Source organism: Phocoena phocoena, chromosome 20 (assembly GCF_963924675.1).
Source record: "Phocoena phocoena chromosome 20, mPhoPho1.1, whole genome shotgun sequence".
Lineage (NCBI taxonomy): Eukaryota > Metazoa > Chordata > Mammalia > Artiodactyla > Phocoenidae > Phocoena > Phocoena phocoena.
In genome coordinates this window covers 15,903,785-15,964,142 of record NC_089238.1, presented here as the reverse complement: position 1 = coordinate 15,964,142, position 60,358 = coordinate 15,903,785, and the positions used below count along the sequence as shown (strand labels likewise).

At 53.5% G+C, this 60,358-nt stretch overlaps 4 protein-coding genes and 1 pseudogene across 5 annotated transcripts; 3 read left to right on the top strand and 2 right to left on the bottom strand.

Annotated features, from left to right (window-relative positions):
• Nucleotides 1–5,143: 5,143 nt before the first annotated feature.
• Nucleotides 5,144–8,683, bottom strand: SBSN (suprabasin). The gene is made up of 3 exons (XM_065898346.1): nt 7,703–8,683; nt 6,054–6,098; nt 5,144–5,167 (listed from the first exon to the last, which is right to left on the bottom strand). Exons 1-3 carry the CDS (start codon nt 8,681–8,683, stop codon nt 5,144–5,146), a joined length of 1,050 nt encoding a protein of 349 aa, XP_065754418.1.
• A 4,460-nt stretch (nt 8,684–13,143) lies between these two features.
• On the top strand, nt 13,144–22,696 carry GAPDHS (glyceraldehyde-3-phosphate dehydrogenase, spermatogenic). Its single transcript, XM_065899423.1, is given in 12 exon segments — nt 13,144–13,210; nt 15,775–15,892; nt 16,632–16,728; nt 16,902–16,993; nt 17,858–17,875; nt 19,828–19,918; nt 20,000–20,118; nt 20,525–20,606; nt 20,896–21,047; nt 21,211–21,372; nt 22,433–22,531; nt 22,624–22,696. Coding segments are annotated over 12 exon segments (1,170 nt in total).
• Nucleotides 22,697–23,067: 371 nt separating this feature from the next.
• TMEM147 (transmembrane protein 147) lies at nt 23,068–24,900 on the top strand. Of its 2 annotated transcripts, XM_065899447.1 has the most exons (7): nt 23,068–23,246; nt 23,327–23,396; nt 23,903–23,962; nt 24,048–24,184; nt 24,323–24,407; nt 24,498–24,619; nt 24,702–24,900. In XM_065899447.1, the coding sequence occupies exons 1-7, from the start codon at nt 23,170–23,172 to the stop codon at nt 24,823–24,825; spliced, it is 675 nt and encodes a 224-aa protein (XP_065755519.1). In that variant the 5' UTR covers nt 23,068–23,169; the 3' UTR covers nt 24,826–24,900. The 2 variants fall into 2 exon arrangements, with proteins under 2 accessions (XP_065755519.1, XP_065755520.1); XM_065899448.1 differs by lacking the exons at nt 24,048–24,184; nt 24,323–24,407 and having other exon boundaries at nt 23,170–23,246.
• A 2,897-nt stretch (nt 24,901–27,797) lies between these two features.
• ATP4A (ATPase H+/K+ transporting subunit alpha) lies at nt 27,798–41,320 on the bottom strand. The gene is made up of 22 exons (XM_065899374.1): nt 41,287–41,320; nt 41,060–41,200; nt 40,892–40,951; nt 40,079–40,282; nt 38,792–38,905; nt 38,301–38,553; nt 37,763–38,031; nt 36,878–37,076; nt 36,400–36,509; nt 36,179–36,313; nt 35,484–35,676; nt 34,264–34,439; nt 33,648–33,784; nt 33,410–33,560; nt 33,146–33,314; nt 32,900–33,054; nt 31,504–31,627; nt 30,889–31,034; nt 29,162–29,295; nt 28,642–28,743; nt 28,462–28,553; nt 27,798–28,252 (listed from the first exon to the last, which is right to left on the bottom strand). Exons 1-22 carry the CDS (start codon nt 41,296–41,298, stop codon nt 28,224–28,226), a joined length of 3,105 nt encoding a protein of 1,034 aa, XP_065755446.1. The 5' UTR covers nt 41,299–41,320; the 3' UTR covers nt 27,798–28,223.
• An 11,674-nt stretch (nt 41,321–52,994) lies between these two features.
• Nucleotides 52,995–59,570, top strand: LOC136140268 (TLC domain-containing protein 3A pseudogene; annotated as a pseudogene).
• The last annotated feature ends 788 nt before the right edge of the window (nt 59,571–60,358 follow it).

Below are 60,358 nucleotides of genomic sequence, written 5' to 3'. Positions count from 1 at the left end.
CTCCCAGAGGGGCCAGAGTGGCACTGGCAAGGGAGGAGGGGTCAGCACAGGGGCAGGTGCCCCGGGTCAGCCAGTGGCCCTCTCCCCTGCACCCAGCTCAGGGTGCAGAACTCGGGCAGCCTCCCGAGGTCTCATCGCTGCTCAGCGAGCGAGGCTGCTTCTCCACTCCCAGGAACCCCAGGTCCTCCCACTTGGCACTGCCTTGTATCGCTGGGACTCATCACCGAGTTAGGAGGGGCCGGTTTCTATCCGCCTTTCTCAGCGTCTCTCCGTCAGTCTCTCTCTCCACCCCAACTCGTAACACCCATCACCTCTCACCATGTAAACACAATCCCTGTCTGTCCTCCGCTGCTCCTTCCTAGCTCCTTATTATTCCATCGCTGACTCTTTAATGATGATAATAGTGGTGGGAGTAATAGCTGCAGCTTATCCAGGGCTTTCTATGTGCCCAGCTCTGGACTAAGCACTTTAAGGGTCAGACAGCCCTGGGAGAATCGGTCTTATTCTCAGCCTGTCTGCCAGCCTCACTCCCAGTGTTTCCAAGAGCATGGGCCGCTTCCTCAACCCCACGGGCGAGAGCATCCCCCAGCCCGGGGCCCATGGCCTCCCCGACTCCAGAGCCTGTTGCCTCTCCATGGGATGACTCGGTGATGAGTCCCAGTGACCCAAGGCAGTGCCAAGTGGGAGGACCTGGGGTTCCTGGGAGTGGAGAAGCAGGCACCACATTTAGGGACAGAGAACTTGGGGCTCAGAGGGGACACGGTAAGTATGCGGTAGAGGCAAAGCTAAGCCCAGCCTGTCTCATTCCTGAGTCTGGCTCCCAGCGTATTCTGTCATCTCCGTGTCTCAGACCTTCCCCTGCTTTTCGAAGCCCTCATTCTTCTCTGGATAGAATTAGTTTGGATTTTGCTCCGGGGCCATGTAAGGGGCAGAGAGCGGGAGGAAATCTGAGGCCTCCGGGGTTGGTGATGGACATCCCAGCCCCCGGATCCTGCTGCTTCCCATTCCCGCGGGGCAAGACCACAGGGCAGGAGGTGGTGTGCATACTCACTGGCTCCAGGACTCCTTCCCACACTTCCTTCGCGGGACACCCTTACCATGGTGTAGAGCTGCCCTCTCCCTTCTCTGTTGCTAATATTTTTCTTTAAGCCAGCTTACTTTCTTAAGTATATTTTAAGAGAATACTTTATATCACCACTCTTAAGTGGAAAGCCAGGCTCACTGGCCCATAAATAGAAAGAACCAGAAAAACAAAGCGAGAAGCAAACAATCGTGTTACATTACAGCTGGCGGCAGCTCCTGTACCCTCTTTGTTAAAAAGGGAGATTAGCAAGTATGAGAGAGGTGTTCCAGGCACACCAGCACAGAAGTGGAGTCTTCCTCTTTACCTAATCAGAAAGCTTCAAAGAGAATTAAGAAAAGAGTAAAATTCTCACTGTGTGATTCAGACTTATTCAAAGCCATAGTCACGAACCACCTAAATTCTCCCATGCCACCGGCAGCCCCATGTTCTACCTTCTGGGAAAAACTACCCTCAGACATCCCTGGACCTGAGGGGTCACCTCAAATCAGTCTTAAGGCATATTTATTAAATACCTGTTGTGAACCAAACAGAAGACTAGGTGCTTTCACATGCACGATCTCATGTAGTCCTCACTATAACCTCGAGAGATAAGTATTATTCCCATGTTACAGATAAGGTAACTGAGGCCTAGAGCTGTTAAACAAACATACAAAATCATATACAAGATCATGGTAAAATGGAGCTGTCAGGGCTTCCCTGGTGGCACAGTGGTTAAGAATCCGCCTGCCATTGCAGGGGACATGGGTTTGAGCCCTGATCCAGGAAGATCCCACACGCCACGGAGCGACTAAGCCCATGCGCCACAACTACTGAGCCTGCGCTCTAGAGCCCGCGAGCCACAACTACTGAGCCCACGTGCCACAACCACTGAAGCCCACGCGCCTGGAGCCCGTGCTCCGCAGCAAGAGAAGCCACCGTAATGAGAAGCCCGCGCACCGCAGCAAAGAGTAGCCCCTGCTCGCTGCAGCTAGAGAAAGCCCGCATGCAGCAACAAAGACCCAGCCCAGCCAAAAACAAATAAATAAATATGGTTTAAAAAAAAAATGGAGCTGTCAGAATCTGACCCAGGCAAAGGGGTCAGATTGAACTTGGTAAAGGGGACTTATTTTGAAGTAGCCCCTCCCCCACCCCAGGGTCACGGGGAAGCCTGCCGCCCCTCCAGCAGAGGTCCCCAGCAGGTAGTTGCTCTGGACGAGGAGCTGGCCATCAGTGCTTACTAGCTGGGTGGCCTCCCTCAACTCTCTCCCTTCTCTGGGCCTCAGCTTCACCATGTCTAAGGGAGTAATCGTGGGACCTACCTCGAGGGAGGTCGTGAGGGTGAATGAATCATGTCTGTAAGCGCTTAGCCCAGAGTGAACACCCAACAAAAGATGGCTGTGAGGGTCCCGCCCAGACTCCTCTCCCTGTTCTTGCACAATTGCAGAAGCTGCCCTCTCTCTCTCATGCCCTCGCCTGGCTCTCCCTGTCTGGCCCAAGTGCCAGGTCCTTGCTCACCCTCATTCCAAGGCCTTTCCCAAGTCCGCTCAGGCCAATAGGCTCCCCTCTACTAGTTGCCAGACAAGTGTACCCGGCCTCGACCCCTCCTCTGGAACCTCTTAGTCTAGGGGGAGAATGGACATGAAACAGGTAAGTATATAATTACAGCTTGTCACAGCACTGTGAAGACCGGTATCAGCATGCCATGAGAGAGTAACAGAGGCGTCCCTAGGTTCAGGTTGGGTGAGGTTCGGGGAGGTGGGGCACACAGAGGCATAGAGGCAGGGAGGATGCTCTCAGCAGAAGAAGCAGCCCACCAGGCCTCAAGGCAGGACTGAGCCATGCCGCTTTCACCTTTAAGTTCTGGCTCAGCTCTTCTCTTCCAGAAGCCTCCCAGGATTGACCCCCCAGCACCTACTGATGATCCTATATCTCTTTGGCACTTCCAGGACCCCCAACCAAGCAAGAAAATGGGCATACAATAAAATCAATGAAAGCTTCTACTTTCTGAAAGCAGAATTCCCTTCTCGGAAGGGATTCCTCCAGTCCAGGTGAAAAGATGTCCAGCACAGAGTAGACCCTCAGGAAATGTGTGGTAGGAATGAACACTTCTGTTTTTTGAAATGCATGAAACAAAGGTCTGCGATTTACTAGGAAATACATCAAAAATGTATCGGTACGTGGCTAGATGGCTAGGTGTGTGATGAGTGGAACTGCGATAAAGCAAGTGTGGTCATGTGCTAGTGGTGGAATCTAAGTGGCGGGTATGCAGGTATCCACTGTAAAATTCTTTCATCTTTGCAGTAAAATATTGCCAGGGGAGAGAAGCAACAGATGTGATTAAAATGGTGGCATTCTGGGGACTTCCCTGGCGGTCCAGCGGTTAGGACTCAGCGCTTCCACTGCAGGGGGCACGGGTTCAATCCCTGGTCAGGGAACTAAGACCCCGCAAGCCACACAGCGCAGCCAAAAAGGAAAAAAAAAAAAGTAAAAAGTAAAAAATAAATTAAAAAATAAAACTTAAAAAAAAATGGTGGTATTCTACAGATAAGGAAAAACAAGGAGAACATAAAGTGCCAGGAGCATCACCTTTACTGTGCACGTCAGGCCCCTCCCCTCCCTGGTGTGTCATTTAGTCCTTATTGATGCATCGCTTTGTGTTTGTTTTCATGTTCTGTTTATATACCTCATCTCCCCATGAAGCCTGTAAATTCCCCAAAGGGCAAGAATGCTGTCTCTTATTTCTGGTCCCACGGTTGATGGAATTTTGGAGCTGGAAGCCATGTTTGCAGTCCTCTCCTGCAGACACCGACCCCCCTTTATATGGGAGGAAATGGTGGCCCCTGGAGGGGCAGGATGCGGCCTACAGGAGCACGGTTCTGACTGGAATGTAGGTGTCTCAGCGCTCAGGCCCGTGCTTGGCAAGTGTTCTAGAGACGTTATAGGCGACTGTGCAAGGTCAGGTTCCGGCAGTAGACAGGCCTGCTGCTTTCTCCTGGGTTGCCCCCGGCAAGTGCCCTGGCCCCTCTGAGCCTTAGTTTCCTCATCCATACTATGGGGATCATAAGGGAACATACGGAAGTTCCCACTTCTGCCTGTGGGAGGCTTAAATGGTTACAGAGTACGCACAGCCCTTCACACAGTACCTGGAAGCTACGAAGTGCTCAGTATGTAGTAGTTGCTATCATTACTATTCTATGTCACTATTCCTGTCCTTGTAAAGAGGCCTCCTGTCATCAGAGTGGCTTCCCCCCTGAGCCTTCGGCCCTCGTCCCCAAGAGAGGACCTCCCACATGTACCTCTTTCCTCTCTCCTATTCACTGAGTCTCCTCCTTACTGATACTAAACAGGAGAGAGACCTCTTCGTTTTCAGAATATCCTCGGTAGCTCTTAGGCTGTCTCTCCCTCCGCTTATTGTGTGTCCTTAGTCATGTTTCTTCACTTGCGTGAGCCTCCATGTGATTTTCTGTAACATGGGGCAATAGCAGTACCTCTCGCCTAACTGGATGGCTGGGAGGATTCAGTGAGGTCATGCAGGGAAGGCGCAGGGAGCCTCGCACGCCTTGATTACGCAGTACACACAAGTTACTATTGATATCCCTTTGGTGCCACAGTCCTGAATGAGGATGCTACCCCCTTGGGCTTCACCAAGGTTCCTGCCACTTTTTCCCTGGTGCTTCTGCCCCCGCTACTGGCCTGGAGGGGCTTTCCCTGCACGAATTTCCTCCCAGTGCTGAGCATGAATTTTGCACTAGTGAAGCATGGCTCGTCCCTGTAATGGCCCTCTTCCATCGGATCAGCCTGAAATCTCCAGCTCAACCCATCCTGTACATCGGACCCCCCAGCTTCTCCGGTGAAGAAGCAAGAGGAGGAAAGACAAGCCTCCCCTCCACGAATCCCTCCTGAGGGAGCACAGTGAACCATGATGAGAGTACGGTGTGTTGTATTTATCCACAAATCTCAGTACAGCCCCCTAAGGGACTCCAGAAATCTATCCTCCTGCTTCCCCCCGGCTCCTTCAGGTCATTTCAGCTGATATGACAACAGGAATGTCAGTCTGTTCAACACGGCCAGTTCATCAGTTTAGGGAATGATGTTGGTGAGGATCTGGAAGAGAGGAGAGAGGGGGTGGATGCAGGGCACACAGTCGCAAGAACTCTACCCTCATGCACCCTAGAGAGACGGGAGGGAGACTGACTACTCTAGCTCCGGAATTGCTTACGTTCTGGGGAAGAACATACGGAAGGCGGCACCTAGATTCAGGAAGAATAGGGAGACAGTCCTCCCAGGCAGAGGTGCCAGGGGCCTCTGTAGGGACAGAGAAGCCTTGTGTGTTTTGCCTGAGAGGATCCCCTGCCACCTCCACAGCCCGGGAACAAACAAGGGTGTGCCTTTGGGTTCCTGGCACAGTCTTAGGGCTGTTACACACCCTCACCCTTTTGCCCCAGGCTCAGGCATCTGAATGTACTAAATGCAAAGAGAAGAGCTAGGACTTTCCTTTGGGCCCAGAGGGAGGACCAGCATCCCACAGGAACCTTTCTCCTGGGCTGGCGGGGCAGGTAGGTTGCTGTCAACCAGGGAGAGGACAGAGCTACAGGTTCCCGCCACCCAGCATGTTGCCACAAGGCAGCAGGGACAGAGCAGCGGAGGGATGCACAGAACAGGGACGGAGTCTGACGGGAGATGCCGCGGAGAGGGGACAGGCACACAGAGGGGAGGGTTTCAGCAGCCCCTCCCTTCCTGGCTCTGAGATGTACACAGGCCCCTGGAGGACTTTTGTGCCTCGGTGGGAACGGAAAGCGCCCGAAAGATGAAAGCAGGATGTGAAGGGCAAAAAGCAGTGAGGAAAGGAAAACCAGAGCTGGAAAATGGGTTGGATGGTGTCTGCAGAGGCTGAGTGTCTGTCCACAGTGCAATTGTCAGTGAACAGGCAATGGGAAGAGGATGTAAGAACATGTCCCAAGTAGGAAGTAGAAACCACGTGGGCACTCACCTTCCACAGAACTGAAAGGTCAATGAAGGGCTTCTTGACCGAAGCCTGAAATTCAAGGACAAGAAGGTTAGTCCCCAGCATCTGTCGCACCAGCCCTCCTAGGAGAGCCTCCACGCCACCGCCCCCCACCCACCCTGTGCTCACGAGACTTACTCCAGATGTTAAGGTTGTGGTTGCAGCCCCTCCGTTCTGGTGAGTGAATCTGACTTGAGGATTGCCCTGTGGATGAAGCCCAGGCTGTCATTACACGCCCCCCCCCCCAACCCTAAGGGTCTCCCAAGTTCCTTTTCCCCAGTGGCCAGCTTCCCCTAGGGCGACCGGGGCTGGGGCAGAAGGCATAGGCTAACCCCCTGGTCCTCACTATCCACAAAGGAAACCCATGTTGCTGTGGGAATTCTGTGAGAGATGGGAGGAGAAGCCAGGAAGAACGTCTGCCCCTACTGGTTAGTCTTCCCTCAATTCCCTTTTCTTTCAGTTAATGAGATGTTCTCAGTCACTGAGAAGGGGCCCAACTGGAAAGGGAACCCAGAGAAGCCACGCAAATACCAGGACCATAGTATAACCCCAGCCCTGACTTCAAAGCTCCCCCTTCTACACACACGCTAACCTGATCCCTAACTCGGGGATCTCTGTCCTTAATCCTCTCCCCACTCAGCAGTGTCTCCCCTGCCGCGCTGCTGCTGCCAGCCTCAAATCCCCAAACAAACAGCCCTCTCTTGGTCTCTATTTGGTGAATCCTGGCATCTAACTCAGAGCCCCTCCTTCACCCTGCACACTTTCTACATAGTTTCTTCCTCCCCACCCCACGCATCTCTGGTTCCGTGGCTGGTAGCCCCTGTAGCTATGGGCTTTGAGGCCTGGGCCGGTCCTCAAGATGGTGTCCCAAAGAGTCTTCGTGGAGACTGGGGAGTGGGGACCTGGGGCAGGCGGGAGTCAGCCTTCTCCTGTTCCTCCTTGGAGCCTGTTATGCTGTGTGAGCTTCTGCTTGCCTCTCCTGGGCTCCAGTATCTATTCCCCCTATGTAAGTGGGGATCAGATATCCTCCAGAAGGCCTCCTCTGGTGGGGCGGTGTGGAGGAAGAGAAGGAACTCCGACCTGTGATTCTCCAGAGCTGTGTGCTAGCCACATGACCTTGGCAAATCCCTTAAACCTCGCTGAGCCTCTGTTTCCTTACCTGAGAATCAGGGAGTCCTCACCCCGACTACCTCTGAGGCTTGTTATGAACATTAAACAGAACAGGGCTTTTTCTCCCAAAACTATTCCTCAAGCTCAAGCTGATGCTCTGGGTTTTCTCAACACTCATTCTCTTCGCACCGTAATAGATCTTGGCCTCAGTAACTGCTTCCTGTTCCCCAGGAGAGGCTTCATGTTCCTCCCTTTAGATCTCCTTAACTAGGAGGCAGCCCCCTGAAGGTGGGGCTGGGTCCCATTCCCATTCTCTGATACAGGGCTTTGCAGATAAGATGGCTTAATCCTTCTGACCAGCTGACCACCAGCTCCTTAGTAAGGGAGAAGGAGGACACGGTTACAGAGCTGCCCAAGCTTCTTTCACCAAATGATAGGGACCTGGGCGCCCCAAATGTCCCAAGGGTTTAAGCTCTCCCTCCCCCAACACCCTTCTCCCCATTTCCCCACCCCTGTTCACCTACATTCAGCAGCTGGTTGGCTTCCTTGCCGGCTTGGTTGGTCCCATCATGAACAGTCTGATGCAACCCGTCCTCCTCCTTCCCGGCCTCGCCAGCAGCGTGGTGGACACCTTGGCCAAGTTTCTCCACTTCCTTCCCGGCCTCGCCAGCAGCGTGGTGGACACCTTGGCCAAGTTTCTCCACTTCCTTTCCAGCCTGACCGGCAGCGTGGCTGACCCCATGGCCAAATTTCTCTGCCTCCTTTCCAGCCTGATTAACTCCATGATGCCCCGCTTGGACTATTTTTTCTCCCTCTTTCCCAGCCTGCCCTGCAGCGTGGCTGACCCCCTGACCAAACTTTCCCACCTCCTTTCCAGCCTGATTAACTCCATGATGCCCCCCTTGGACTATTTTTTCTCCCTCTTTCCCAGCCTGCCCTGCAGCGTGGCTGACCCCCTGACCAAACTTTCCCACCTCCTTTCCAGCCTGATTAACTCCGTGATGGACCCCCTGGACTATTTTTTCTCCCTCTTTCCCGGCATGGTGGACCCCCTGGCCAAACGTCATTGCCTCACTTCCTGCCTGGTTGACCCCATCGTGGACCCCCTGAATCACTTTGTTTGCCTCCTTCTCAACCTGTCTAGTAGCACTGTTGACCCCATGGACAAACTCCTCTGCTCCCTTTCCTGCTTGTCCGGCGACACTGTTGATTCCATGGGTCACCTTGTCCAAGTTGTGGTTGAGCCCCTGGACGCCCTTGTCCAGCTCCTTACCGGCCTGGCTCCCCACACTGTTGAGTCCACTAAAATCTTTCTCCCTTCCAGCTTGAGGGACCCCATTATTGATGCCTTCCAGGGCCTTGCCCACCTCTCTCTCTGTATTGCTCAGCCCTTTGCTGATCCCTTCAGTGACCTTCTTAGCGGGGTCAGCACCGGCCGCCCGTCCAGGCAAAGGCTCCAACAGCAGCAACAGGAAGCAGGAGCTGAGCAAACCGGCAAGATGCATATTGTTGGGGAAGTGGGGAGGATGCAGAGAGGGGCCAGGGAGGCAAAGCTACTATTTATCCTCTGCTTCCTTTCCTCTGCTCCACCCCTCATGACTCAATGACCGTGTGAGGCACTGGCTTGATCTCCAGTCAGTGAGGTAATTCCCAGGGAGATTTGGGGTTGAGCAATGAAGAGGAGGAGGAAGAGTGGGTGAGTCATGGATGGAGAAGACTCACATGGCACCTTTGCTCCTTGCCCAGCTCAGGCCCTCCACCCCAGAGCCCAGATGTCTGCCCTTCCAATCACTTCCCCTTGCTATTCCTCACCCACTATCCAGGCCTCCTTTCTCCCAACTGCGCCTTCAGGCACCCTCCATCCCTGGGACCCAGGCCTGGTTCTTCAGCATCTTCACTCCTCTCGGGGGACCTAAGGATCCAGTTTCCCCAGCAGCAAGATTTTGGAAAGGTGGGAGGCACAGTCACGGGGTGGGGAGCAACCCCGGGGAGTTGAGGGAATCATCAGACCTTGTTCTTGCTGTTTGTTGTTCTTGTTGACCCCCAACGCCCACACTTCTTATGCTCCGGCCTCACGGGTCTTCTCCCTGGTCCTCAAACACACCAAGCTCATTCCTGCCTCATGGCCTTTGCACTTGCTGTTGTCTCTGCCTGGAATGCGGAAGTCAGATCTTCACAAGGTGGTTTCCTCCTCACTCTCTTCTTGGCTCAAATGTCACCTTCCCAAAAAGACCCTTCCCTGGCCGTCCCACAGCTATACTCTGTAATATCCTCCTTTAGTTTTTATAGCTCCTACCACAATCTGAAATTATCTTATTTTATTGTCTGTCTCACCTATCAGATAGTAAACTTCCAGAGGGCCGTTGTCTGTATTGATTATTGTCAGGCCCCCAGCTTCAAGAACATTGCCTGGGGTTCAGTAAACACTTGAACAAATGGATGGATTAGAAGATGCCAGGGGAAGAAAGTCCAGGCCTGAGCCTGAGTCTCAGAGGGTGCTGGAGGGAAGGTTGCCTGTATCCCCAGAGCCAGCACAAGGTCCCTTGTTGAGGGTTGCAGATTTTGGAGCCAGGATCACCTTCTTGTCCTACCTCCCAGCCCTCGGGCAAGGGCAGGGGGCTGACTGCCATGAGCAGGGGCAGGACGCAGTGTCTCCTGAAAAGCCAGTTGAGGCAGTCGTGGGGAGGGGCTGAAGACCCAGGGCAGCAGAAGACTGTCAGCCAGAAGCTGGGCTGAGGGCCAGGAGCTCATCCCTCCTGCCCTCCTCCCCCTGAGGCCTCCTAAGTCCCAACTGAAGCCTCAAGTGTTGACATATTGGCAAGGGTTGGAGAGGGAAACAGCTGAGAGTGTGGCCTAGGTGTGGAGAGGGACATCAGAGGGAAGGGCAGGGGGTGGTTGGTAGGTCTGTCGTTGGTAGGTCTGTAGAGCTAGTTCGGAGGGAGCCTGAGACCAGAAGGATAGGGGCCGGTGGGTGGGTACAGTCGGGTGCAGGGGTAAAAGATATTTGGGTTTGGGTGCCAAGAGGAGAGCCTGGGAGAGGGGATGGTGGTGGGATCGCTGGTGGAAAGGCCAGGCACAAAGGAATGTGTAGGGTGTGAGCAAGTGGGGTCAGCAGAGTTATATGTGTGGGTGCCCAGGTGTGACGAGAAGCTGCACATGCTTTCAGGCTTTGCTCAAACAGGGGTGACAAGGCTCGCTCCCCTTGGAGGACCCAAGGTTCCATCCTAGATCCTGGACACTTGGCTCCACCCAGAACCACCTCCCAGACCCAGAGACCCAGAAGCTTCTGCCATCTCTAGGTTCTGTCTACAGAGGGTGGCTAACTGTGCCACCCCTCCAAGCTTGAGCTCACCAAATCTGTTTCCCAGTTTCACGGTCCAGGGACAAAGTCAAATCTCTGGGCAACCTTAGGTGTGACTCTCCTGCCCTTGTCCAGCACCTGAATGAGGGAGTTTCCCATGCCAGGAGATTGCTGGGTAGGGAAGGGTGAGCTTCAGAATTCTAATCCGCCCCGAGATTCAGAGGTGGGATTTCTCCTTCGAAATGTACTCCATGTCTCTTTTCCACCTCTCTCTCTGCCCAACCCTACCATCTTCTGTCAGCCTCCGTCCCTCTCCTCAGTGCTCCATTCCCATTTGCCACTATTTGATTCAGGACTTTGGCATCTATCTCCGTACATGAGATTAGCCTGGAGTTGTCCTTTCTCTGTTGGTTTTAGTAACGTGGCTGTGCTGTTTCCTAGAGTGAATAGAGGAGGTTTCAGTAGCTGAGCTACCACAGCGCCTACAAAGCATGCAATATGCGATGTGCTCATACACGGTGGGCTTGCCGCTCCACAGGGCCTCAGAGCACGTGCCCTACCCACAGCCTCTCAGCACAGGGGCTGCTACTTGGCTTCCCAGCTCTGCTTCGGCTCTGCAGCAGGTCCTGTAGAATGGCAAACATTTGTTCCCCATGCTTCAGCAAATCTTGCCCATAAAATCATCGGGATCTGAATCAGCCTTTGGGGAGATACATATTAACTCCTTGGTTCTTCTCTTGTTATTGGCCTACTCAGATTTGCCATTTCTTTTTTGTACCAGTTTTGATCCCTCATATTTTCTACGAAAATTTTAATTGCATCTAGCTTTTCATATCTATTCTTGTAAAGCCGTACCAAATTGGTCCCTTTTCAGTCCTGGTTTTATTTGTGTACGCTTTTCCCCCATCTTAATTATACATGTTATACATGTTATACATTATACATGTTAAATTTGTCCCCCTTTGTTCTGTTTTTTTGGTCTTGGTTCATTGAAATCTCCCCAGCTTTACACTCAATTCATTTTCAGTTCCACCTTTCCCGGGCCATCCAAGCAGGAGGGCTTCACCCTTACTCTGTGCCATGGCAGGTGCTTAGCAAACTCAGTTCTCATGGAGGTCTGGGGAAAGAAGAGGTTATGTCATTCTGCCCCTTCTTGCTTCCACACCTCTCTCTGGAATGATGACTCCTTCCTGGCCTAAACCCCACAGCCCCTAAATCTTGGTCACAGCTGTGTGCCAACTGGCCCACAGCAGGTGAAGGTGCCCGCCTGTGTGTCACAGATATGCAAGCAAGCCCCCACCTCCCATGCTTTGGGGGACAGGAGCCATCTGTCTATTTGTTCTTCCGCTAATGTTTACTGAAAGCCTGCTTTGTGTCAGGCACAGTTCTAGGAGCTGGAGGACCAGTGGTGAACAAAACAGAAAAGAGTGGGCCCAACAGGGAGACAATGAACAAGTAAGTCAGTAACTTGATCATGGAAAACTACATGAAAAACCATAAGGAAAAGAACAGAGTGCTGTGAGAGGATAGGACTCGGGGGGTGCTCTAAGACTGGAGACCAGAAGAAACCTCAGGAGGTGACATTTATTCATTCATTCTGGTACTAGTTATTGAGGGAGTACCTTTCAAGTGCCAAACATTCTTCTAGTCAACAGGTATAAAAGTGAGGAAGGCATGGGCTTCCCTGGTGGTGCAGTGGTTAAGAATCTGCCTGACAATGCAGGGTACATGGGTTCAAGCCCTGGTCCAGGAAGATCCCACGTGCCGCGCGGAGCAACTAAGCCCGTGCACCACAACTACTGAAGCCCGCGTGCTTAGAGCCTGTGCTCTGCAACAAGCCACCAGAATGAGGAGCCCCCGCTCGATGCAACTAGAGAAAGCCCATGCGCAGCAACAAAGACCCAATGCAGCCAAAAATAAATAAAATGAATAAATTTAAACAATTAATTAATTAATTAAAAAACAAAAACTGATTTTCTAAAAAAAAAAAAATAGTGAGGAAGGCAGACAAGCACTCCCTAGTGGGCAGAGACAATTGGCAAGCTAACGAATAAACAGGATGAATTTTAGAGAGACATGAGCTGCGTGGAAAATAAAGAGTGTAACCCTAGAGCAGTTATGCACATTGCAATATTTAACCCAGGATGGGAAGTCAGACAAGGCTTCCCGGACAACGGGCAGACGGAGGGAGTGGGGGTGATGGTGATAGTGACGGAGAAAGGAGAGAACTTTAGATGCGGAGTTAGGAGGGCCTCTCAAAGGGCGGCACCTGAGGGAAACCAAGAGGCAGCCAAGGGAAGACCTGGGTAGGACTTCCAGGCACAAAGAAATAGCTAGGGTAATTCCAGAAGAGGGTCCAGACCGGCCTGGAGCCGGTGTGCCCAAGGAGAAGAAAGAAGAAAGAAGACAACAGAGAAAGGGCTTTGAAGACCAGTGTAAAATGTTGGATTCCATTCTAGACGCCAGGGGTGGGCTTGGAACGGTGGTACACGGCCACAGGCCTCGACTGGGAGGGGGCCTTCGCGCCGCCTCCTCTTGTGACGTCACTGGACTGTGACGTCACGGAAAGACGCTCCAGCTCCTCCAGCCCCCGAGCCCCCGTCTCGCAGTAACATCGCGGCGGGTGCCGAGGCAGCTGGCTGGGCCATGAAACCTTAGGAGGCCATGTCGAAACGCGACGTCACCCTCACCAATGTCACCGTTGTCCAGCTCCTGCGACAGCCTTGCCCAGGTGAGGGAGGCGGCGGAGTGACCCCGGGGAGGGGAGGAAAGGGCGGTCGGGGAGCTCCTGTAGCCGGGTCTGAGTACCTGACGGCGTGCGGCGCACCAATAGTGTCCACCGGGAGCCGGGCAGGAGGTGCGGGGTGGCCTTGCCTGCCGGGGCTCTTCCATCCGGAGCCGCTGCCCCTGCTCCCTCCAGCCCCACCCTCCTCACTATCGGGTTTGCCGGCAAAGTGGTTTCTACGGCGATGGTGGAGGGGACGAAGACTCCCGCCCCCAGGTTGGGTTTTGCACCAATAGCGCGGTGGAAGGGTAGAAACAGGGGCCAGGAGGGAGGCCGGAGCCGGGTTTACGAGGGGACACCTCTGAGGACAGCCGCTGGTTGTTGAAGTACCTGGGCGAGCGAGGTTTCACATGAAATTGACGCTGCTGCGAAAGAGCCGCTTGGGGATCGGTGGACTTTGTCCTCCCTGGACCGCACAAAGCGAGGACACTTGAGCCCGCCAGGTGCCGAGCACTTTACAGGTGTGCGCTCAGTGAAGCCTCACAACCACCTTAGAGTTCAGTGTTTAGTGTCCCCATTTTACAGAGCGGCCACCAGATGTAAGAGGACACGAAGCACGTTTCTGGGTCTCAGCACGGGAATAGTGGAGTTGGGACTCGGAGTCCCTGCTCGCCCTACCTCCCCCGGCCAGAGGTGCGCGCACACGCTCCAGCCAGACGAATCCAGGCCTTCTGGAGGGCCACCCCATTCGCTCCCGGCCTCCTGCCTGGCCTCAGGCGAGGCAGTCGGCGGCCTCAGCACCGCAGGGGTGGGCGTGGCCGACGTGGGGCGGGGTTTGGGCGGGGCTCCAGGGTCCTGGAGACCCTGCTAGACGCAGCAGCAAGCAGGTTAACAGCTGTGGGCCTTGAAAACCCTTCCTGCTTATCACTCGCTCAGTGATCTCGGGCCTCGGTTTCCCCACTGTAAAGCGGGTATATAGCACATACCTCGCAGGATTCAGTGAGCTGATGCATGTGAAGAGCTCAGCACCGCACCTAGCCCTTGGTGGCACCCGGGAAATGGGAGCGACGTTGTAATTGGTAGAGAGCACACCCGATCCAGTGTTTCACCTACGGGGTGATGCTTCATCACTGAAGCTCCTCCGGGCTCTTCCTTCCCAGCGCAGCAGCTCTCCTCCAGCCCAGGTACCCCACCCTGGAGCAAAGGGAGGAGGGAAGGCTGGGGGAAGTTGTGAGAGAAGGGCCACCTGGGTTTTCTTTTGAAAGGTCACTGAGTGGGCTCAGATCCCCACTCTTCACCCATATGGACAAATCTCCCCTTTTCATGAGAACCCCCAGGGATACAAACATTCTTAAGGTCACCAGTAACCACCAGTAAACACTGACTAATACCTTTATGAACTTGTAGTGCTACTGGAAACACGCACAGCCCAGCCACAAGGCCTGTGGCAGCCTGGAGAGACCAGGGAGAGAGACAGGTGGGCTGACCCCCAGCTCCTAACCCCACCCCCTCCAAGGTGCCTTTGATTCTGGTGCCAAGCGCAACTCCTACCTTCATCCTCCAGGCTCTCTCCAATCCCTTCCCTCTCCCTTTCCTCACGAATACACTTCATGTCAGACTTTCTCCCCTCTATTAAAATCAGCACCTACTGGGCCTTGAGATCTCACTGACTCCTTACAGTAGCCCCCAGGTGGAGGGTCAGATGTGACATCAAGAAACAGGCCAGAGTTTCATTAACTTGCTCAAAACAACTCAGCTGGCAGGTGGCTGAGCCAGAGCTGACATCAAGGCCTGACCCCCGGCTTGAAATCCTCTACCAGCTAGGCCCCTGACTGCTGTCTCCACCACGCTTCTCCTCCCTACCTGAAGCCCTCATCTGTAGCTCAGGTGGCACAGCTTCAAGCACAGGTGCTCCCAATGCAGCATGGGTGTAGATCTGTGTGTCCGGAGAGGCAGAAGCTGATATGGGTTTCCATTTGTTTCATATATTATGAAAGACCTGTGTTTCCTAAACTTCCCTGAGGGTAAGAATCACCTTGTTGGAAACAGGATTCCTGGGCCTCAGTGCAAACCCAGAGTCAGATTTCCCTAGGAATCAGCCTCCCGGTGATGCTTACCAGAACAGTCTGGGGACCACTGGACTAGATCAATTATCAGGCAAGTCTGGAAATGATCTTTGAAATATTAACGTACGTGGAATGTTTCCTAGACTCTAACATAAGCACTACATGTGTCACTCATTTAATCCTCACAGTGACCCTCTGAGAGAGGTACTATTATCATCTCCATTTTACAGAGGAGGAAACCGAGGCACAGAGACTATCACCCCCAAGCAATTGTTCAAAATATATACCCACTGAGTTAGAATCTCCAGGGAAGAGGCCCTGGCATGGATATTTTAAAACAAGCCCACGCCCTGCTCATTCTGTTGATCAGGTCGGTTTAGGAAACACTGGGCTATATGGTTGGCCGCTCAGGGCCAGGAGCCAGCAGCAGGTTCTGGGTGGCAAAGATGGCTCATTCTGTCGCAGTGATGGTGCGGCTCACTGCCCCTCCCCCACTCCCAACAGTGACCAGAGCACCACCCCCTCCGGAGCCCCAGCCAATCAAAGAGCAAGTCGCACCACCTCCACCTCCTGCACCTAAGAAGGTTTCTGTGGTTCGGGAGCTGACTGTTGGCATCAATGGGTGAGTCGCCCCGGCCCTTGAGCCATTCCTGAAGCTTTAGGGCCCGGCCTCTCCTCGGTTACTAACTGGAGCATTTCTTCATGTCTCAGCAATGCTTTCATTCTGCCCATCCTGGAAAAACACAGGGATAAGGTAAACAGGGCTCCACCTTCAGAGAGCTCACATTCCGGTGGGAAGTACAGTAAGACTGAAGAGGGCAGTGTTAGGCCGGGGAACTCAGGGAAGGCCTCTGGGAGGTGACACTGGAGTAAGGCCTGAGTGACGACTCTGCAGCAAGCAATGGCCGTGGGGCGTAGGTGGCAGCTCAGTGTAACAAGGACGGGCAGGATTTCAGCATGGCTGGTGTGGCACAAGCAAGGGAGAAGAGGGAGGGCAGCGGAAAGCTGGCAGGGGCCTGGCGGACCGTGGTAAGGAGTCTGGACCTGGCTTTACTGTTAGAGAGTGGTGGAGGTTTTCAGGTCAAGAGATATAATCTGACCTGAAGTTCTACAAGATCCACCCAGCTACAAGGTTGGGAATAGGGGTATAGGACAGATGGTCAGAGGAAGCACAGAAAGCAGTGAACAGGCTGGTGAGGTCAGCTGGGCAAGACACCGGCCCACACAGGGACGGCTGCCTTCTTCCCCACCCAGTCCCCTTGAGTGGGACTCTCCTCTGTCACCCCCTTCCCCCTCATCCCCTCCTCTGCGTGCTGGTTGAGGATGCTGAGGACAACCCCTCAGCTTTCGTTCCTGGACAGATTTGGACGCATTGGTCGCCCGGTGCTGCGTGCCTGCATGGAGAAGGGTGTTAAGGTGGTAGCAGTGAACGATCCGTTCACCGACCCAGAATGATGAGCAGCAGACAAAGGGCAGGACCGGGGAGAGTGGGACCAGGGTGGGGAAGGGGTTCAGGGGAGCTCTGTGGAAGGCGCTCAGCTGCCATGTGGAACCGTCACTGAAGTGGGGACTCCCTGGCAATGCTCGCACCCCGTCCAGCCCAAGAGTAGGAGCCATTCTGTCTCCTGCAGGTGTACATGTTTAAGTATGACTCCACCCACGGCCGATACAAGGGGAGCGTGGAATACAGGAATGGACGGCTGGCCATCGGTAACAATGAGATGCGTCTTCCAGCGGTAAGGGCGGCTGTCTTATGCAAGCCTGCAATATACTAATGCAGGGGATGTAGAGGTGACTAGAAGGGGATCCCAGGTTCTCACATGGGGTTCATAGCCCCCCAAATTGTGTGTGCACACGCCTCTGGGTACTGGTTTGGAGAGGGGGCCCATTGTACTCAAAATACTTATTTAACGCACATGTGCGTGTTTCCTCTCAGGCATGTCCGCTCAACCTGTCTAAAACGCAACTCTTGATTATCCTTCAACCCTCAAATCTATTCATCTCCCTGCCCAGGAAATGGCATCACCATCTAGCCAACTGCTCCCACTCAGTGCCTACATAGGAGCCACAGAGACCTTTTCGAAACATCACCTGGACCTGACTACTCCCCCACTTAAACCCTCCAGTGGCTTCCCATCACCCCACCAATAAAACCCCAGCTGCTGATGGGGCCTCCCACCAACTATATGCCCTGCTCCCCAGCCTTCCCTTGTCACCTCAGCGACACTGGCCACCAACCTCCCGGGACCCTGCACCAGCAGCTCTTCTTAAAACCCACTTCACATAGCTCTCACTGATACAAATACTCCTTCACTGAAAGATACGTTTAGAATCTGTAAGTCAAAAGCAATAACACTGGATGTTTAATAAGCTTCAAATACACTTTCAAAATACCAAAAAAAATAAAAATGGGAAACAGTAAACCTACTTTATCTTTCTAATGTAAATTATCAGCCACTGCCGGCCCTGTGGCTGCCTCCAATTTCCAATTTTACACACGCTTGCACACGCACACTTGTGAGCTCTCTCCAGCCCCAGGCAAGATCTGCAGCCTTCCCAGCACTCCTCCCAGCAGGTCCACTCTCAGCCCCGCTGTTTATTTGTGGTCAGGGGTGGGTGGAGGTGGGGACTGGAGAGTCAGTGAGAATGGGAGAAGCTGCTTGACCCAAATTTGAAATCATGACAGCAAAAACAATTCCAAATTCCAGCAGAGCAGTCATTACTCAGACACACTGTGTCCTTTCCTTCCTCAGCCTAGGCGCCATCGTTGCTGCCACCTGGGGTATTTTCCCAGCGCTGCCCCGTCCCCACACAGCCGCCCCCTCAGTGTGTGCCCCGCTCAGGTGCCACCTTCCCTGGTGACTGCAACGCGTCTTCCCCCTTCCCCACTGCTCTCCATCGCGCCACTGCAGATATCCTCGGATATCCTCCAGGCCATCAGCACGAGCTGTGTTGCTTGTGTGTGTACTTTGCCCCGCTCCACCCTTTCCACTTGGGTGACCCTGGGCAAGGCAATGAACTTCCCCAAGCCTGTTTCCTCAGCATACCCACCACAGCCACAGCAGGAAGCACGGCCAGAGGCATGTGGGGAGCACCGGGAAGGGCTCACGCAGCCTCCTGGCAAGGAGGGCCCTGTCAGCCTGTGGCACCCCTGCTGCTCTGGCACCCACAGGCACAGGCCCTGGCCCGGGGCAGACTCAGTACTTCCTTGAAGAATGAACAGAATCCTCAAAAGAAGCCCCTGGGCAGGAGGGCAGGGCCCATGACAGCATAGGGGAAGGGGCTGGGGTCTCCAGGGGCACCGAGTCTCTGCCCCACGCCCGCTCAACAACTGCTACAAAGGAATCTGTTGAAGTGCCCTTCCCCCAACTTGGAAGGCAGGAAATGAGGGGGGCATCAGAGAAGAGCTACTTGGGCCGGATGATGACGTGTGACCTGACATTTGACCAGGGAGCATGAAGAACCATGTGTGGTGGCCCAGGGAGAAGAGAGGAAGCTGCTCATTCATTCATCCCTAGGGCCAGCCTGCCTGTGCTCCCAGGCAGCTCTGCCTCTACTCTTTTCAATTCTGTCCTGGCTCTTCTGAAAAATGCCAGTAATAACAGTACTTACCTCAGGTCATCAGGGTTAAAGGAGTTCAATACAGGTAAAGCACTCAGCACACAGGCACATGGCAGGTGTTCAGTAAACATGTGTAGAATGGCTAATAAAGAAAAACCACACACACACATTGACTGAACCCCTCTGGAGGGAGCAGACCCAGCCTTGCTGCCATGGAGTGCTCTAGAAGATGAGACAGACACTAACAATCACAAAAGCAAATACTGCAGTTGTGATAAAAGCTGAGGGAAAAGATTAGTATAGAGTTTACCCACGTATTGTTCGTTTGCTAAAGCCAAGTAGAAAACAGCAATAGTAGATGTTTAATATATTTCAGACACAAACGTTTGATATCGAGTGGAAAATGTATATTGATAAAACAAGAAACAGAAAATCTCCTTTACCTTTCCAATATAAACCACTGCTAGCCCCAGGGCCGCCTCAAGGCTTCAGACCCCTGGGAGCTGCTCTCTGGATGTGCTGTGTGTTTTCAGGGACTTGCCTGGCCTCTGGCAGCAGGATCCCTGTTGCAGGAGCTGAGTAGTCAAGAGAAGAAGGGCTAGGAGGGCTGTGATGAAGTTGCCAGGGCTGAAGCCAGAAGCAGTAGGGCAGGCCTCACCCTCCTGGGGTCTACATCCTGGGCAGCATATGTACTAAGGGCCTGACCTGGCTGGGAGTAGTCTAGATGGTCCCCCAGGCGGGGCTTGCGGCCTGAGTTGGGGAGGTGGCGGCTTGTACCCAGACATAGCAGGTACAGTCAAGAAAAGTGGCCCACTAGGGGGGTTAGCTATGAGAGGCAAGGCCAGCAGGGTCAGACCCATCTGGGGCAGCTAGGGGTGTGTGGGGTGAGGGGAACAGACGGCCAGGCAGGAAGGTGTCTGGTCAGCCTTTCAAATGGTGAAGGCCACGGACTATGAAGGCGAGAGACTGACTCACGGTGCTACCGCCCCTCCACAGCAAGCAGCCCAAAGAAATCCCCTGGAAGTCTGTCGGGAGCCCCTTTGTGGTGAAGGCCACAGGCGTGCACCTGTCCTTAGAGGAAACTACAGTAAGTCGGGGACAGGTGCCCAGGGCCGCCCAGGGGGTGTGGCCCTTGAAGCACCTCATGACACCTGTGAGCCTTCCCTAGGCCCACACTGAGGCAGGTGCCCTGCGTGCGGCCATCTGCGCGCATTCTCCAGAGGCACCCACGTTTGTCACGGGGGTGAACGAAAAGGACTATAACCCCGGCTCCATGAAAATTGTCAGGCAATGGGCAGCAACATTCTGAAGTGTGTGCCTGGAGGACAAGCCAGCCTGCGGTGGGGAGGAATCCGACTCACCCTCCCCACTCCCACTCCCACTCCCACTCGGCCCCTGGTGCTCTTTTCACATCAATCCACTTCTCCTCCCCAAAGTCCTAACAGCCGTCTTGTTAATGTTACTCTAAAACCATCTGTTAGAACTGCACGGCTTCTGGAGAACATGCTTGGGGAGCTTCCCCCAGCTGCACCTCTGGTGCCTCGTTCGGTCTGACGGCATCCCTGATGCTCCCTCATCCCCAGCCTGACTTTTCACAAAACCAAGCCTGGGTGCAAACCCTGAAAGGAGGTAAGGGTGGAAGGGTGGCTCTGCGACTCACCTCACAGTGCCTTGCACACCCGGGCCATTTCAGCAACGCATCATGCACCACCAACTGCCTGGCCCCCCTCGCCAAGGTCATCCATGAGCGATTTGGGATTGTGGAAGGGCTGATGGTGAGCTGGGGAGAGGGGCTGGGGCAGGAGGCACGGCTGGGAAACTGTACCTCTTCCTCCCATACTCGCTTAGTATGTGGGGTTAACAGGGAGAGGCAGGCTTGGGGACGAGAAGCCCACCAGTGGTGAAGCCTTTTAAACTCTGGACCCTGCCTGCATGTGCCCCTCCTGTGACGGTGGTGGAGGCCCCGCCAGCCTCCACCCCTGGGTCACCACCCTGGGCCTGGGAAAAAGAGACGTGGGAGCTTGGGAGCAAGAAGGCCTCACCTCGGCCCTCTTCTTCCCCAAGACCACAGTCCATTCCTACACTGCCACCCAGAAGACAGTGGACAGGCCATCGAAGAAGGCCTGGCGAGACGGACGGGGTGCCCACCAGAACATCATCCCGGCCCCCACAGGGGCTGCCAAGGCTGTGGGCAAAGTCATCCAAGACCTCCAAGGGTATGAGGGCATGAAGCTGCAACAAGGGTGGGGGGTGCAACCCAGGAGGACTGGACTAGCCCCCAATTCTTGAGGTGTCTACTGAGCGGAAAGCAGAGACAAGGCGGAAATGATGGAGAAGTCCCTGGGTTCTGACTCCCGCCCCTGATGTGGGATTCTCCAGGAAGCTGACTGGAATGGCGTTCCGAGTGCCAACCCCAGTCGTGTCTGCTGTGGACCTGACCTGCCGCCTGGCCCAGCCTACCCCGTACTCAGGCATCAAGGAGGCCATAAGAGCAGCAGCCAAGGGGCCCACGGCTGGCATCCTTGCCTACACTGAGGATGAAGTAGGGGCTGAGCAGAAGGGACCCTGGGAAGAGCCCTCTGGGAAGGGAACGTGATTTTCCACTTGCCAAGGAGCTTTTTGCAGCATATCAAGATAGGAACTGCAGGGCTGGGAAGGTCAGCTCTCCCCTATCTCAGAGTCTTTGCACTTGCTGCCCCTTCGGTCTGGAAAGCTTTTCCCTCAGGTGGCCACATAGTCTGTCCTCACCTTCTCCAAGTCGCTACTTCAACCTCTCATCTCAGAGAGATGTTCTTTTTGTGGCCCTTTTCCTTAGCTGAAATGTCATTTCATAGTCACTGTTGGCCCTACTAGCATGTACACTCCAAGACAGCAGAGACTTTGGGCCTTGTTTTTCACTTCCATAGCTCCAGCCATCTTCCCAGCGCCTGGCACATAGCAGGTGCTCGATATATGCTTAGTGAACAAGACAAGGGCTCCCATTTCTCAACACTTGCTCGGGGCCGGCCACAGCCAGATGCCTTCCCTGTGAGGAATGGGTATCACATCTCTTTGCTCCCAGTACTGCCAGTTCTGTCCGTCCACCTTGGTGCTGTCTCCCTGCTTTAGCTCCTGAAGGTCCACCCTCACACAGCTGCCAGGATCTCTTAAAGAAATCAGATCACATCACCCCCAGAGCTGAAAACCTTCCTGTGGCCTTCCACCATGCTAGGACCAAACCCCCAGGGCCTTTGTGCTGCAGTTCCTTCCACCTGAGACCCTGCTGAGGGCTGGAGTTGACCAGATCCTCCTAATCATCCAGAGCCAGACTCACTGCCTCCCCTCAGGGAGGGCCTCTCGCTGACACATTCCACGTGCATTTTTCCCCGGAAGAGATGTCTGTTGGTGCAGCATCAGAGGCTGTTTGCAGTCTGTATCCTTTGGCCAGTCCCCTACCTGAAAAGCCCCCATTTGTCTTCCTCATACCCTGTCCCCAGAAGCTGAACAGAGGGGGGCTCCATGAAATACTGTAGATGAATGGATGGACAGTGTGCCCACGAGCCTGAGCTCCTGGAGGTCCCTGCTCTACGATCCACGCTTATCTTTGAAATTCTGATGGCCGGGTCGTGTCCACGGACTTTGTTGGCGATACCCATTTGTCTATCTTTGATGCTAAGGCTGGCATCGCGCTCAACGACAACTTCGTGAAGCTCATTTCCTGGTAAGGGGGAAGAAAGGGGTCAGAGAACGTGAAGGGAGGCTGGGGGTGGTCGGGAGGGATCCCCTGAATCCCCTCCATCCCTCCCTTCCCAGGTACGACAACGAATATGGCTACAGTCGCCGAGTGGTGGACCTCGTCCGCTACATGTTCAGCCGAGACAAGTGAAGCAGGTTGGCCCGCCTCAGTTTCCCAGTGCTCCCGGCCGATACCCGTCTCTCCCGTCTCCGCCCTCGGCCCCCCGGAAGAAAGAGGGCGTCCCGCGGGAGGGGCCAGCGCCGCTGGGCCAACGGTGAAATAAAAACCCTGAGGGCTTACAGCTGCGCCCCGTGTCTCTGCGCCGGTCACAGCGGGGTCGGGTCCGGGATCCAGGCCCACCCCGCACGCGCTCGGTAGGCCCAGCGCCCTGACCCCGAGAGCGGCTCCCGCGGGGTCGGGATCGCGCAGGCACCGGCTCGGCCTTCCGCATGTCGCCCGGGCACCGCGGCGGAGCCTGGTGACGTTAGCGCACCGCGCCGCGGACTCCGGCTCCCAGAAGGCCGCGCGCGCCGCGGCAGAGGCCGGTGGGCGCCAGGCCCGGGCTCGGGCGCCAGGCAGCCGAGGCAGAGAGGCGCGCTCCGGCGAGCCGGGCGGCAGGCGCCATGACGCTGTTCCACTTCGGGAACTGCTTCGCCCTGGCCTACTTCCCCTACTTCATCACCTACAAGTGCAGCGGCCTGTGAGTGCGGGGCAGCTGCGGGGCGGCCGCGGGGCAGGGGGGCGCGGGCCGGGCCGACCCCTCACCGCCCGCTCCCGCAGGTCAGAGTACAACGCCTTCTGGAAGTGCGTCCAGGCGGGGGTCACCTACCTCTTCGTGCAGCTGTGCAAGGTGAGGGCGCCAGCTGTGCCCCGCGAGGGCTTCGCTCCTCCCCACCCCACGCCCACCCCGCCCACCCCGCCCAGACCTCCCGCGGAGGAGCCGGGCATGGATGGGCTGGAGCCTGAGGAGAGGTCCGCAAGCAACTTTTGTATAGCACTTTTAGTAACATTGAGAACATTCAATTGTATGACTAAGAGGGGTTTGGATACTGCTAAGAGCCTCTAACTAACCCCCAAGGTCCCACCGGCACTGCTACCACCGCCCTGGTGGGTAACCAGCCCCAGCACCTTCAGGCCTGACCCCAATCCCTTGTGATCACCACAGAACCCAGACTTCCAAGCCCCTGCCCTCAATCTCCCCTGCTCCTGCCTTCTTGCCTCCATCTGGTGGTCCCTCTCCTCATGGGCCCCCAGAACCCCAGTGTACTGCCCTCCACATAACACACTAACTTCCCACCAAACCCACGTGGTTGGTCTCCCTCACCTTGAGGTGACCTCTCTGTTTTCTGGTCTCAGATGCTGTTCCTGGCCACTTTCTTTCCCACCTGGGAAGGTGGCATCTATGACTTCATTGGGGTGAGTGGGGCAAGGGAGGGGGAGGGATTGCAGGAGTGGGGCCCCCTGGCACCTGTGCTTACTCAAGCCTCAACCTGACCCACAGGAGTTCATGAAGGCCAGCGTGGATGTGGCAGACCTGATAGGCCTAAACCTTGTCATGTCCCGGAATGCCGGCAAGGGGGAATACAAGATCATGGTTGCTGCCCTGGGCTGGGCCACCGCCGAGCTCATTATGTCCCGGTGTGTGCAGCAGCCTGGAGCCCAGATTCCTGAGAAAGGACACCTGGGTTCCCCGGGGGGTGCCGGAGGGTGGGGGCTCAGATTCTGGGTGCTGAGGGTGTCTGGGTACTGGAGAATCCTTCCCTTTGCCTTCTTCAGCTGCATCCCTCTCTGGGTTGGAGCTCGGGGCATTGAGTTTGACTGGAAATACATCCAGATGAGCATTGACTCCAACATCAGTCTGGTACGCAGTCCTGCTTTCCCACACACGTGCCTTTTTGCTGGTGACTCTACTCCTCCTGAGGCCTGGCCCTGACTTCCCGCTTCCCTCCAGGTCCATTACATCGTCGCATCTGCCCAGGTGTGGATGATAACACGCTACGACCTGTACCACACTTTCCGGCCAGCAGTCCTCCTACTGATGTTCCTTAGCGTCTACAAGGCCTTCGTCATGGAGTGAGCTGGGTGGGGCTCGAGGATGGGCCCAAATGGTTTGGATTATCTCTTCTCCCTTCTTCATTGCGATGTTTCCCCACAGGACCTTCGTCCACCTGTGTTCCCTGGGCAGCTGGACGGCACTTCTGGCCCGAGCGGTGGTGACGGGGCTGCTGGCCCTCAGCACCCTGGCCCTGTATGTCGCTGTTGTCAACGTGCACTCCTAGGCTTGGTGGCCCAGACTTTCACGTACCTTTTCCCTGTCTCCAGGTTTCAGTGAAGTAAACAGTATTTGGAAAGTTGTTTCTGCCTCTGTCTCTCTGTCTGGAACTATCTACCAACAGTGTGCTCTCCTGGGTCCCAGAGGCCCTTGTTTTGGAGCCAGGTAGACAAGCTGGGAGACTAGCCAGCACTCATCTGTCCTGTGTTCCTGGACCAGTTCCTTTGCTTCCTGTTTTCCACAAGTTGACTGAGGGCTTGAAGCAGACAGTCTTTAAGCAATGGCAGAGACCAGGGCCCTCAGGGAACAGGTGATAGAGGGGAGCTAGAATCCAAGAGATGGTTCTTGGGGGCTGCTCCTCACAGCCTTAACCTGGCCCTCTCCCACATGGCCCTTCCCCGGCTGGTCACCTCCTAGGTTCCCAGCCCCCAAACCAAACCATCATCCACTTTTTTTTTTTTTGGCACACCACGCAGCTTGTGGGATTTTAGTTCCCTGACCAGGGATCGAACCCAGGCCCTCGGCAATGGGAGTGTGGAGTCCTAACCACTGGACCGCCGCCAGGAAATTCCCCCCATCCACCTTTTATGTGGCAGCCAAGGGGATCTCTCTGAAACCTCAGTCTTACTAGCTCACCCTTCCCTGCTTACAACCATCTGGGGCTCCTCCTTGCGCAGGAACAGTCCAGTGACTTGACTGTTGCTTTTGCCCTTGAGGGCCTATTTTGTGATTCTGAGATCCTCAGATTAAATCCTGGCCTGAGTCTTCTTAGGGTGGAGTACAGAGACAGCTGCAGCCCAGTCGTAGAGCTGTTGAGCCCACCAATTTGCATGTTGTCCTGAATGCCACCCTTCTCATCCCAGCCCTTCCCTGGTCTAGTAGGGCCAGCTTCCTGCCCCTTTCTCTCCCCATCCCTGAGGGGGATGGATTAGAAGCAGGGCTTTGAATGTCATGCTTAAGCTGCACCTGGATGCAAGTCCTGCCCACCTGGGAAGGTGCTCCCCAGTCCTGGTGTTCCCAGTGGGATCCTCCAGGGCATGGGATAGGGCAAGTGCCCCCTCCCTCCATCCACGAGGCTGTCCAGGTCCTGCGATAATGTTATTTGACCCTGGGCCTAGGAAGGCACCAAGCACAGCTCTGTTCAGCTCTGCTGTGAGTCTTGGTGTTTTCAGAGGGAGCATTTACCCTAAGGTGGGGCAACCACCATCTAGCCCCACCTCCTCCTCATCGCTCCTAGTCAAGACAGGGTCCACAGGGGTCTTGGGTGGGGAGGTGAGAGGTCACCCTGAGTTTGATATGAAAAGGGAGTAGATGGGGCGCTCCCCCAGCCCACATGGGTGGATACGCAGTGGCATTGCTTTCTCCCATACCGCCATCCTATGCCCCACGTAGCCTTTTGCACATATTGGGACAGTGAAGGTTGCAGAAATGACTGTTAAACAACTATGTGCTGAGCAGGCACTCTGCTCCCGGCCCCTTACTGGTGGCCACCTGTCTGTGAAACAGTCCCAGCTGTCATGGGGCTCAGGGACAATCAGGAGCACAGGCCAGAGGGATCAGGGCTGTGATGGGTGAAGCCTGATGGGACTGGTGGGCCTGACTAGCTAGACTACAGTGATCGGGCTGTGATGGGAAAAGAGGGCTATGTCTGTCCTGGAGGAGAGGATGTGTGAGCTGAGACCAAGAGGATGTTAGTGGAGCAAAGAGAAGAAAGCAGGTATCAAGGCCCGTGTAAAGGCCTTGAAGTCAGAGAGAGGGCCTGGCCTTTCCAGTGAAGCAAGAGCTGGTTGGAATGAGTTTGGGGGGTGGGGGCTTGTGAGACTGCAGAAGTCAGCAGGGGCCAGATGACAGAAGGCTCTGAGCCTGGGCAGTGGGGAGCCACGGAGAGTTCTAGGCAGGGGAAGGACACTCAGTTTGGGCTTTAGGAAGAGCTCATGGCTGCTGGGTGGATGGGGAGACTCAAGGCAGAAGGCCGGCCTGGACCAGGGCAGGGCCGGCAGGGGTAGGAGGAGAGTGGCTAGAAGCAGAGTAGACAGGTGGTGACCAGCTTATTTGGCCAGGTGGGGGTGGGGGTGGGGGGGAGTAGGGAGATGACCAGTGAGAAAGGAAAGAGTGAAGGAGCCCAGGGTAACCCAAGTTTGGGGTTTGTAAGCTCCCCGAGGGCTCATTACATTTCCCAGGGAGAAGGAGCTGCAATGATGGGACAGTGGGTGAGATCAGGTCTGGAGGATGATGCAGAGGCCAGTGTGGGTCATGCTGGGGGCATGAACCTTGAACATGCTGGGGGCAGGCTGGAGACAGATGTGGGCACCACTGCAGACAGAACTGAGGCCAGTGGGGGAGGGGGTACTGTGCCGATGAGGAAGGAGAAGCCTGGGGTCCAGCCAGAGGGACTTGTCAAAGAAAGGGGAAGAGAGGCAAGAAAGGGGACTGGGAAAAGCAGTGACAAAGGTGGGTGGGTGGGTGGGGGGTGCTGTGGACAGGGGAGTCTCCAACAGGGGAGTTGGAGGGCTAACTTCAGGTGAGGGGTGTGAGGAGGGGACCTGTGACGTGGCCTCCAGTAGTTAGTTGGGACTAACCAGTGATAGGGCGCCCATTGCAGCTGCAAAGGCATAAGTGGAATCAGAGAGGAAACTCCTGTGAAGCGGGGAGGGGATGCTTGAGGTGGAAAGGATTCTGACCAGAGAGGGAGAGTGGGTGCTGAGAAAGGAGAGCCCAGAGGTGGTGTTCAGCTAGTGGAGCGGTTAAAGGCACCTCTCTGGAGAGGGCCCGTAGCCACATCCAGCTCGCCTAGAAATGCTGTAACCTAGGCAAAGAGATGGGAATTCACTCCCCCAAGCAGCGTTTACTGAGTACCTACTATGTGCCAGGCTGTGTTCTAGAAACTGGAGATACAGCCGGGAACAAATAGCCCCTAAGCTGTAGGGCTGTGGGAGATCAAAGGGGCTCATGGAAAAACACTTAATAAGACGATGCCCAGCACTGAATAAAAACACAGTGGACGTGAGCTGGTTTATTGCTATCATGCAGACATGAGTGTGTTTTTAAAGAAGACCCCCCAAGCAGCCCTCTTGCTGGCCTGGAGTCCTAAGGACAGAGCCACGTCACGGGAGCTGCTAGTTCCCACTCCCCTTCAAAGTCCCCCCACCATTCAGGAGGGGGCTTCCCTGAGGCCAGCTCAGAGGACTGGGCCTAGGGACTGCCCCTCCGGGAAGGTGGATGAGGAAGGGGAGTGGGGAGGGTCTCCCCAAGGTTGAGTTGCCGTGGGCCACAAGAGCAGACACAGGTGGGGCTGGGACTCTTGACTGCTCAGATGTTTTGGTGGCTGTCTGGAGGGTCCCATGTGTCCCCCACCCCCACCCCTACTGTGGTGGATTCGAGGATGGCTTGAAGACAGCGGTCCTTTTAATAGTAGAGCTCCTGGTCCCACCAGCCTGGGAGAGAGAAAGGAGACTCAGTGCTGGGGGGATTTGGGGCGGGGCTGGGGTGAGGGGGAGCCAGGGGCTCAGAGGTTATAGCTCAGCGGTGGTTTGATATGGAGGGTCAAGGGCTTGGAGGTCAAGTACTGGAAATCAAAGGTCAGGGCCGCTGCTCTGAGAAAGTTTCAGCCCTCCATCCCCAGGTCCTCAGTCTCCACACTCACTCCCTGGGCAGCAGCGAACTCCAAGTTTCCGGATCTCATCATAGACGAAGATGAGGAGGCCAAAGGGCATGGGGACCAGCCACCACTGGAACCTGAGGCACAGACGAGATGGCAAGGTCAAGGCTATCCCCAGGTCTGTGTGTTGCAGGCCCACCCCGATGCAGCTCACAACCCCCTCACCGAATGGGCATGAAGTTGAAGATGTTGGGCATTCCGGGGCAGTAGCACAGGAAGCAGCCGATGCAGACCTGGAACACGATGGCGATCACCAGGATCCTGTTCCTGCAGGTGGGGCAGGATGGGAGAGGCTCAGACTGGCAGACACAGGACAAAGATAGGCCATGAGGAGTTGGGGACCAGATGGGAATCAGGGTACTGGGTCAGAGGAGGTCAGATAGCGGCAGCAGGGAGATGTTCTAAACATCGAACACTGGCATGGCCCGCACCTCTCCAGCAGTGGACACCAACTCTGTCAGCATCACCCCGTTAGCTGATGAAACATAGACGGGCCAGGTGAGAGGCATGAGGTGGGAGCTATTGGCCAGCTATTGATAAGGAACGTCAGCACCTGCACCGGCACATCAGCACATCCAGTGCTGGGGTTTGCTGGTTGCAGTAAGCCCTGGTCAGGACCTGCTGGGAGTTGCAACCAGGGCTCGGAGGGCAGGGTGGGGGCGGGGCTGGGGCCAGCTGGGGACACCTGAAGAAGCCCTGCTGGAAGGCAGAGAGGCGGCGTGTCTTGCGGATGAGGACATCGGCAATCTGGCACATCTCGATGCTGATGAAGAACACGGTGTAACAGGTGTACTGCTGGTACAGGCGCTGCCCGAACGTCTGTGGGCCAGGAGAGAACACGAGCAGCCTGAACCCAGGCGGAGAGCCTCTGCAGGCAGCCGGGCATGCGGGGCCTAGGGCCACGAACCCCTAAATGCTCCTTCCCTTGCGTCAGGGGCTGGGGTGGGGGCAGAGGAGAGATGCAGGATCTGCCACGTTTGCAGGGCCCCAGAGTGCGGGGCCTAGAAACCTGGCCTAGTGCAGCTTGGCCGTCACTGCCTGGGCAAGCGGTAGGCCAGGCCAGTTGCTTTCCTAATGAAAAGAGTGATGTAGAATGTCCCGGGCACCCGAAAGGAGGCACCTGGGAAAAGGGAGTTCGAATCCTGAGGCAGAATTTTCAAAGTCCAGTGACTCCAGGACCCGGGCAGATGGCAAAAATGACCAAAGTGGGCCAGATGGGCCTCTGAGGAACACGACACATGCCCTTTCAAAGGGGGTAGCCACTATTCAGTCCACTTCTTCAGTATAACTGTTTTTATACATATCAGTTAATTGTGTAAGGAACACTTGCTATGCTCCAGGTCCCAAGTGTTTCCCATGTATTATCTCATTTAATCTTCCTAATAATCCTAAGAGGTGGCTTGGTGGTATTCAAACTTCAACATACATCAGCATCCCCAGAAGAACTGGTTAAAACGCAAGCCCCACCCCCAGAGTCTCTGATCCCAGAGGTCTGAGGGGGAAACTGAGAATCTACGTTTCAAACAAGTTCCCAGGTGATGCTGCTGGTCTGGGGACCACACTGTGAAAATCACCGCGGTGAAAATCACTGAGATAATATCAGTTTATTAGTATGCTCTCCACTTTAGAGGTGGGCAAACTGAGGCACAGAGAGGCAAAATACCTTGCCCAGGGTCACACAGCTGTGAGGAGCGGTGGCAGACAATGAATCCAAGCAGTTTGGCTCTAAGATCTATATTCTTTTTTTTTTTGCGGTACACGGGCCTCTCACTGTTGTGGCCTCTCCCGTTGTGGAGCACAGGCTCCGGACGCGCAGGCTCAGCGGCCATGGCTCACGGGCCCAGCCGCTCCGCGGCATGTGGGATCTTCCCGGACCGGGGCACGAACCTGTGTCCCCTGCATCGGCAGGCGGACTCTCAACCACTGCGCCACCAGGGAAGCCCTAAGATCTATATTCTTAACCACGACAGTAAATGTTTAAGGGGAATATCCTGATCTGTCGCTCTGTAGAGCAAACTAAACACACCCGCTAGCCAGATCTAGCCTCTCTGCTCCAGACTTTCACTCAAGTCAGCCACACATGCAAATACTCTGTGTAAGTGATGCTGCGGGGAAAATAACAGAATGGGGGTCGGGGGTGGGGTGGGGGGGGTGGTACTGGCTCCACACCTGAGACGATGTGTTGCTGTCAGGGCAGAGAGGACCCATCTGCAGCTGGGGTCATCAGAAGCAGGAGTTCGGAGCTCAGGACAGTGGCGGGAAAGGCCCCTCACCCCAGAACTGGCAGAGAGCCTGGGTGTCTGGGAGGCTCTGGCTGAGCTCAGTCTCACGTGGAGGAATGAGTGTGGGCCACACTCAAGGTAGGTGGCATCCCATGAGTCACGGGACTCATGGGATGGGGCAGGGGCTCACCCACTCCTGGCCATAGCTGTCCTGCAGATCTTGTAGGTGGTGGTTCTCCCAGTATGGCCGGAGCCCCACACACAGCAAAGGGAACCAGCCCTCCTGGGCCATGGCCGTGAAGTAGTCAGTGAAGCCAGCAAATGACTGGATGGCACCTGGGAGAGAGGCAAGGAGGCACAGGGAGACACAGATGGAGACACAGAGAGACAGGGTCAGGGACACACACACAGAGACAGGAACATAGAAACAGTGGCCTGGAGACAGACAAGAACACAGTGACAGACATGGAGAGACAGACACAGAGACAAGGACTCCAAGAGAGATTGACAGGGACACAAGAGACAGGACACAGAGAGAGGCAGGAACAGAGACACACCCAGAGAACCCAAAAAAGACAGGAGGCAGTGACCCAGAGACAGGGTCATGGAGAATGAGGCCTGGGACAGAGAAGGGACACTGGGGACCATAGAGACCATTGTGTGCAGACACAGACTCAGAGAATGACAGAGACCCAGGGTCAAATGCAGACACCAAGATCCAGAACAAGGCAGAGCCCCCGTTAGAGACTCCACGGCAGGCGAGCAGCCCTGCAGAGGAGCCCGCGCCCCACCGCGGGGCACGCACCGATCTGGAAGTAGGAGTAGGCAGCCAGGGGCTCGTTGACCAATCGGTCACGCTTCGGGTTCCGTGGACGCAGGTGCATGATATCACTCTCGGCCTTCTCGTACGCCAGGGACACAGAGGGGAACTGGCCAGGAGTGGAAGGAACTGGGGTTGATGGCTCGCCTGGGCCCCGGTCCCTGACTCTCTGGAGCCCCCCTCCCCGCTGCAGTGGGCAGGGACAGAAGTGAGGTTAGGAGGCAGGACCCACGGTGACCACACAGCCACACCTGCCTGGACAGCCTGGGTCCAGCTGGCCCTTGTCAGGAATGTCAGCATATCCAGTCCACATGTGTGTGCCCATCTATCTTGGTGTCCGTTTCCATCAGAGCATCTGCATTATCTCTGCTATTGGGTGTTCTCTGTCTCTGCCTTTCTTGGCCCCCCTCCTCTCCGTCCTCCTCTCTGTCTGTTTCTTCTCTGGGGTCCTCTGGTCTTGGCCTGTTTCCCTGTTGCGCGCTCTTTCTCTCTTTCTGTCCCTTACTTTCTTCATTTCTTTGTCCCCATCTCCAGTCTCTTTCTCTGTGACTGTGCCTCTGCTTTTTTGTCTCTGTGTTCCTGTCTCTATATTTCTCTTTGTCGCTCTCTATCTCTGAATCTCTTCTGTCTCTCTGTGTACATGTGTCCTCCTCCCTGTCCCCCACCCCATCTGTTTGTGGACACAGAGTGGTAGCAGAGTGCACTGACTGAGGGCAGAGGTTCTGGGGTACCTGAATACCTGGGCTTGAATCCCTGCTGTGCCACTTATTAGCTGTGTGACCTGGGGCAAGCCGCTCAAGCTGTCTAAGCCTCAGTTAGCTCATCAGTAAAATGGGTACGATAAAGAAATAAAGCTCATCTCATAGAGTAGTTATGAGGACAAAATTAAGTAATTAATGTGTGCCTGGCCCAGAGCAGACATTATGTAAGTGCTGTTGAATAAAGACGTGACATGGCCATGCACCTGGCTGCATTTGTGGCTGGACCTGAGGATCTTTTCTGTCTCTGCCTTGGAGTCTATCTGATGCTGTTTATCTGTCCATGTCTGTTGAGGGATGTCTGTCTGTGATCCAAGTGTGGCCAGATGTCCGTGTCTGTAAAATCTCTGTTTGTCTGAGTGTCCATATCTGAGTCCATGTGTGCCCATGAATCTGTCCATGCCTATCTGAGTGTCCACCTATGTGTCCCCGTCTGTAATTCTGTCCGTGGCTACCTTCCTGCCTGCCTGTGTGTCCACATCTGGCTGTCTGGTACACACACATCTGTATCACTCTGAGTTCAAGACTTTCCGTGGTGGTCTCTTGTCCCTCACACCTGTCTGTGGGCATATGTCTCTGGGCACTGTGTGGGTGGGGGGCACTGGGGCATCATGTAGACTCACGATGTCGGTACAGAGTTCTATGAAGAGGATGGTGATGCACCCGAGGGGCAGGGGCACGCTGACGGTGATGTAAATAAGGTACGGCGTCAGTTCAGGGATGTTCTTGGTCAGTGTGTAGGCGATGGACTTTTTCAGGTTGTCAAAGATCAGTCGGCCTGTGGGAGTACAGCAGGCACCTCAGTCTCCTCAGAGCCCATTTCCTCCTGTGCCCACACCGCCTGCCCCCATCTCTGACCCAGCCCGGACCCTGCTCCACGCCTGTCACAATGGAGGCAAAGTTGTCATCCAGCAGGATCATGTCGGCTGCATTTTTAGCAGCATCCGAGCCAGCAATGCCCATGGCCACGCCAATGTCTGCCTTCTTCAGGGCTGGGGAGTCATTCACACCATCCCCCGTCACAGCCACGATTGCACCCTGCAGGCAGTGGGTACAGGTGGGAGGCTGGTCAGTGAGAGGGCGGCCCAGGGCCAGCCAAGCCCACCTGCCTGCCTTCATCAGCAGGGTCGCACCAGTCGCTGGCAGCTCTCCACAATCACCAGCTTCTGCTGGGGGCTGGTACGAGCAAACACCATCTCAGGGTGGGTACGCAGTGCCTCGACCAGCTCTGACGGGTCCATGTCCTTCAGCTGCATGCCATTGATCACACAGGCGCGGGCATCCCTAGAGAGGGAAGTGGGAGGGCATCGCTGGGGCCTCAGTCTCTGTGGGGTGTGGGAAGAACCACAAGGAAGGCTGAAGGGGGCTTACTTCCGGTTAACCTGCTCCACGGGCACACGGAGGCGGGAAGCGATGTCCTCCACTGTCTCACTGCCTTCTGAGATGATGCCCACACTGGCTGCAATGGCCTTGGCTGTGATGGGGTGGTCACCTGTCACCATGATCACCTGTAAGGGGAACCAGCAGACCCTTGACCCGTTCAGATTAACCCACTCTCCCTGTCCTCCCCAGTGGACATCCCCCAGCCCCAGCCATAGTGATTGGTTCAGAGATGAACATGTGACCCAATCTGGTACAACTGTCAGAGAGACATTCTTTTTTCGATGGGGTCGCTAAACAGGTGGGACGTTAGTTGGAGCTGCTGGAGGGTGGTCATCTCTGTCCACCACAATGAAGAACTGCTTGAGAATAAAGCCAGCAGAGAGAAGAGCAGAGCTGAGACGTGGAGAAATGTCCTAAAGACATTGAATTCCTGGATCCAGCTATACCTGAAGCTTCGTTCCCCAGAACTTTTCAGTTCTTGAACCAATATATTCCTTTGTGGTTCAAGCCATTTTCGGGTGGGTTTCTGTCACAGGGCCCCTCATCCCCAAATACTGCCATCCTCTGTTCTCACCCCTGCCTGGTCCTCTCCCCAGGGGCATACCCGGATGCCTGCTGTGCGGCACTTGAGCACAGCATCAGGAACAGTGGCCCGGGGTGGGTCTATCATGGATACGAGTCCCGCAAAGCACAGGCCACTGGTTGGAAAGTTCATGTCCTCCACGTCGAAGGCATAGCCATGCGGGTAGTCCTTCTCACTCAGGTAGAGCTGGCAGAAGCCTGACCAGAAAACAGGGAAGTCAGAGAGGAGTCCTGGGTGAACCCTTTCATAGCAAGGCCAGGTGATGAGTAAAATCACCAGGTGCCTTGCACCAAGCACCTATGGATGCCTGACCCTGTGCTGAATCCTTCATTCACATTACAGTTAACCCTCTGTATCCACAGGTTCCACATCTGCAGACTTAACCAACTGTGGATCAAAAATATTCTGGAAAAAATTCCAGAATATTCCAAAAAGTAAAACTTGAATTTGCCACACACTGACAGCTACTTACATAGCATTTACATTGTATTAGCCATTATAAGTAATCTAGAGACGATTTTAAGTATATGGAAGGAAGTGCATAGGTTATATGCAAATACTCCACCATTTTACATAAGGGATTTGCACATCTGCAGATTTTGGTATCTGTCAGGTAAGGGTGTGGGGGAGTGTGGTGGGTGTCCTGGAACCAATCCCCATAGATACTGAGGGACAACTGTATCTGAATCCATCCCCACAACCGCTCTGTGAGGCTACTAGCATCCTCATCTTGCAAATGATGAAACAGGTTTAGAGAAGGGACGTTTCTTGCCAGAGGTCACACACCAAGTAAAGTGGAAGATGCAGAAATTGGACCACAGGTTTGTGTCTTCCGGAGTTGAGGCAAGGGTTAGGGAAGTTTAAGGAGTCGAGACAAAAATTGGCGGGGGTCGGGGGGGGGAGGTCAAAGGGTCAAGAGGAGGACGCTGAAAGGCAGAGGTGAAAGAAAGCAAGGGCAGGTCATCAGCTGGGGCAAGAGCTGGGGAAAATCAAGGGATCACAGGTTGGGTCAGGATACATGAGAACAGGTTGGGAGAGGTTGGGTCAAGGTAGGCGTTGAGGACAGGGTTCAGGACTGAGATAGGGAAAGTCAAATTTGAGCGTGTAGACTGGGGCAGGTCAACTGTCAAGCAATGATGGGAAAGGTCAGGGTCAGGGCTGGGCCGGGAAGGTCGGGCAGGCTCCGTGCTAGCGCCTCCTCGCACGCGGGTTTAACCTCTACCCTGGCTTGGGAGTCTCACCCAGGACGCGTTCGCCCAGGCCTCCCAGGCTGAGGTAGGCAGTCTGGAAGGCCTCGCGCCATTGCTCGTCCAGCGGCAGCTCCTGGCCCTTGATGAGGATGGAGCTACAGCGCTCCAGCACGCGCTCTGGGGCCCCCTTCATTACAAGCACGTGCCTCGGGTCGCGCGGGTCCTCCAGGGTGTGGATGGACAACTGTGGGCGGAGGAGGAGGCGGTGTTGTGGGCGAGCTCAAGAGGGAGGGGCGGGGCTTGGGGAACGGCGGGGCTGACGGCGCCCAAGCGCTGCCTGAATAGCCCTGGGAAGGTCAGCCTGGGACCGAGGGTGACGGGCTTGCTTGGTGGGCAGGTCCTTGGTAGAGGCTGAGGATTGGGGCGGACCTAGGGGCCTAGTTAGGGGACTGGGCGTGGGGAACGGGCAGAATTTGGGTCGGAGTTGGACTGGAGCGGGATTTGGATTAGGAGGTTCTCCCCACCGAGGGCCTGACAGCTGAGAGCGGGCGGAGCGCCCGGGACCTCGGTGGGGTTTGGCTGTGGGCGGGACGGGAGATGTGGATGGGGTTTGCCTGTGGAGAGGGAGGGGACTGAGTGAAGTCCAGCCGCAGGCCAGTCCTGAATGTGGGTGGGGCCTGCAGTGGGCAGGGCTTGTTGTGGGAGGGACTGGACCGTGGGCGGGGCCGGCCGTGGCTGGTGCACACCTGGAACTTGTTGGTGGAGTTGAAGGGGATCTCGCAGACTTTGGGGAAGCGCTCGCGGTAGCCCATGGCATTGCCCAGCGTCAGCTCCGAGAACTTGAGCAGCGCAGTCTCCGACGCGTCCCCGATCACGATGCGCTGGGAACGCAGGCCGGTGTCAGGAGCGCTCCCGGCTGCCCCAGGAGGCTCCCGGGATCCCCTCCCCCGAGCGCCCCGTCTCTCACCTTGGGCACGGGCACTGCGTCCTGGCCCGACTTGAAGGCAGCACGATTACACAGGGTGAGCACGCGGCACAACGCCCGCCACGTCTCCGAGGACTGGTCAAACGTCTGCCCTGGAGGTCAGGCATCCAGGCTGGGGCCGCGAAGGAGCTCTCCCATACCAGAACCGAGCCCCGCCCCCCGGAATCAGGACTGGATCCCCGCCCCAGACCTGGGTGGGACCCAAACAACTCCTCATACCCCAGGACGGAGCTTTCTCTCCAGACTCAGTATCGTCTCCCATGAGACCCAATAGGTACCAAGACCCTTCACAGACTTGCAGCTTAGCCCCCTCCCTAGACCCAGGACACAGCCCTTCGCCTGATCAGATCCATTAATGCAAAGCCCTCCCCAGGCTCCCTTCAGTAACCGCAGAGCTCCCCCCTAGGTCTCCACCATCTACCAGATCCTGCCCAGCTGCTGTCTCCTCCCACCCCCACACCTGACTGGTCTTCTGTAGTGTCAGCCGAGTGGATGTGGTTGTCGAACCACAGATGGGACACAGTCATGCGGTTCTGAGTGAGGGTCCCCGTCTTGTCAGAGCAGATCACTGACGTGGAGCCCAGTGTCTCCACTGCTTCCAAGTTCTTGACTACACAGTTCTTGCTGGCCAGCCGCTTGGCTGTCAGGGACAGGCAGACCTGGGGGAAAGGTGAGAAATGCAGGCTTGGGGACCAGGCCTTGCTCCCAGTGCCACTTCCCTCCTCTCCCAGCACCGGGGATCCTTTACCCTAGCCACAGTACTGCCTATGCAGCATCCCCCTGCAAAGAGTAGGCTTTTTCTTGCCTCCAAGCTTTCGTCCAGCCTGTGCTTTCCACTTGGGATGCCTCCCCAATCTGTCCACCAGATATACGTAGCCAGGCCCTGCTCTAAGCTGCCCTAGCTGAGATTCTATAATTTCTCTTACAGCACAATCAAAATGAGAAAACTAACATTTCCTGAGCCTCCCCTTGGGCTGGCCCTGGACTGAGTGCTGACTCTTGAAGGCTACCCACAGCCTTCAACACTGGACCTCAGCCTCCTCCTGTCAAAGTCCCTGCCCGTTCATCTCTGAGTCCTCAGCATGTGGCACAGGACATGGCCCAGAGTAGCCCAGGTGGGTATTTCCTGAATGGATGGGATAAGTGGAGAGATGGGGATGGGGGGGGATGGATTAGGGGGAGGATGGATGGGGGAGGATGGATGATGGGAAGGTGGGTGGGTGGATGGGAGCAAAATGGATAGATGGACAGATAGGGAGAGGATGGAGGGAAGCCCGGATGAACGAACAGACAGATGGACAGGCCTCTCAGCTCACTGCACCGCTCTTCTGCTTCCCCAACTCACCGTGACAGTGGCCAGCAGCCCCTCAGGCACATAGGCTACCACAATGGCCATGAAGAAGACCATGGCCCGCAGGAAGGTGTAGCCAATGCACATGGCCACTATGAAAAATGTGGCACCGAAGAGGATGGCCAGGCCTGCGATGATGTCCACAAAATGTTCAATTTCGATAGCGATGGGTGTCTTCTCATTTTCTACTCCCGAGGCCAGTGATGCGATGCGCCCAATGATGGTGCGGTCGCCGGTGCTCACCACCAGGCCCTGCGCGGTGCCTGCAGGGGGGCCGAGGGGGTGACTCAGCGCCGGGTGGGCAGCACTGGGGGCGCGCACAGCGGCGTGAACCAAAGGAGGGGCAGTCATGGGAGGCAGCGGGGGCAGCGTGACCTGGGAAGGGGTGGCAATAGCGGGAGCTAGAGAGGCGGTGTGACCTGAAGAGTTGGCAGTCACGCGACACAGAGAGGCAGTGTGTCTCAGAAGGAAGCAGAAGGGGGCAGGGGAGGCAGTGCGGTCAGCCGGGCGGGTGGGTGGGGACCTCACGGACCCTCAAGGCACATGGTGGAGAAGAAGGCGATGTTGCGGGTCTCCAGGGGGCTCTCGTGCGTGCACTCGGGCGAGCGGGTCTGCGGCTCAGACTCTCCAGTCAGCGAGGAGTTGTCCACCTTGCAGCCCTGGGCCTGCAGGATGCGGATGTCGGCTGGCACTCGATCCCCGCCTTTCATCTCCACCAGGTCGCCCACCACCAGCTGATCTGCGTTGATCTGGAACTTGTCCCCGTCTCGGATCACCGTTGCTTGCTGTGGGGCAAGAGCACCAGAGTTGAGCGGGGTAGGGAATGGGGGTAGAAGTTGCTGCATGCGGTGGGGAGGCGGGGAGGTGAAAAGTGGGGAGAGGTGAGGACCTGTGGGGAGAGATGGAGGCCAGGGATGAAGGGCAGGCTGGGCCTGATGGGAGGGGCCACAGAGAGATGCCAGGAGACTGCCAGTGCCCCTGTGGAGACTGGGAACCTCAAGTGGCCAGAGGCTGGAGACCCACCTGGGGCACGAGGTTCTTGAAGCTGGCGATGATGTTGGTGCTCTTAAACTCCTGATAGTAGCCGAAGCAGCCAGTGACCACAACCACAGCAATGAGGGCCAGGGCCAGGTACAGCTGGCAGAGGTGGAGAGGGGCTGGGTTATGACTCGGGGCTGGAAACTCCCTGCCTGAGGCCACCTGCCTGCTCTCTGGTGCCCTGGTAGTTTTCCTCCAAGGTCACCTCTGTGGTTTTCCCCCACTCTACTAGGAAGCCTCAGGCACTATTTCCTGTGACCTGTGTCCCTGTCCCCATGTTCTTCATATCCCACATTCAACTGCCCTGTATTCTCTGTGTCTTATGTCCCTGTGTCCATACATCCCATTTCCTATGGTTCTGTGGCCCCATACCCTATGACTTGTGCCCCATGTCACCATGCACCTTGGTGGTATGTGTTCCATTTTCCTGTGCCCCCCAAGTCTTGCGTTCCCCACAGTCCTCTGTCCCATGTTCCCGTATCCTAAATTCCCTGTGTTCCAAGGTTCATATTCTGTGTTTTCATCATCTGTGTGCCATCCTCTGTGTCCCCTATTCCAACAGTTCCTGTGCCCTCACATCCCCATTTCCACGTGTGCTGCAGATCTCATGCTTCGTTTTCTGTGTCCTCCATGACCAGTGTCCCATGTCTCAAATTCCAGGTGCCTATGTCCGATGTCTCCCCATGTCTATGTACTCTTGAGTCCCCATTCTGTGTCACATGTCCTAAGACTTTTCAAGCCTCTGTCCAATGTCACATGTCCCTACATCCCCATGTCCCTTGTCCTGACCCCGGTCATATATCCAATGTCCTCTTGTCCTACATCTCACTATTCTCTATTTCTCTGTGCTCCCATGTCTAATATCTTATGTCTCTCCATGCACTGTGTCCTGAGTCTAATGTCTCTTGTGTCCCCATGCCCTTGTGTCCCCATGTGTGAGTCCCAGTGTCCCCTGTGCCCTCTGTCCTTGGCCTGTCCCATGCCCTCTGTTTCCCAAGTCCCATATCTTAAGTGTTGCATGTCTATGTCTTTGTATCCCTGCCTATGTCCTCTATCTCTGTGACACAGTCTCCCCTGCGTCCCCTATGACCTATGTCCTTGGGTCTGTATCATATCCCAATGTCCTTTGGCCCCCATGACCCATGTCTTAGAGATGTTTTCCATCTCTCTATATCCCCATCATATGTCATTCGTGTTCTGAGTCCCATGCTCAATGTCCTCTGTCCCCCAGGTCCCTGTGTCCCATGTCTGGCCCCAGCACCCGCCACTCACATTGTCGTCCGTGGTGAGGTCGCCCTCGCTGGCCTGGATGGCAAAGGCAATGAGGCAGATGGCAGCGGCCACCCACATGAGGCACTGCAGACCGCCCGCCAGCTGCCGGGCGAACTTGACATATTCGGGGGTGCCCCGCGGCGGCCTCAGGGCGTTGGGCCCGTCCCGCAGCAGCAGCTCGGCGGCCAGGCTGGCAGACAGGCCCTGGGGGCGGGAGGAGTGGGGTCTTGGTGGTCACTAAGGACTCTCCTCTCATCAGTGAGAGCTCTCCTTCCCTGCCTCCCTCTCCCTGCCCCCCCTTGCCTTGCGCCTCTTCCTTTCTTTCTCCGTCTTTGTTGCCGCCCCTCTCCCCATCCCTTCTTTGTGTCTCTCTCTTCTCTCCCACCTTTCTCTCAGTGTCTTTCTTCCTGCTGTTTCTGTCTCTCTTCTGTCTCTTTTTATCTGCTTCTCTTACCTTCTCTCTCTGTTTGGTCTGTTTGACCCTTTCTAATGTGTTTCTCTCTCTCTCTGTCTCTCTCTGTCTCTCTGTCTCTCCCTCCCTCCCTCCCTCCCTCTCTCCCTCCCTCTCTCTCCCTCCCTCCCTCCCTCTCTCTCTCTCTCTCCCCCCCAACTCTCTCTCTCCCCCTCCCTGTCTCTCTCCCCCCCTTCTCTCCCTCCCTCTCTCTCTCTCTCTCTCTCTCCCCCTCTCTCTCTCTCTCTCTTCCCCTCTCTCTCTCCCCTTCCCTCTCCCCCTCCCTCTCTCCCTCCTCCCTCTCTCCCCCCCACCCCCGGCTCCTCTTCCCTGTACCCACCCCTCCCTCTGCCCCAGCTCACCCTGGTCGCACTGGTCCGGTATTTCTGTTCCAGCTCGGGCACTGACAGCTGGTGGTCGTTCTGCATGGAGGAGGCACAACACTCACTGCCTCGCGGGTCCCCACCCCTGCCCTTGCCCAGCCTCGCCCAGCCCCCCACCCCACCAGGCCCCCTGGGGCCTCTGCTCACAATCTCCATCTCCTTCTTCATGTTCTCCAGCTTCTCCTTCCTCTTGCCCCCTCCACTGCCCGCCTTCTTCTTGCTCATCTTGGCTGCCATGTCCCCACTGGGACCAGGACCCAGCTCTACCTGGTACAGCTCGTAATTCTCCTGGGGGTTGGGAGACGGGGAAGGCATCAGGTCCCTCTGGAACCACTGCCTCCAACCTCCACCCCCCGACCCCTGACCCTACTCACTGCCTTCCCCATGGTGCCCGGTGCAGCCGCCCTCCTTTGCCGGAGACGGAACCTGGGACCTGGACCAGCCCTGATATACCCAGGGAGAGAGGAGGTGGAGCAGGGCGGACCTGATTACAGCTGATCACGGGGCTCCTTGGGGTGACCTCCAGGCCCGGGCAGCGTGGGCATTCCCTACTGGGCTGCTCTACCTGCCCGGACCCCATCGCAACCTGTCACTGAGATCAGGGAACCACTGCGAACAGCTGTACTAACAAGAGGACTAGCAAACATACGGTGCTCATTATGTGCCTGGCACTGTGCTAAGGGCTTTCACATATTAATTTATTTAACCTCACAACTACCCTTTGAGGTGAGTGCCATTCTTACCCACTCCCCTTACAGATGGGGAGACTGAGGCACGGAGGGGTGAAGTCACTTGCCCATGTCCCCAAGCTAGGACGTGGGAGGCAGGACTCAGAACCAAGCAGACTGGCTGCAGAGTGTCCTCTTCTAAGCCGCATAGCAGGCGCCAGACACCTGGAGGAGGGGTGGGGGGGAGGGTGCTCACAGCAGTCGCTGTAATAGCTGTCAGTTCAGGGAGCACTTGCTCAGTGCTGGGTCTGCCCTGTGTGCTTTGCTTGAATGCTTCCTTAGCTCCTCACAACAGCCCTGCAAAGTTACGTTCTCTTATTAACCCCCATTGTACAGATGGGGAAACTGAGGCACAGAGAGGTCAAGGACTTTGCCTAAGGTTGCGATGACTAAGTATCGGGGACAGGATTCCAGCCCAGGTTTGACCCCGGAGCCTGGCTCTCATATGGTACCATCAGTGAAAACACTCACACCTCAGAGCAGCACTGCCAAACGTGTGCCAGGTACTACACATATGTGTTCTCATGGGTCCTTGCGAGAAACCCCTGTGAAGGCAGCACTATTATGCCCATTGTGCAGAGGGGGAAACTGAGGCTCAGAGGACCCCAGAGGCATGCCACACTCCGGCTACAGCCATCACAGCCCTCAATCATTCCCCTGTCCCCACCCCAACCTGCCCAGGTGGGGAAGCCACGGTGCAAAGTAGGGAAAGGACTTTTTGAACTTGGTGCTTAGTGCCAGGTTTGAGGTCTGGGAACCCCCTCGAAACCCCTCCAGTCAGGGATCTCCATGGGCAGACGTGAGGGGCTGGCCTGGTGGAATGGCAGGTCCTTGATATTCTCATGCTTGGGCCTCACAGGGTGGACGTGTCTCCAGGGGCAAGTGTGGGTAGATCTGATAAGATAATTGCTTTGGCAATGTCCTTCTCTTCTGGCGCAGGTCACCTGGTAGCAGCTGGAGCCTCTCCCCACCACCACCCAGCTGCAGGAAACCCCAAGAGAGGAGGCAGGGCTGAAGTCACACTCACTGCCCTTACAACGAGTCCACTCGTTCACTGGGGGCTTCTCTCTCTGAGTCACATGTGTAAAACAGCTTGTGTTACTTCTCTGCTTACAACCCTCCAAGGGCTTCCCTTCTCACTCAGAATAAACTCCAAAATCATTCCTGCAAGCTCTGGCCCCAGCTCACCTGCCCCAGGTGTCTCTACTGCCAAGCCATTGGCACTGGCCTTGCTGTGCTTTGTACAGGCCAAGGTCATTCCTGCCCCAGGGCCTTTGCACCTGCAGTTCCTTCTGCCTGGTACCCTCTTCCTTAGATGTCAGCATGGCTTTTTCTCACCTCCAAGTCTCAGCTCATATGTCACCTCTTCAGAGAGTGCTCAGTTATAATACTGCATCCCCATCAGGCTCCATCCCCTCACTGTTTACACACACCCTTTATCCCAACCTGACATTGTATCTCATTTGTTTGGTGTCAATCTTGTCCCATGAGAGGGAAGACCAGGACTTGGTTGTGTTTGCTGCTGTATACACAGCACCCAGAACAGTGCTCTCAGACACACAATAGATGCTCAATAGTCACTGTTGGATTGAAACAGGATTTATCTCTTTGAGTGGTTGAGAACAATCACTAGCAAATTTGGAGCACCGGCCAGGCCCTCAGGAAGTCTCAGTCATTGGGAACTCATCTGGTGCCCCTCGCTGTGTCCAGGGCCTGGGGCAGATATGCAGTCATGCCTGCACAGACTAGGGAAACCCACAACCTAAGTCACAGATGGAGAGACCGAGGCAACATCACTGGAGGCAGAGGGCTGACCTGTGATACTGTGCAGACCTCTGTCAAAACTCAGGGACTCTCCTTCTCTGGTCCCTGTCTCATTTGTTTTTCTCATTTCTTAGTTTTGTTATGTTAATTTTCAATGCTTTATATTAAATATTTTAGACCTACAAGTTACAGGGATGGTAAAATGAACTCCTGCCTACCCTTCACCTAAATTTAACAACTTGACCATGTCTGTACTATATAGATAGATAGATAGATAGATAGACAGATAGATAGATAGATAGATTTTGGCTGAATCATTTGAGAGTAAGTTAGAGACAGGATGCTTGTTTATCCATAAATACTTAGACATGTGTCTTCTATGAATAAGGACACTCTCTTACATAACCACAGTCCAATGATCAAATTCAAGAAATTAACATGGATATGACATTATGAACTAACTTAGAGAATTTATTTGAATTTCCCCATTTTTTCCCCTCCTGTCATTTTCTTGGTCCAGGATCCAATCCAGGACCATGCTTTGCATTTAGTCGTCCTGGCTCCTTAGTCTCCTCCAACCTGTGACATTTCCCCAGTCTTTCCTTGCCTTTCATGACCTTGACATTTTGGAAGCTATCTCCGTTATTTTGTATAATATCCCTCGGTTTGGGTTTGCCTATGGTTCCTTGTGATTGGCAGAAGCACAGCCGAGATGTGTGTCTTGCATCATGTCAGGGAGGGCTTTATTTCTGAGCCTTCAAGCAGTTTGGAATGGGGTGGACATTTGGGGGATATCAAGAGGCTTAGGTCATGACCAGAGGGCTGTTCTATGATCTCTTTATTTTCTATTCAAAACACTGACACAGGGCTTCCCTGGTGGCGCAGTGGTTGGGAGTCTGCCTGCCCACGAACTGGGGCATCAGGTTCGTGCCCCAGTCCGGGAAGATCCCACATGCCACGGGGTGGCTGGGCCCGTGAGCCATGGCTGCTGAGCCTGCGCGTCCGGAGCCTGTGCTCCGCAACGGGAGAGGACACAGCAGTGAGAGGCCCGTGTACCGCAAAAAAAAAAAAACCAAAAAACACTGACACAGTCACAGTTGGCACTCAGCTGGACTGGTGATTCAAACAGTGGAAACACAGCCTCTGCCTGAGCCCCCAGACCTTCCACACCCGGCCCAGCCTGACCCTGCTCTAGCCTCAGGGCCTCATCCATTCTGACTGGTCAGTGCCCAGTTAATTTTTTTTTTCAGCCCCCCTGATTACACAGCCTTCAGATGGCACACAGCTTTCAAGTTCTGTGTCTTTGGAGGATCTTTCCTTGTGCATTTATTCCTTCATTGCGTGTCCAAGCAACCCTAACCCTGTCTCAGGAGTGGACACAGGCGGTTGCCCACAGGCAGGATCTGGATAAAGCAGGAGGTGCGCCAACGTTGGCACTTGAAGCGGCGCCAGGGCGGACTGTGCCATGTGGAGAGGGGACGGGCAACTCCCGGCACCATTCGGGGGCAAAGACTTCTCACAAAGAATCTTGCGAGAATCTCGCAAGCGTGACACGATCCATTCAGCACGGCGGAGCAAGATTTCTCTGAGCCTGGGGCACACGGATCATGGAGAATTTTTTGAGAACAATTAATGGTCAGAATTGAAAAAAATTTTCCTGACTGTTAGAGGACAGACTATTAAATGGATGGCAAACATTTGAGTCGGTTTTCAGGGGAATTTGAACAAGAGTTTCCTAGAATCATGACCACAAACACTCTTAGGGGCTCAGCGTCCTACAAGGCCTGCTGGAATCAGACCCCTGGCTGTCCGTCCTTCTTCTCCTGTGCCACTTCCCCTCCATGGTTTAGGATGTCCGCTTGTCAAAACGATCATTTCAAGGGAACTCCCTGGCGGTCCAGTGGTTAGGACTCCTCGCTCTCATTGCCGAGGGCACGGGTTCGATCCCTTCTCAGGGAACTAAGATCCCACAAGCCGCGCAGCGAGGCCAAAAAAAAAAAAAAAATCATTTCAAGACTTTGGCACGTGCAGTTTCCTCTGACTGAAACACTCGCCCTGTGTCCCCCCCACGTTCAACTACCTCTTGTCTTTCCTGCTCCAGCACAGATGTCCCTTCCTCCAGGAAATCTGGGACAACCCGCCAGGCTGGGTCAGGTACCCACCGTGGGCTCCCACAGACCCTTAGGCTTCCCTTTCCCAGCCCTGACCACTCTGACCCTTAATTCCTCCTTCACAAGCCTGACCAGTCTGGGCTGTCGCTGTTTGGTGACATTTCACCTCCCCGCTGGACTTGGAGGATGGGATCCAGGATGCCTCAGTCACCACTCTGTGGCTGCACCACCCAGCCCAGAGTCGGCCCAGGCTGGCCTTTGCTGAGTGAAAGAACTCATTGTGACCTTGATTTTCTGTCTGTGTTTGGTCTCTGATAAGATAGTGTACTCAGCAATGCCCTTCGCCTCCTGGGCAGGTCACCCTTCCCCCACCTGCATCCCCCACTCCAGACCATGGGAAGATTGATGCTAGGGGTCCAGTAGGCAGGCACCTTGCTTCCCCTTCTTCTTCCAGCTGGCAGGGGAGAAGGCAGTGGGTCAAGGAGTGAGGGGCAAGGTCACCCCAGCCTGGCTAAGCTGGCAGCCAGGTCTCCTGTGTTCTGCTCCTTTCCCACCTTTGTCCAGAAGTGCAAAGGTCAACTGTCCTCAGGAAGTTGCCAGGCTTCCTTATCTGGGATCTTAAAATCACATCCCGAATCCAACCATCTCTCCTTTCTCTGCTCCCACTCTGGTTCAACTTCCATCCCTTCCTGCCTGGGCTCTCACAGCAGCCTCCTCCCTGGTCTCCCTGCTCCCATCCCACCCCTACAGTCTGCTCCCCACATGAGGCCAGAAGGAGCCTGTGAACCCCTGAGTCAGACCAGGGCCCTCCCGGCTCAGAGCCCTCCTGGGGCTCCACCTCACTCCAGCTGAAAGCCAAGTCCTCACATTGGGACCCGAGGTCCTGGTGAGCTGTCCTGTTTCCTCCCTGACCTCACCTCCTCCCACCCTCTCCCACCCCCAGGTCCACACCAGCCACACTGGTCTCCCTGCTGTGCCTCAGACACAGTGAATAGCATACTGCCTCCTGGCCTTTGTATCTGCTGTTTCCTCTTCCTGGAATGCTCTTCCCCCAGATTCTGCACAGCCCCCTCTCTCCCTCCATCGGGTCTTTACACAACTGTTGTCTTCCCAGTTAGACTCCTTGACTCACCTAATTAAAATTGTAACCCGTGGTCTCCCTCCTGCCTTCTCCATCTCCATCACCTTCTCCCCTGTCCCCCACCAATAGCATTTATCACCTTCTAACCTATGTAATTTTTCTTATTTATCTGGGTTCTTCTGTATTTTTTGAATCCTCCTGATAGAATGTGAGCTCCATGAGGGCAGGCTCACCTCATGCCTATTTTTGTTTGTTTGGTTGGTTGGTTGGTTTTTTTGACTAATGTATCCCTAGTGCCTAGAATAGCAAATAGTGGGCACACAACAAACTTTTGTTGAATGAATAAATCTCGGGTCCCTGGGACACTCAACAGTATGCAGCAGCCATCATAGTCACAAGTACTGACATGGACACGTGGTCCTGCCTTGGGATAATGTTCCTTGTCCGTCAAAGACACACGTACCCAACATAAAACAGCGGGACAGACACACACAGACACAGTGTCCGGAAACCCAGGATAACAGCTGACACTCACTGAGAACTTATCGCACTCAGCCCTGTCTTCAGTGACTATACGTGTGAGCTCGTTTCATCCTCACAATAACCTCATCAGGAAAGTACTGTTTTTATTCCTATTTCACTATGAAGAAACTGAGGGGCAGAGAAGTTAAATGACTTGGCCAGGGTCACACAGCTAGTAAGTGACAGAGCCAGGACTTGAACACAGGTAGCCTGGCTGGAGAGTCCTCACAGACTTGCGGATACACAGAATCACACCAGACACCATTTGACAAAAAGGCCTCACGTGAAAACCAACCTCCATTCAATGATTTATGGAATGTTTACCGAGCACCTACTACATGCCAAACTTTTTGTTGAGCACTGAGATTTGCAGTGAACAAAACAGTCACGGTCCTTCCTGCCCGTGGTCCTTGTATTCTGGGGTGGGGGGCAAGGAGGGGGGGCAGGGCCAGGACACAGCTCTGGGGAGCACACTATTAAAGAAGATGAAAGCACAGTCTGAGAGCTGTGAGAACCAGGAAAGGGGCGAGGGCAGGTGTTCAGGAGACAAAGGATAAGGGAGCCTCATGAAGGAGGGTGGGTTCAGCAATGTCTTGCGTTTTTGAGAGCCCCCAGGACCCAACACAGAACCTGGCACACAGCAGGTGGTTCACTATTTGCTGAATGAAGGCATGGCTGGAGGAGCCAAGGCAAAACTCACAGATGTTTGATAGAAACCGTGAGAACTCAAGGCTGCATTTTATGATTAAGGCAGGCCGACTCCCCACTCCCCATGCCTGACAGGGAAGTTGAGAAAATAGAGTTAGAAAAGGTATTCTTGGATAGAGAAGTATGCAAAGTTCAGAATGGGGTTCAGAAGCCAAAATGAGGGATACAGGTCTCTTGATCTAACTGTCTAAACTGGGAGCCAAAATTCCGGAAGGGGGTGGTGAGGAGATGCAACATCTTTGATAAGACTTCCTCCAACTTCTAGTCAATCAGAAGAGGAGGATCAACAAGTGGGACTGGGGACTTCCCTGGCGGTCCAGTGGTAAAGAATCCGCCTTCCAATGCAGGGGATGTGGGTTCGATCGACACAGATCCCTGGTCAGGGAACTAAGACCCCACATGCCTCGGGGCAGCTAAGCCCGCACGCCACAACTACTGAGCTCCAGCGCCTCAACTGGAGAGCCTGCTTGCCGCAAACTACAGAGCCTACGCGCCCTGGAACCTCACCACAACTACAGAGAGAAAACTCAGATGCCACAACTGGCGCACGAAGACCCCACGTGCCGCAAATAAGACACCACGCAGCCGTAAATAAATAAATAAATCTTTTTAAAAAAGGAAGGACTGGATGAGCCTAATCAGGAAAGTAAGCCAGTCCATACCAACTGTCAGCCAATTGGTAAAAAAGAACAGAGGGGTGGGCAGGGCCAGCATAATCAGGACAGCGGATCTGTCCAGGACACACCCCCTGTGCATGTCAGCCAATCATGAAAGGAGGACAAAGTGATGATAGGGCTGGACGAGCAGCTGGCTGATATGAATTCCTAGGCTATGTGTGCCTCCTTGTCTTTCCAGCCAATCAGGAATGAGAGCGGAGGAACAGCTTTGTTTGTTTTTCTTTCAGTACTTTGAAAATGTCATTCTAATGTCTCCTGGTTTCAATTATTTCTGATTAGAAGATAATCCTTAGTTGATAACACTATATTGTATAACTGAAATTTGGTAAGAGGGTCAAATATAAATGTCCTCTCACACACACACAAAGGTAAATAAATATGTGAGGTGATGGATGGGGGAATCCTTTCACAATGCATATGTATATCAAATCATCACGTTGTACACTTTAAATACCTTACACTTTTGTTTGTCAATTATACCTCAATAAAACCAGAAAAATAAAGAAGATAGTTTTAGGGGGTTTTTTTGTTCCCTTGAAGTTCAGGGTGTCTTTTCTCTGTGGCCGCTGTGATGGTTAGTTAATTTTATGTATCAGCTTGGCTAGGCTATGGTGCCCAGTTGTTTGATGTTACTGTGACAGTAGTTCATATCTGTGGTTAACATTTACAATCAGTTGACGTTAAGTAAAACAGATTACCATTCATAATGTGGGTGGGGCTCTTCCAATCTGTTAAAGCCTTAAGAGGGACAACTGAGGTTTCCTGGAATTCCACCTCAGGACTGTAACACAGAAGTCCTGCCTGAGTTCCCACGCTGCTGGCCTGCCCTATGCATTTCGGAGTAAAGATGACAACGTCAACTCTTATTTGAATTTCCAGGCTGCCAGTATACTCTAAAATTTCAGATTGGCCAGCCCGTACAATCACATAAGCCAATTTCTTAAAATAAATCTCATTCTCGCCCTCACCCTCCCTCTCTCTCTCTCTATCTCTCTATCTTTCTATCTCATCTCTATTCTGTTCTCTGGAGAATCCTGATGGATACAGCTGCTTTAAAGATTTTCTCTCTGGACCTTTCTGAGCTTCTGGAATCTCTGGATTAACAGTTTCCCATGATTTAGAGAAAATTTTCAGCTGTTATCTTTCCACATATTGAATCTGTTCTGTACCAGAGCTCCGCTACATATAGGACTCCAACTACAACTATGTTAAGACAACTAGATAGTGTCTGATAGCACTCAGACAGTGTGATCTTTTTGCTTCCTTTTCCTCTCTGTGCTTCAGTTTGGATAATTTCTATTAAATTAGTTTGAATATATTGATCTTTTCTACTGCATCCAGGATGTTGTTAAGCCCCGCAAAATAGTACTTAATTTCCGATACTGTATTTTTCAGCTGTGCATTTGGCTGTGCACTCCAGCCTTCAACCTGCCACACCAGCCCGTTTGACTTTAAAAAGCTTTTCTCATTTCTCTTTCCCCAGAACAGTCCCTCTGTCACAGGCCCAACCCTTTATCCACCTATGCCAACATTTGGCAAAAATCCCCAGAAAGGAGAAAAACTGTCTGATTTCTGTTTACTTAAGATGGATCCTTCATTCACTGGAATTTAGCTTCTTGAGATTTTACCCTTGACATTCCATAGTTCTTCAATGACTTTAAAATATGAATTTTTAGTTATTCTTTTATTCATAATTGTTAGGGAGGAAAACGTTCTGCCGTGACCTTCTACATCCTCCAGGCATGGAATTTGGACATTTTAAGAGAGGAGTCAGATCTTCTGCTTTCCTGGTTAATATCTCCAATGGCTTCCCTTCACACTTCAGATCCAAACTCCACACCGTGAACATGGCTACCATGACCTCATGGCTCTGGGTGATATGTTCCCTGCTCACCATTCCACACTGACTTCTTAACATATTCCCGTGGCTATCCTCCAGGCTTGCTGGCTTTCCCCCTTTTCCTACTCTTTCTTACCTCGGGAAGATTACACTTGGTGTTCTGTCTGCTTGATTCTCTCTTCTCCTGGTAATTCTATAGCCCTCTCCTTCTCATGCTTCAGGCAGGCCGCAGCTCAAGTGTCACCTCTTAAGAGAGGCTCTTCCTAGATACATGCACCCCTGTGTTCATAGCAGCACTATTTACAATAGCCAAGACATGGAAACAACCTAAATGTCCATCCACAGACGAATGGATAAAAAAGATGTGGTATACACACACACACACACACACACACACACACACACACACACACACACACAGTGGAATATTACTCAGCCATAAAAAGTAATGAAATAATACCATTGCAGCTACATGGATGGACCTAGAGATTATCACACTAAGTGAAGTAAATCAGAAAGAGAAAGACAAAGACCGTATGCTATCACTTATATGTGGAATCGAAAATATGGCACAAATGAACTTATCTATGAAACAGAAACAGACTCACAGACATAGAGAACAGACTTGTGATTGGCAAGGGGTTGGGGAGTTACGGAGTGGGAGTTTAGGAATGGCAGATGTGAACTATTATATGGATAAACGACAAGGTCCTGTACAGCACAGGGAACTATATTCAATATCCTGTGATAAACCATAATGGAAAAGAATATGAAAAGTATATATACTTATACATATATATGTATATATCTGTATAACTGAGTCACTTTGCTGTACACCAGGAACTAACACAACACTGTGAACCAACTACACTTCAATAAACTTTCACAACCCCCCGCCAAAAGAGAGGTTTTCCTGAACGCGTTATCATATGTGTCTCCCTCCCATCCTCCAGCCTCCTTTATATTATTTATGATGGTCCGAAGTAACCTCGTTAAGTTGCGTTTCCTTATTTGTGTTCTAACTTCCCTCAAGATAACATATATTTTCTGAAGCCATGGCCTAATCTGTCCTGTTCAGCACTGACTCCTGTGGCCCTAGCCCGATGCCTAGCACACAGGAAGTGTGCAATAACCTGTTGAATGAATGAAGGATGAAGCCTCCAGGATACTAATAGGAGCTGTTAGTACATGGGGTCGTGTAAAGGCATATACCAATCACACAAATACCCATACACAATCACGCAGAAGGCATCACGTGGACTGCTGCCAGAAGAGGTGGCAGAGGGAAGACTTCCTCCATGGGGCAGGGACAGGGGACTACTGTCCAAATCCAAGTCCAGAAGTTTCCAGGGGAGCAAGAAGGCCTGGTACTATGAGGGGCACGGGGCATATGCCAAAAAGGTCTCCCGGCTCATGGTTCCGCTAGGTGTTCTGAGTTGTCTTGTGGCATAAAGATGAAAAGGAGCACTAACTTGGCCTAGAATGACGGCCACGTTGCTTGAAGCCCAAGGCCAACTTCGAATTTTTCTTTGCTCTGACTTTGTTTTCCAAATTGTTTGCTTTCCATGCCTGTGGAGGTGAAGACAGCCTGATGTTTTTCTAAAAAGGGGCAAAATAAAGGAAGGGTCCCCTGGAGAGAACCTGGAGCCCATGATCAGGATCAGGGGAGGAAGGATGAGGCGGAGGAGAGGAGGAAGCAATGGAGTGAGACGGTGCAGGGGGTCTGGGCAGGACCGGGCAGGAAGGGGCACACGGGGATCTGAGGGAAGAAGCAGGGTCAGCAGGATGGTGAACAGGGTCGGGACAAATCCCAGGGTAGCAGGGAGGGTGGGATGGAGAAGGGGCTGGGGCTAGTACTAGAGAGGAGGGGGAGCTGGGCAGGGGCCAGCTCCTGTGGCACCCGTGGAAGGGGAAAGGGGGCAGGCTTGGGGCTGTTCTGCAGAGGCAGAACTATGGCTCATCCCCACCCATCAAGCAGGAGAACCCTGGAGGGTATCCCCAGTGGGAAGAAGTAGAAAACTGAAAAAATGGACAGCAGCATGTAGTCCTTCACAGGAATGTTGAAGGCTGTCTTGTAGACCGGCTGCATCGCAGTGACCTTGAACTCTGTGGCCCGGATGTCAGCCACAGCAGCCATGGACTCCAGCAGAGGGGGTGGGGTGTACAGAGGGACCAAGAAAGGTCAGAAGATGCTGAGTAACGGGGACTCGCAGGATCAATCCCACCAACAGGAGGGTGCTGGCAATACTTGCCCCACAATGACCCTGGCCACCACTCTGGGAAAACGGACCCTGTGACACCACAATGGCTCTATATAATACTCCCACTGGCCCTATAACACCCTCCAAGTAACTTAGAAACCCTGAATGTTTCTTCTGTCTCCCTAAACCCATTCCTGCTCTCCAATAACGTGCTCCAGCCTGGTTTGAGGGTGCTGTCCAGTTAGTTAAGCCTGGTCCTACCAAATTATTGAGCGCTCCCCTTTTAGTCTAAAAAGTGCTCAGTTTGGAGGTTAAATTAAATGGTCACTTTAGCCCAGGGATGCTAAAACTTGAGCATACAACTGAGTCACCTGGAGGACTTATTGAAACAGAAAGCTGAGCCCCATCCCCAGAGTTGCTGATTCCTTAGCTCTGGGGCAGGGTTCAAGAATGTGCATTTCTAACAAGTTCCCAGGTGAGGCTGCTACTGCAGGCTAGGGACCAGGCTTTGAGAACCACTGCTTTAGATGATTACTTACTCTCTGCACCCCTCTAACCCTCTCGTCACTTCTGTAATCCTTTGTCTGTACCTGTTGCAGCAGAAATGAGACTTTTCTGATAAAAAAGGAAAATAAGCAACAATGAACAGGCTGGGGAAACAGCATAAACAGGCCTGAAAGAGTTAAGTAATCTTGGTTATTCTTTAGCTGTTACTACTAACACACACTTGTAGCTAGACTTGGCCTTCACAAAGCTAAACAAAGCTAATTACTCTCTGATTCCATAAGAATTGTGCCCTGCACCCAGCATTTACTCTCGCTGCATTCTCTTGTAGCAAATCACCCTTTGTACCTGTTTACATTTCAGAAAGGAGGTCACAGGCCAGTAACCCAGGGATGAACGGACCCAATCACCAGGCTGCCTGATGCCAGCAGTGACTGTTTTAAAATATTGCAAGAAGAAGAAGAATGCAAGACCTTCACCACTTGGATTCTTATCGCTTACCCTGGACTGCGAGTTCCACCTATAAGACCCTCTGTAATTCCCCAGGATGGGCGGGACAGTTCTTGAGGTGCTAGTCTACTGTGTCTTCCCTTTGCCTGGCAAAGAAAATAAAAAGCCTCTCTACTTCTTATCTTCCAAATCTCTGTCTCCGTATTTTTATTCGGCATCAGTGTATAGGGGGCCAAGATTTGGCAACATAGCTCATATTCCCCATCCTGTAACTCTGCCCTAGTCCTGCTTCACTCCTCTCCCTGATCCTATAACTCTCTTCCTGTCCGTCATAACACCTCCCATAACCCATGCATTCTCCCATAACCTCCCTGTCCCCCTTAATTCCCTGTTCCCCATAACCCCCTCCTATGACTTCACTGTCCTACACTCCCCTGCCTCTATACACCCTTCCATTTTTTCATATAAATCCCTTCCTGTTTCCCCCAGAACCCCTTCTTGAGACTCCATAACCTCCCCTTGGTCCTTTCCTAACCCTCTCCCTGTCCCACAAGAACCTCCTTATCCCATGTAACCCTCTCCTGGACCCCTATAGTCTTCTCTTTGTCTCCCATAACCTTTTCCCATTCTTTTCTAACCTCCAGCCTCCTTCCCACACAAGTCCCTTCCTTTTCCCAAAAAACTTTCCTGCGACCCTACAGTTCCCTCCTGGACACTCAGACACCCATCATCCCCCTGTCTATCCCATATTAGCTCTGGCTGTCCTCTCCTGACTCCCTCCCTGTTCCCTTAAACTCCCCACTATTTCCCGATCAGCATCCACAGTTAATGCCGCGGCTGTCCGCTCACTCATCCTCGTCCTGGGGCTGCCCTGGCGAGTTGAGTCACAGCGGCGCGGCCTCTTTTGGTTACCACTTTATTGTGATTGGCTGCCCTGATACGGAGGATGCTGGGAGGGCGGTGCCTCAAGCATTTAGATCCAGATTCTGGTTGGTTCAGTGTACGAAGGAAGCATTACTTAGGCACGCCCCCCCACCCCTGTTCTCTGCCTGTCCTCTTGATTGATTCAATGAACAAAGATGTGGGGTTTCAACTATTTGCCTTTTTTAAAAAATTAATTTAGTTACTTATTTTTAGCTGTGTTGGGTCTTTGTTGCTGCGCGTGGGCTTTCTCTAGTTGCAGAGAGCGGGGAGCAACTCTTCGTTGCAGTGGCGGACTTATCGCGGTGGCTTCTCTTGTTGCGGAGCACGGGCTCTAGGCGCGCGGGCTTCAGTAGTTGCGACTCGCGGGCTCTAGAGTGCAGGCTCAGTAGTTGAAGCGCATGGGTTTAGTTACTCCGTGGCACGTGGGATCTTCCCGGACCAGGCTCGAACCCATGTTCCCTGCATTGGCAGATAGATTCTTAACCACTGCGCCACCAGGAAAGTCCTCAACTATTTGCTTTTGTTGTTGTTCCCTATTTGAACTCCTGATTGACTCAGTGAATGAAGTGGGTGGACCTCAAGTACTGGCTAGTACATTCTGGGTTGATTCTTCGATAGGCAAAGGGCAGGATGTAATTTTTTTTTAACATGGAAGTATTGGAAGCCTACAGTGCACCAGGCAGTGCTCTGCTCTTGAAGGCCAAGTGGCAACCAAGAGAGACAAAGCCACAGCCCTCCCAGAGTTCGCAGTCCATGGGGTAGATGGGGAGATGTACAGGAAAAACCTGAATAAATAAACTAAATGATTTCAGAGAGGACCAAGGGCTATGGGGAATAACTAGGACATAAGGGATAGGGACCCAGGAGGGTGACACGAGGTGAAATGGGGAGTGAGGAGGTCAAGGAAGACCTGTCTGGGGAGAGGACATCCAAGCCTGGATGAGGGGCTAGCCATGAGAAGATCAGGGTGAAAGAGTTCCAGGCAGGGGGAATGGCAAGTGCAAAGGCCCTGAGATGGGAAAGAGAGTTGTGTGATCCAGAAACAGAAACAAAGGCAGTGTGGTTAGAGTGTGGAAGCAAGAGGAGAGGAACAGACCAAGGCAGAGCCTGAACACCTGGGTGAGGGATTTGGGTTTGATCCCAAGAGCCATGGGAACATGGAGGGTTTAAGCCAAGGAGGGAGAGAGTCTGATTTAGGTTGTGGGGTTGCTCCGGCTGCCCTGAGCAGAATGGAGAGTGGAAGGCAGAAGGTTTCTGTTTTGCTTGAGGACAGAGCCTGGCAGTTTCATTCTTACAGAGAATGGGGCAGTGCCCTGACCCCTGGATCTCTTGGACATGGTGGGATTTGGATATGGAAAGGGAGAGCATTCGGCAGAGAGAAGGCGCCAGGAAACCTCAGCCAGGAACAAGCCGCATGGGACCTGAGTGTGTCTGTATCTGTCTGTGCATGTGTGTGTCGATCTCCTAAGATGATCGACTCAGCAATGCCCTTCACATCTTAGGCAGTCACCCTCCTCAGTCTCTGCAATCATGGAAGCTGGAAGGTGTAGGGGTCGTGTAGGCAGAAATCATACTGCCCTACGGTGCTCCTTATCTCATACCCGAGAAATCACCAACACAGGCGAATGAGAACCCCCTTCCATGGCTGAGAGTTCCTTGGCTGGTGTATTTCTTGCCTGGTGGATCCCATGGCTGGTGGTCATGTGTCTCTTGGCCAGTGGGCTACATCCCAGGGAGACCATCGCTCCCTCTAACCACTAAGGGTTTACTGTGCAGCACTGCCCAGAGCCATTGCTTGGTGGCGTGTCAGCAAGCAAGAGTGAACTTCAAGGGCTGTGCCGCCTCATGCCCCCCCCCCCCAGGGACTCACCCAACTTCTGAAGTTCCCTTAGATTACACAATCTAGAGTCTGCTTTGTCCACAAAACCAGGTATAAGGGCAGGACTAGGAGAAAAGCTGAAAACAGAGCTAGGTACTTGTGCCTGGAGCCTGCCTACTGTAAAAATTAGTAAAAATAAATCTTAATCGAGGGGCTTCCCTGGTGGCGCAGTGGTTGGGAGTCTGCCTCCCAATGCAGGGTACGCGGGTTCGTGTCCCGGTCCGGGAGGATCCCACATGCCGCGGAGCGGCTGGGCCCGTGAGCTGTGGCCGCTGAGCCTGCGCGTTCGGAGCCTGTGCTCCGCAACGGGAGAGGCCACAGCAGTGAGAGGCCCGCGTACCGCAAAAAAAAAAAAAAAAAAAAAAAAAAAAGTCTTAATCGAGTAGAGCTAGAAGACCATAAGGGGGCGCTCCTGTGCCCTGAATCAATAGCAGAGCCCAATAGGAAGAAGAAAGATGCCTCTTCTTTCCTGACAAGGATTCAGTCAATGAAAAGCCCTCAGCTCTGTTTACTATAGCCTTCCCAACTTCCTTTTACCCACTTAAAAGTGTCCCCCTTCCCTTGCATTTCGGGGACTTGCACATGGCTCACCATGGTCGCAGACCCCAACTGCAATTCTCCGCTGATCCCAAATAAACCTATCTTTGCTGGAGAAATATCTGGCAGTCTATTTCAGCTCAGTGCTACTCTGTGCTTCTTGTTCTGTAAAAGAATTGGTTTTCTTCTTGCAACCAATGAATACAGATGGATTCCTACATTCTTGCTAAAATTTGTTGAAACAGTCTTTTTAATTTTGGTTTTAATTTGAGTTTGCCTAATGACGAAGGATGTTAATCACCCTGCACATGCTATGGCCATGTAGAAATTATATTTTGTGAAACGCATGTTCATGTTTTTGTTCATTAAAAATGTTGAACTGCTTGCTTTTTTCTTTTTGCAAATATTTTCTTTCAATTTGTGACGACTTTTCACATTCTTAGTGGTGTCTTCACAAGAAGAAGTGTTAAATTTTAATAAAGTCCAATTATTTTACATATTATGCTTAGGTTTTTTTGAGTCTTCTTTAGTAAATCTTTGTCTACCTATCCAAAGGTTATAAAAAATACTCTCCTGTGTTTTCTCATAGAAGTTTTATAGGTTTAGCTTTCATATCTAGGTCTGTGATCCATCCTGAATTAATTTCATAGCTAGCACCCTGGACAGCACAGTTGTAGGTTGACATTATGCAAAAAATGATGTGGTATGAAGTAAGGAAGGATTCAAGATTCATTTTCTCACTATATTGATACACAGTTTCATTAGCATTAATTGACAAGACTTTCCTGACCCCATTGTACTAAACTGGCACCTTTGTCTTAAACCAAGTGCCTGTGTACATGTTAGTCTATGTCTGCACTCGTTGTTTTGCTTCACTGGTCTCTTTGTCTATATTAATACCAATATCACACCGTCATACTGTAGGTCTTACAGTAAGCATTGAAAGTCATATAGTGTAAACCCCCAACCATGTTCTTCTTCAAGATTGTTGTAGCTCTTCTAGAGGCTTTGATTTTCCCCATACATTTTATTTTATTTTATTTTTATTGGAGTATAGTTGATATACAACGTTGTTAGTTTCAGGTGTACAGTAAAGTGAGTTAGTTATACATATACATATATCCACTCTTTTTTAGACTCTTTTCCCATATAGGCCATTACAGAGCATTGAGTAGAGTTCCCTGTGCTATGCAGTAGGTCCTTATTAGTTATCTGTTTTATATATAGTAGTGTGTATATGTCAATCCCAGTCTTCCAACTTATCCCTACCCCCGCCATCCGCTTTAGAATCAAATTGTCATGTTCTATAAACATGCTCGTCATGTTTATTGCTTCTCCTTCCAATGAGCAAACTTTCTAATCCAACCCCAGCTACTCATTTTGGCAAGAATTCAGAAAAATCTTATGGGGAAGACTGGCAGGCAGGAAAACCCAATTGCACACATTCAGCTCCTTTAGTTTCTAATCTCTCACGTCTCCCTAAATAGCCATTAAAGGTCCACTGGTTTTTCTTTACCAAACAGAGTCCGTCAGCTCGTGGTAAGCCCACTCTTCCACGTCCCCTTGCCCAGACTCAACAAGTGCCCCAGGGAGTGACCACCAATGTCCACTTAAGCAGGAAGGGCTCCTTATTCTCTGGAATTTAATTCTTTTAGACTTATTTGCATCCAAAGCCCTTCGCCATGTTTAAAAAATATAAATTTCTTAGTTTCTCCCTTTTTTCCCCTAGCTGTTATGGAGGGGGACTGTGATATTGCAATTTATAAAAATAAATACAGCAGCGCCCGCCGGCGGCCGGAGTCGCGGCTGGCCGGGGCCGGGGGCGGGGGCGGAGGGCGGAGGGCGGAGGGCGGAAGGTAGAAATAGGGGCGGGCGGGCCGCGCCAGTGCCGGAGCCGCGCGCGCGGAGCCGAACGAGCCACGCCGAGGGCGCCGAGCGAGGCGGCCGATCCCGAGCACCCAAGCTGCTGCCGCTGGCCTGGGGCTCGCTCTTCTTCTCGGGGCTCTTTGGGCTCTGCACCTGGGGGCTGCGGCGCGCGCGGCCCGCCTGGACCCACAACGACTGCGTGATGATCAGCACCAGGCTGGCTTCTTCAGTGCAGGCTGGGTTGGCCACCGGGTCTGGGATCATCATCATTCGCTCCTGGAGCCACGTGATCACCGACAGGCACTGGCTTGCCTGAGAATATGTCTGGGTTTTGATTCCATACATGATCTATGACTCCTAAGCCATGTACCTCTGTGAATGGTACCGAACCGGGGACCAGAGCAGCAGACATTCCCTCACCATTTTTCGAAACTTCCTCAGTAAAAACGCCTCATGATCACGCACCATGCAGTTATTCTGTTTGTCCTTGTGCCGGTTGCACAGAGGCTTAGGGGAGAGCTTGGGGACTTCTCTGCTGGCTGCATCTTCACGGCAGAACTGAGTACTCCGTTTGTGTCGCTGGGCAGAGTTCTGATTGAGCCAAAGCAGCAGCACACACTGCTGTACAAGGTGAACGGAATCCGCACGCTGACCACTTCTTCCCATGCCGGATCCTCCTTTTCCCCTTCATGTACTGGTCCTACGGCAGCAGCAGGGACTGAGCCTGCTCCAAGTGCCGTCCACATTCCTTTCTACTGCAGTGTGGCCAACGCCTTCCTCATCGCTCCCCAGATCTACGGGTTCTCTCTGCTGTGCAAGAAGGCATCCGGCTCTTTGATGCTCCCCCAGCCAAAAAGGATGGTTAATTGCTCCATGAGTCAGGCAGTGAGGGCGCCTCCTCCACTCAGTGTTCCCGTGGACCAAACTGCAGGTTGTGCCCTACGTGGCCTCAGCCTTTTGGGTATTGACAAGCAGTGGGACTTGAGTTTTTTCTAAAGAGTATTCCTATCACCTCCCGCATCTAACCTGCCCCTTTTGCAAAAGCACTTTTTTCTTAGTAACAACTATTGGATCCCATCAAACCTCCACTGGCAGCAAGGTGGTTTTAATGCGAAGCCCAAGGATCCTTCCCTGGGTCTTATTTCAAGGGCTCTGGGAGGTGGAAGCACGGGGTGTGCAGATAGGTGGACCAAGGTGATAAGGAGCTGGGCACCTGCCTGGTCCTCATATTGGTGGCTCCCCACCTTTCCAGCCACTCAGGGAGTATCCACACATACTGGGCCAGCAGAAGCTAGTGATGACTTGGTTCTTTTCCTGTGATGTTGGCCTGGGAAAATCGTTGTGGGTAGGTAGTTTTTTTATTGTTTACCAGATAACCCGTAGGTCCTTTGCCTCATCCTTTCATCCATGTGCCGACATTGAATTCTCCTGTCTACCGACTTCCGATCAGAAGTCTCACTGGCGGGGTGGGGTAGGTGGCAGGGATGGGAACCTGAAGCACCTGAGTAGGTAGGAAGGCCAATAGGTCAGCACCTCTGCAGGCTGACTTGGTTTGACCAGTGTCAAACTTGTAAGCTTGCTGTCAACAGTCACAGATACTATTCCCTTTTTAGCATGTCCCTCAAGCCCAGCTTTCCCCATATCCACACACAGG

Coding starts and splice junctions, on each gene's coding strand:
- SBSN (XM_065898346.1), bottom strand. CDS start 8,683: ATGCATCTTGCCGGTTTGCTCAGCTCCTGCTTCCTGTTGCTGCTGTTG. Junction 6,099..7,702: donor AAGCCAACCAGCTGCTGAAT/GTAGGTGAACAG, acceptor CTTGAATTTCAG/GCTTCGGTCAAGAAGCCCTT. Junction 5,168..6,053: donor ACCTTTCAGTTCTGTGGAAG/GTGAGTGCCCAC, acceptor CCTCTCTTCCAG/ATCCTCACCAACATCATTCC.
- TMEM147 (XM_065899447.1), top strand. CDS start 23,170: ATGACGCTGTTCCACTTCGGGAACTGCTTCGCCCTGGCCTACTTCCCC. Junction 24,185..24,322: donor GCCGAGCTCATTATGTCCCG/GTGTGTGCAGCA, acceptor TGCCTTCTTCAG/CTGCATCCCTCTCTGGGTTG. Junction 24,620..24,701: donor TACAAGGCCTTCGTCATGGA/GTGAGCTGGGTG, acceptor GTTTCCCCACAG/GACCTTCGTCCACCTGTGTT.
- ATP4A (XM_065899374.1), bottom strand. Junction 38,032..38,300: donor CTCCACCATGTGCCTTGAGG/GTCCGTGAGGTC, acceptor GCCCCCCTGCAG/GCACCGCGCAGGGCCTGGTG. Junction 33,561..33,647: donor GTGGAGCAGGTTAACCGGAA/GTAAGCCCCCTT, acceptor TTCCCTCTCTAG/GGATGCCCGCGCCTGTGTGA.